Source organism: Caloenas nicobarica, chromosome 6 (genome assembly GCF_036013445.1).
Source record: "Caloenas nicobarica isolate bCalNic1 chromosome 6, bCalNic1.hap1, whole genome shotgun sequence".
Taxonomy (NCBI): Eukaryota; Metazoa; Chordata; class Aves; order Columbiformes; family Columbidae; genus Caloenas; species Caloenas nicobarica.
Genome location: NC_088250.1, coordinates 19,545,106 through 19,617,194, shown reverse-complemented (window position 1 = coordinate 19,617,194; position 72,089 = coordinate 19,545,106). Strand labels below are relative to the sequence as shown.

The window sequence follows — 72,089 nt, the reverse complement described above, 5'->3', positions numbered from 1 at the left end:
ACAGTTTCTTTACAAAAAGAATTTAAAAAAAAAAAAAGTCTTATTTTGATTTCACTAAACTAAACAAAAAAAGTGTTATGAGAATTTTGTATATGTCTTCTTGTCATCCACTTCTGTTTCCAGACAGACACTGCAGTTTGTACTGCTAATCAGATACAGCACACATAAGGAGCATTTATTCTTCAGCTCCATCTGTGGTTCCCCCCTATTAGGGGAAGGGCAAGTAAGTCTTTGCTGCCACTAATTCTTCAAGAAGATTGCTTTACTTTGCTGCTTTTCAGTATACATTTTCACATCCTCAGGTACCGCATGTGGCCAGCCATTGTAACTGTTTCAGTTGGAAAGAACATGAAGTAGAATCTGTCAATAAGTCCAACGAAGGGAAACAATTGAGGTTCTAAAATATGAATCTGGGAGATGGTGGAGGGAGAATACTTACACTTCTGAAAGAAACCTCTCAGCAATAAGAGGTCTACAGTGACTCTACAGAGACCAAGATAATATGGTGGCATAAATCTAAACCCCGCCTTGCATTCCAGTGGAAATGAAAAGTCAGTTTATATGAATATGAAAAGTCAATGTATATTCTGCGTGTTCTGCCTGTTTTGTGACAGGACATAAACAGTTCATATTATGAAGTCATTAGCTGATATACCTTGTTGCAGGACTAATGTACTCTGTCAAATTCCTACACATGGAAGCATTTGGGGCTGAAAGTAAAACATCCGTGAGTGGTAACATTGACTTGCACCTTGTTGGAGGTATTTACATACAGCAAGCCAGCTGTTAAAAGGAGAATGCTGATCCAGTGTTCTCTATAAGACTTCAGACAGTTTGAGAAACAGCCTCACTTGTTAGGAACAACAAGGTTTTGGTGATAATTAAGCATACCAACAGGAGGCTAAAGCGCACCTGGGCCTGCATCTGAACTTTCATGTACTTGAGAATCCTTATCAAGAAAGGAAAAAGGTTTGTAATAGCACTTTTTACTATAAAGAAATAGAGCAACAAATAAAATTCATTCCAATTTTGAATTTTTTACCCATATACAGTGATATGTATCTACATTCTCAAACTTTAAAAATCGTTTTTAAATTATATATTACTTCTAAGGGCATCAGGAACTGCACAGCATGGAAAATAATTGGAGAATTGTATATCCATGGGAAGCCCTTCAACAGATAGATGCAGAAAAACAGGGATAAGATAGATTACCCTAAAGCATGCGAGAATAGGTTCAGAGTTGTTTCAAAATTATGCAATTGAATTCTGAAAGAAAAAATGAGGAAACAGGGAAATCCTATGAAACCACAAAAAATAATCCTGTGAATGAGGACTCATCTTCTCTACTGAGCCTGTATCCAGAGGCTTTTCCCTGCCCCTAAGGAAGCTAATCATTGAGAGATGGGATCTAATTTGGATATTTATTTCTAGATCAAATAGAAATTATTCCTTGATTCCCTTTACCTTTTGTAATTTGGGGGCTTTAGATCCTGCCTCTTAAGCTTTCTAAACTCAGAGTCCATTTGAAATTTTTCAATATGATATGAGCACCTTGTGAAAGGAGACAGCAGTGTCTACCAACCTAGACTACAACTGACTTTCAAGATAGCTAAGATGGCAGTCACACGGGTTTTGGTACGTGCATCATTTGAAGGTGCTAAAATTATATCTCTGTAAAGAAGGAATTTGAGAAGAAGTGTTGATTTTAAACCTGAGTTATAAATCTCTCCAATTTATTTTTCTGTTTGACTCTTCAGGGAGATGTATAGGGAAACTGAAAACATGAATTTCCTACTCAAACTTCTTCTTTTTATGGAAATCGGTGTGCCAGCAAAACAGCCTTCAATTGTCACACTCTCAAAATGGCTGCAGGAAGTCCAAGGTATGGGGACACGGGAAAAGAGGCATGACTTTGTCTATCTTCTCTTTACCATTTTGGTAACTGGTGCCCTTACCATAAGCTAGGTTTATGGTGATGATTATATCCTTCTAATATACTGTACGACAATGAAGTTTAATAGAGATGCTTTAGCAAGCTCTTGCAAAGCAATTTATCAACTTCCAAAAGCAAAAGCTGACCAGTCTTTAAAAGCGTAGTTATTGCTATTACAAGTTGCTCAGGAAGGTGTTTAGAAGTATTTAAAAGACCCGACCTCTAGGCTAGCTGGCATTTTTCTGAAGATATTTTCTTATTTTTTTTCTTACTCAGATGGCTTCAAATGGTGATTCAGCCAGCTGGAACCTGGGGGCATATTTGCTTCATTACATATGTTATTTTGTCAGCTGGAGCTTATTTTTTGTTAATATACAGATGGACACAGAAAACCTTCAAAGGCCTTATAAATATATTTTGTTTTAAATGTAAATACTGCCCTGGTATCATTAGTAGCCAAACTAGCTTGTTTCTCTTAGCATTCTACACCTTATATGCCAATAATCTCAGAGCTTTATTTTGCCTGATATAAATTTTCATTAAGCCTGAGAAGGGCTCTTTCTGTCTTTTCTGGCTGATTCAGGTTTAATTGGCCTCTAAGGATAGTAAGCTGCTTGAGGGCTCTTTCAGAATCTGTGTTCCTCTGCTTCTTTGCCAAATATTTTTTTTATTTCATCTAGCAATTTGTTTCTATTAGCTTCTTTTCCCCATTTTCCCTGCCAGAGACAAAGCTGCTACATTTTTTCCTCTCATTATATTTTGTAAACATTCCTCCCCAACAGTATGCTCAGAAGAAATGCTATTTCTCAGGTAGCTCCACCTTTTCTTTCAAAGTATATTCTGATACGTCCTAAAAAAAAAAAGGTTTATTTGGAAGATTTTTGCTATTTGTCTCCACTAAAAATGTATGTTTTGTACTTTCTATAACAGGGAGGGAGTACATAGGAAAGACTCCAGAAAGATAAAAAGAATGGGAGAGAAATACTAGGGAGGGGAGAGAGAAATAAAATGTTAAGACAGAGATGGCTGACAAAAGCAGTCTGCTTCTCACCCAAATGTGGCGGATGCTTCCCATTAAAGCAGATGTCTTAAATTAGCGCCTTGAATGAAATTCTGCATCCACTGAACATCAAGAAGGACAAGATTCCATCACAATCTGTGATATAAACCCAAATAACTGGAAAGATGTTTTAAGATTGCCATTAGAATGCTTTCTGTAGTCTTTCTTGAAATGAAATGAATGAGAGAGAAGAGCACAGAAGTAAAACAGTTAAACAGTTTCATGCAAGTATTTATGCTTATCTGGCTGAAGAGAAGCAGGAAAGCATGTTCTCCTAGCTCAGATGTTGTTTGTAACTAGTCTTGGGCCCTTTTGCTACCTTTGTCTTCCCCAGAACTTGCAAAATCTTTATGCTCCAAAAAATAGGAATCAAAGCTAACAAGCAATAATATTTATTTGCCTTAATAAGTTTACATATACAAAGTATGTATATGGAAGGATACGAGATCTCTTTTATAAACAGTGAAGCCCCACATATAAGCATCAAATAATGTACCTGTATCTCAGCCTGGTTTTGAAGCCTTGGGCTTGCAGGACCACATCTCACTTGTCTGTAATGCACAAATCTTCTGCACACACTAAACTGACAGATCACAATCTGTGCTGCCAAGTGTAGAAACTAAACAAGAAGAGACTATAGAACCTTTGGTCTCTGTGGTCTTTTCCAGTTATTGCTACTTCAAGAGTTCCTTAGATTAAGCTCAGATTATAATATACTCAAAGAGAAACGTCATTTTAAATTGCAGGGATCACCTATATGTACTGAACAGTGCACTTGAAAAGCAAACCACATTTTGCATGCACACACCAGTCTTTAAACATTCAGGTTGCAAAATTATTACATTTGACATCTCAAATGGGGGGGGGCGGGGTGTGGTGTGTGTGTGTGTGTGTTTAACTTATATAACTTTACTAATTTTTTAAAACCTTTGTTGTATTCTTTTACAGCTGTTCACACCCTCTGGTCCTGAAATCTGCAATCTTATTACAGTATCTGGTGCTGATTTTCAGAACTAGCCTGTTTCTAAAGTATGAAAAAAGTCATGAACATTGGTATAAAATTTATAGCCCTTACTCAAAATAAGAAGTGTTTTTCACTTGACTCATTTTTTGTAGCATAACGCTGAACTGAGGTTTACTGTGGCAATCCCTCACTTCTGTTACAAAAGTAGACATGAGCCTTACAAAAACAAAACCATAGAACTTGTTCGTAAGCAATACATGAATTATGGATTTGTATATTTAATTTCATTTTTATAAAGGTGAGAATGAGGGAGGTTTTTTCCTAATTGTATAGGTTCCATTGCATGAAGTTACATAGATGGAATAATACAAGCTTGCATGGGTTTTGAAACCTATGTGATAACCGGACAAGAGACATTCACAAATAGGCCTTTTACCTTAGTTAACATTCACAGATATACAGGTCCCTCACAGTGACATCAGGCCACAGTTAACTCTTTGCCCCATTTTTACACGTTCAACAATCAAGAGCCGGGTCCTCAGTTTGTTTTTTTCACACGGTCTCTCTCCTAAGTAGGACAGAACAAAGTTTTGACCATTTCTACACCAAAGCTTTCTGCCTCCCACAAATAAACAGACAGGAAACATCTGTTGCTCTTCCTCGAAGAGGCAGGAGGAGCAAAGGGGCTTCTAAGAAATTTGGAGAGCTGTGGAAGAGGCCAGTGTCAAGGGAGGCTGAAAGTGAAGGCAGTGAGAGGACGAACACTGTGAGGTGACAGTCGGAGCACATCCCCGGTTGCTTTGCAGTCCCATTCACCAGTGTTTGGTATTGTACACATACCGAGAGGGAAAGCTGTGAAATATGCCAGACCCTCCGGTCCTTCCACCTTTGAAATATTTCTCATAGCTTTTCCTTCTTCTGAGGACTGTTAAAACTTCCAGGGAAGACAGAAAATACCTCCCGCTCCAAATCCTGGATGAGCAAACACGTAATTGGACATAGAAGAAAGCTAATTAGCACAAGTGAAAATGGTACTGTTTTAATTCTTCAGGTAAATAATGATGGGGGGTCTTTTTTTTTTAAGGAAATGTAAGAGAAGTCCCAAAATGACACTGGGTAGTGATACAATTTTTAAAGGTGTGTTGTTTACAGAAAAGATTTGAATAGCCCCTTTGAAAGTACCTCAAGCTCTTAAATAATTATGTATTTAGGACACATTACATTTAGTAAAAACATCTGCAAACATATATGTAAAAATTACAACTAAATCCCATTTTCTCAGACGGCAGCTTTGGCACAGATAACCCCAGACAGAATTATGGATTTAAGACAAGAACACAAGGCAGCGAGCTGTGTACGGCACCCCTGATAGCCAGAATGACCCTACTCGCTTCCCACTGGCATGACAGCACGCTGACCAACTACCACTTAAAAAACAAAGCCCAACGCTGACCCAACATCACTTAAAAACGAAGCCCAACGCCACATGCTTTCACCCTTGGCCCACGCCCCTGCCAGACCCACGTCCCCCTCGCCCTTTCCCTCCTCGGCCCCCGTGGCGCTCACGCCGCCTCACGCCAGTGAAGGAGGGGCGAGCTTGGGGCTGCCGTGCGGCCCTGCTGCTGGGCTGTGCATCCCCCGCTGACACTGGGACCCGAGCCAGCCCTTTGGACAGGTCTCCAAAACAAATAACGTTACTCAGATCGTGCTCTGCGTGTGTGCCCGTGCAGGCAGATGTAGTGGAGTCACGGCTGGGGAGCCGGCGCTGTGGACGTGTGTGGATCCGCTGCCCGGCACGAGCAGGGCCTGGGCCTGCTCTGCCGTCAGCCTTCTTGTATGGCAGGAGAGCCATGGAGAACAGCTCTAACCACAGCAGGCCAAATAAAGGTTATGTGCCTGGGAACTGAGAAATAATCTTTTTCTCAGAAAATAAACACAGCCAACATGCAAAAGAGCCATGGAGGTAAAGAGGCAAACAAGCTTCATTTTGCCGCAAGACCAAGCCCCTCTCTTGTACTCTGTTTCCAATCCAGTTCCTAAACCCTGGTATCCCTATATTTAAAATGAAAGGACAGGATTCAGCCAAGACATTGCTCTAGCAAGCACTCCACAGTCCAACCTTTAATGCATGTCTATTTTCCTCCATCGTAAATCACCCTCAGTAGTGCATACTGCCAGATACAAGCTTTGTTAATCCTCAAGCAGTAATGCACATCTACAGCAAACCTCAGTCTTGCATGTGCTCTCTTGCTGGGCTTATGGTATCTAGTGATCTGGCAGGAGAGTTATGACAGGAAAAACAGGCGCACGAAGCAGTAAAGAACCAAAAGGCAGTAAGGACTGCTATGAAAGCAACATGCATGCGGAAAAGCTTTATGCAGCACTCAAATTTTGCCTTCTGGCCCTCTTTCCTCGCTTTATCCGATCCCATCTGATCTATCTAGAGACCCCTGAATGGCTGCATTCACACTTGTCTGGAACCTGGACCCCAGTGGGTTTCAACTGGGGGACCGGGGATTAGGACCCATAGATTGTATCAACTCTAAGCTGCTGTGTGTCTCCACAGCCTTCTGCAGCCCTGCTCCAAGTCACTTTGTCCAACCCACCTGTTCCTACCTCTTTCCCACCATCCTCACTTCGTCTTCATATTCACGAATCTTCCTACCAGCGCATACACTGTGCCACAAGAGCGCTCTTTTATTAACTGCTTGTTCACGTCTGGTACTAACAAGCTGCTTGTTACCAGCTCACCTAGGCTCTCCTCACCTGTTTCCCAGTGCTGCTCTTGAAAAATATGGGGAAAGTGCTGCCATAGAGCCCTGTATCTGCTCCACCCGCACTTGAACAGTAAATATTTCTTCATGTAAGCCTGCAGCAGAGGTCCCAACAGAGATCCAAAGCTTACACAGTATGGGATACAGCTGCGCCAGATCGGCTTGTGCTCAACACCTCTGAAACAGGCAAAGAGTGTGACCTGAAACAGCAGGAGCTCAGAGAAGTGGAAGGTCCCAGAGCAGGCTGCAGCCAAGCTAATGAGACGAGACATGGGTTCTTCTCTTTCAGAAACCATCATTTTCACCACTAGATTTTCCAGCATTAACATTTGTGGTACTAGAACCAGACTCTAGTACCATGGAAAAGAATGGTTCGCAGAATACAAAAAAAAAAAAGGTCTCCAAAACCCACAGCGAACAGAAGCAATAGGGATATTTTGTATTCAGCTACAGTCCCTACGTACTGACAATGACTTATGCAGTGGCCCAGACAGAAGGGATAGAAACCAGGAATCAATTTAACCAGTAAATGTAGATCAGTCCCATCTGCAACATCATCATGACACCTCCACCACAGGGTGAACACATGCACAGAATCCCTGTGATTTTCCCTGCAAACCTCTACTATGGTGTCATTTCTTAACACAGCAGCAACGGGTGCTTGCAGACTGTTATTCTACTAATTTTGTCTGTCAAATCAAAATGCAACCTGATGGAGGAAAAAAAAACCCAGTTAGGAAGCATCTTTGATGAAGTAGCTATTTGTGGGGTTTGTGCATAAATTATGAATAAAATTCTGTGAGTAGCTTCATAGAGGAGTAAGTTCTATAGAAACAGAAGGAAGAATTTAAGAATGTGGGTGGGCACGTGGCCCAGCATATGTGAAAGTCAGGGACTCCTTTGGATAACAGAAGATTTCAGTGATATTTTGTCCATGCTTGGAACCCAGACCAACCATCTCTCTGATAGTTCTTTTCTTGTCAGGGGCCAGGAGGTCCTAACTTGAAAGACCTTTCTGAAGAAAGGTGTGCTGGATTATATGATATCACTTATCAGCTAATCATTTGTGCCTGAAAATTACTTGCTACGGTGATCTAGCACCATATCATCTATGCAACAGGTATTGTTCTTCAAGCAGTTCTGTGAAAAATGCAAATATGTTTTAAGATATATAGAGAAGTAAATCTTGTTCTATCTATAGGCATGCTACTAGTATGCTCAAGATTTGAGCTTTCAGAGGGAACAGGAAAGCTGTGCACAATAAATAGTTCACATTCTTGCTTTGGAACATTTTCCTGGTGGTGTCCCTCTCATGTTGAGTTCAAAATATGTGCAATTGGGCTTTTTGACTAAAGGGAAAGCAAAACAGGGAAGGGAAGGTTATTTCCTTGCAGACAAGTTTCAGAGCATTCTTCTGCAGACTTAGCGATGACAGGTCTTGAGAATACCTACCAAGTTGTCCAGACAGGGACTCAGTCAGTGTCTAGATGCAAAATTGAGCGCCGGGATTACAGACTCTGGTTTGAGTCAGAATTGGCTTTCCTTACTTTCAAGATTAAAGCAGCAAACATGTAGAACCCCTTGTATCCAATGTTTCTTTGATATGATCTTTCAGAAACTAGAGCAGATAACAACCTGATGCAAACTACCAGTACCCCACTGCTGTGGATAATGGATGCAATTCCTGTCCAGTAGAAACACCAAGGGTAGCACAGGGTCTTTCTCTGCAGGCTGGTCAGGAAAGAGCCACCTATTATTACTTCACAGGACTTCATGATTTCATTAATTTTAACACATGCAAACCTTAAACGTTCTTTGTATGGGCAATTTTAGGTGCCAATGACCACTAAACTATGGAATTTACTACACGTAGTTTGTAGTTAGGTATGACTGTCAGAGACAGTGGAGACTGACTTACACTGAACTGAAGGACAGGTTTTCACTGGCAGAAACATTTCTGGCTTCAGGGTGAAAATGAAGAATCTTCAAATAACATGTTACCTCCACACACATACAGAAAAATGTATGTAAGTCTTATATACAACACAGTACATCCTGTATTGTTTACCTAAGAATTAAACCATCTACACATTTTATAAACAGTTATTTTCCCAGCACAAAGGCTGAGACACTGTGCAAAAAAGGCATGCAGCACAATTCTAACCAAAGGGACAACTTGAATCTTGGGACTGCTGTAAAACACCAAAATCACAAAAGCTTTTCACTCTTTTTTTTTTTTCTTTCTTTTTTTTTTTTGTTTTTTGCCTGTGGCCTGTTGGAACTCTTGGGAATTGGGAAGGAGCAATGTATCTGGACAAGAGGGGTGGAAGGCTCCCTCAGACCCCTGTTTCGCTGCCAGGAAGAGGTGCAGTCACAGGTTCTTGTGAAAATTTACTGATCCCATTTGGAGCAATATTTGAGACTGTATAATGCACCTACGCATCTGACTTAAGATTCCAGCAGACATCCTACAGACACCAATTATAGGAAAGATGTACCAGAATACACTGAAGTAGTAACAAACGGCAATTCTGGAGCATCAAATGGAGGTAGCCTTTTTATAGAAAATATCATCTGCCAGATAAGATCTGAGTCAGCCACGTCAGCTGCTTCTATGCTGTTCTACAGTGCATGCTCTGCAGTTCTGGTGGTGGTAAAAAGCCAGAGGAAAAACAGCCACCTGCTCATTAGTTCTTTACTTAAAGGAACTAAGAACCCTTTGTCAGGTGACTATTATAATAGCTCCATTCCATCACTCCTCAACACCCAGAACAACTTGTTAGAGAACATATCGGAGCTTTCCTAAAGCCATTGGGAAGGCTTACCTTACAGATTACAACATCTCAAAATGCCTCAAACCAAAGCCTGATATTTCATGTTCAGACAAGCTGAAAGAAGAGCTCTGTGGACTCCCTTCCCAGAGTGAAATCTGAATCTTCAAACCAGAAATCCTGCTCCTCACAAGTGTTTCGGTGATTATATCATTCTCCTTAGTCATATTGTCCCTTGGCCTGGGAAGCAGCAATGATTAAAACCTCTTGTTCTCTGCAAGAACCTGTAGTAGTTTGTAAGGATCAAACCATCAGTTCATTCAGGATTGAGCCCAAGAACACTTGGATTATAGCAAGTCGATGTACAGGCCTTGTATTTATACTGAAAATAAGTACCCTGACTGTTGAAATTGTAATGTGGGCTGCTCTCAAGCTCATGCTCTCTTGCAGAACTCATTTTAAGGTCTTCTTAATTAGTGGTTACATCAGACTGCAAGAGATACAAACCATCCAAGGATCTAAAGGCTACTGTACCAAGAAACTACATAAATGAGGAAGCCTGACGTGAAAATAAATGTGTTAAATGCTACAGATTGTATCAAAGAAAAAAAGCAAGAAGCACATCAAGCAACCATCAACAGGGATCCATGAAGAACTGATTTGCAGTTAAACTCAGAAAGCGTTCTACAGAGTGCCTAATTTTGTCTTGGTATGAGTCGTTAGAGTGACCATGAAAGAAATCCATGAGGTGGCAACAATTCTTGATACATCCAAGATCTTATACCCTCAGGCTTGTGAACCTTTGCCCTAGAGGTGAGCAGATATCTTTCAAAAATCACTGCCACGTAACATGTGAACACATACAGCAGCATTCTCAAACACCACCAACGCAATGGCTGCGAGCCATTGGGCAGACAGCCCTTAGACTGCAGGCTTCCCATCAGACTTTTTCCTACACGTTTCCAGTTACTTTCTTCCAAAACTTACCTTCTGAAGCTTCTTAACAACAAAATATCCTTTTGAAAAATGCCACCTAAACATTAAACTAACCACTTGATGTACTGCGCATTAAAGTTCTGAGAAATAAACCAATCTCAACTTCAGCAATGAGACATCAAAACCCTTGGCACCAAAACATCTTCATCCACAGATGCACATCAGTGAAATTGTCATGCCATAAAACCTCTGTATTGAAAAGCAGTTTCATTAAGAAAGTAACCCTCTTCCCTCCCTCTTAAAATAATGCACTAATATAGCTACAAATGGCTGGAGAGATGACAAACTCAACTATTACACATTGAAGTAATTTACACTAACATGCTCTGTGAACTAAAACAGCTTTTGGAAACTACAGCCATTCACCTAAGGGAAGTGGATGCAGAGTATGTTAAAATATTGACATCCATGGAATGGTGCAAGTCCAAGTAGAACTGCCACCTCTCCCAAGCTGCTGCCCTTGTGTCTTCCCAACCAATTTCACTCTTACTTTATTAAATAGAAGATTAAGCTGGTGGCGAATTAACTCCCTTTTCTCTATACCTGTCAATTTCTCTTGCTCTGAATCTCAAAAGATTTGCATTAATTTTTTTCCATTAAACTTCAAATGCAGAAAATGTTCTGTTCATGACTTTTTCCAACTCTCTCTTTTCTAAGCTGAACTCCACCTGATTTATCCTAAATTATCCTGGTCTGTCTTCTGGCTGTTTGATACTCCCAAGACTTTATATTTCACAAACAAAAGCTTTTCACTTTCATTATGGCATCATGTACAACCATCACTGTCTTTATTCTCACAGTTCTCACTGGTCTTTCTTACTCCATTTAAAACCATCACCTCACTCTTCCAGCCATATTTTCTAAACTCACAGCTTTTTCCCTCTCGTACTTATTATTCCTTCCTATGCCTTAAGCAAAAGGCCATTATCTCTTTTAGCCACACTTCCCCATCAAGACTGTGTGTATTGTGGATTATAAATGTCAGGGGACTTAAATGCAACGTTCTTTTCATAACCTATAGGATACGTTTCCTATGTGCCCTGCTCAGCCTAAGGTCAAAAAAGTTACCACTACGCCAACACAGTACATAATACCTGCACAGCTGTGCACATCACATGCAGACCGGGGTTTGAGAGCGAGCAGGCGCTGTGTTACCATCTCCTTGCCCATAAGGAAAGGAAACACCATTTCTACTTCCCATCATCTAGTGCAAAATAATAAATGAACAAAAATAAACATCTCAGGCTACTGAGATATATTATGGCATTACACCTTGTTAGTTAACAAGAAGTACAAGTAAACTCACGTCAAAAGAAAAAAAAAAATAGTGTTTTATTAACTACCACACTGTTATAATACACTTTAAACGTACAATAAGGTAGCCTTTAAATTTGAGGTGGTTTTAAGAATAACAAATGAACAGATTTCCAAATGTTTGTAAATAGGTGAACTGCAGTAATTATTGTACATTTTTTGAAAATGGTATAGCACTTACAGACTGGCTATATAACTTCATTTTGTACATTTTTTCTATAATTGAAAATATAAACAGTAATTAAAAAATAAAAAGAAAATTCAGCATAATAAAAAACATATATGTTTATCAGTTAAATGTACTGGATACATAAAATTTTTAAGGGAAGAAGCAAAAAAAGAAAGATGGCTGATATTTAAATGCAGATTGACTAACCAAAAACTAAACAACAAACAAATAAAAACCTCATAAACCCCCTAGTTCACTATGACTATATCCATATGTTTGGGAGTACTGTCAATATGGAAGTGATTTTTCTGTTATATTTGCATATGTTATATTTTACTGGTAATTTACATGATGGCTTTTAAGGCCCTGGCAGACAGATGGTTTTTTGGAAAAAGATTTGATAAAAATCACTGCTGAGATGCAATACACCTTATTTTTGGTCCTCCAATGTTCAAAAGAAGGGATATACTTCACTATAACATTTGCCTTACCACCCAAATGCCTCAACCTATACATACTTTTTTTTAACATTTTAAGCTTTTAAAACATTGGTTATATTGCCCACCTTGGTTACTGAAAGAATATTAACAAGACATTATTTTGGCAAATTAAATCTTAAACATGGCTTTTCAATAGGATTTAAAAGGTGACTATCCCTAGAGTTCCATGTTAAAATGTAGTTTTCAAAATCTTACAAGAGTAATGCTTAAAATATTGTACATAGTTAACCTAATTAAAATAATTAGCTTCAAAATGACAAGTTGATGAGCTAAGTAAAGCCTACACTATGTAACATTTGCTTGGAAACTTGATTTGTCAGTTATGCATAATAAAAATTCCAGTCATCAAGAAAATTACAAAATTTCTTTTATCATAACGTGATTTCTTTTTACCCATCAACTTCTTTTATCTTACAATAGATAAATACCAACATGTTCTCATTTTTTTACACTAAACCACACAGGATTGATGCATTTGGTTAGACTACCATTTCCATCGTTAAATTTTTTTTTTTTAATATAACTTGGTAAAATTTCATCTCTTCTAGATTCCAAAAGTACCTACAAAACCCATGCAATTTTACCATTTTAATATACTATGGAATATCATACAAAGTAAGGCATTTCAGTGTCATGTATAACCAAGTTACTGTCAATCCAAAAATTTTTGCACATCAATAAAAAGATATCTAAGAACTTAGGAACAATATTCTTCTCACTACTGTATAAAAATAACCACAATTAATAGGTATCTTGTGTAATATTTACTCCATTGTCTCGTTTCCTGAAACTGTGACAAGCTGTAAAGGTATTTCAGTGTTGGTAAGAATATCCTGATTGCTGGTGCCAGATGTATTAACAGTTCCTATTCCTGAAACAGAACCTTGTTGAATATTTGCAAGGATAAGTGTTGTTCCTCCTGCAGTAATCAGAGTATCATCAGGTGTTGCTTCCACTGATGCCAGCACTGTACTGCTAGAGTGAATACCTTTTTTATTCTGATGTGTTTTAATGTGTTTGGCAAGGTGGTCACTTCTCATAAAGCGTTTTGAACATTCTGGACAGACAAATTTCTTCTCACCTGTCACAGAAGACAAGAAAACAAAACATGTTTTCAAGAACATTAAAAACATCACACATGCATCAAAAACTGGGATAACTTCTTGGATTTAAGAGTCAGATTCTAACAACATCTATACTGAAGAAAAAAGCGATCCAATGGAATTAACTTGTGTGTTAAACTTCTAGACATCCATACAAATCCTTTAAAAGGACTGATTTATATTCCTGTGTCTCACTTAGTTTGGGGAGATCTTTCAGGTAACCTGAAGAATATTGTCATCTCATATCCTGCGACTGCTAAGTGTCACTGCAATTATTACCAATAAATAACTTTAAAGAGGAGAACAAAACCTGGAAATGATTGACAGAAAAGACTATATGAGCTCCTGCAAAATCACACTCAAGACTGACAGACAAGATCATAGGGTGGGTAATTCAGGTTTGAAGGGACCTCCGGAGGTCTCTAGTCTGATCTCTCTCCAAGCAGGGTCAGCTATGAGGTCAGCCTGGTTGCTCAGGAGTTTATCCAGTTTGGTCTTGAAAACCTTTAACGCTGGAGAATGCAGAAACTCTCTGAGCATCCACTTCAAAGTGCTTGGCTGCCGTCACAATGAAGTCTTCATTTATATCTGGTCTGAACCTCTCGTTTCAACTTATCTGTTGTCTCTCATCTTCTCACCAATGCACCACCATGGAAGTCTGTCTTTGTCTTCTTACCGGTGGCCTTGCAGGTACTAGAAGGTCGCTGTTAAGCTCCCCCCGCCCTTACCTAGTTCCTACAGCCCCACCTCATTTTAATGCTCCAGCTTCCTGATCATCTTGGTCACCCTTCACTGCAGAACTCAGGCCTGTTGGTCAGTGTCTTTCTTATATTCAGGGCTGAAAACTAGCTGCAATATTCTAGATGCAGTTTAACCAGTCCTGAGACGACGATAATCTCTTCCCTAGGACTAGTCTCTCTGCTTCTGCTGATACAGCCCTGGCCATCTTTGCTGATGGCTCTTGCTCATCTTCTGGTTGTCCATCAAGACTCCCACGTACTTTTCAGTAGAGCTGCTTCCCAACTAGTCAGTGCTGAGCCTGTGTTGCAGCAAGGGTTAGTTCCATCCTAGGTGCAGTACTTTGCATTTATCCTTCCTGAATTTCAGAAAGTTCCTGTCAGCCTGTTCCTTCAGCCTCAGTCCCTCTGAACAGCAGCCTTGCCCTCCAGTGCATTGATCAGTCACCCCAGCTTGGTGTCATCTACAAGCCTACACAGTGTGCACTCTGTTACCTCTGCCAGGCCAGTGATAAAGATGTTAAAACAGGTCAAAGGATAGATCTCTACAGTTCTCTATTTTTTACTGGTATGCCGGTACACTCTGAGCTGGATCATTCAGCTGGCCTCTTTTTTTTTTTTTTTTTTAGAATCTGACTGGCCATCCAGACAGACCCTAACATCCCAGCTTGGGTTCAAACATCCAACATGTCTAACAAAAGCACATCATTAGGTACAAAACATGAAGTATTTTTCATAGACATTGCAAAGACAGTTTTCTAAGCAATGTAAATGCTGATAAGCACAGAAATTATTTATCTGTTGTCGTGGGGTTTTTCAAATAGTCTAATTTTTAGAAGTAAGCATCCTGTAGAATGGAATTGTGGGTTCAGTTGTAGGACAACAGGTAATACAGACAATAGATTTGAAACAAACTGCTCCTTGAAAAGGTGGAAGATTTAGACTATTTTTTTTCTTTGTATTAAACAAAATGAGAAATGTGAACGTGGAGTCTCTCATGGGTGGTCTACTCATGACACCAGAAGATGTAAAACGATACACCATCACATGCTCTTCCACAACTTTGTGCATGATCTCTAATCTCTTTGACATCTAGCCCTCCATTTTTATTTTTTTTTAAATGAGAGAAAATTATTGAAGTTTTAAGCTGGAACAACAGTTCTAACCTGGTTCAAACCAATGGAATGCATTGCTGAACCTGATTCAAACTATTTTGATTAAACTACATTAAATATTAGCTTAAATGTCAGTTCTGAATCAAAAACGGTAGCTTTTTCCTTCTCAGACCTACAAAAGAAACCAAAGTATATACATAGCTCTAAGTATTAGCCGATTTTAGAAAAGCCACACTATATTAAAATCAACCCAATACAAATATCTGTTCTCCTCTTAAAAGTTATTTATCCAAGTCCTCTCCATAACATGTCTTTAGTTACATGCACTAGAATCAAAGACTGAAAACCTGTGTGCGTTCTTCGGTGTCGCTGAAGCTCATCGCTGCGTGTGAACCTTTTGCCACAGAACATCCAAGTACAAACAAATGGACGCTCTCCAGAATGCCAGCGGAGATGAGCTCGCAAATGTGAGGTTTTCCCATATACTTTGCCACACCCAGGTATGTGACAAATGTGTTGCTTCTTTTTTCCCAAATTGGAGCCTCTGTTAAAATAAAAAATAACATTAAAAAAAAGGGTAAGTTATTCATTCTAATGCTTTCCTCCTAGATATTAATACTGGTCATACAGAGAAGTGGGGTTACATATTCCAATAGATTTGTAAACAAACCTGAACAGCTTCCCACTGTTGTTTCAAATAGAGGCCAATATACTCCATAAGAAGCTGGAACTAAATTCTGGCATGCTATCCTGATTCTGCAGCAAACTATAAATTCAACAGAAGTGTAATCGTTAGCAAGCATGCATGTATATGAAGTTGGAAATACAGTCACTACAGCAGTTTGTACTACTTTGATGCTGAAGTGCCCATATTTTAAATTTCTCCTAGGTTCAGTTTTTACCATACCAAAGACAATTTTGGCAAAGAAAAGCACAAATGACTGTGACTGCCAAAACAGAAACTGGAGATTTTGGCAACTGGGAAGGGAACAGATGGGACTTTTGGCATCTTGGGGAAACCTTAGAAGCAGTTTGGGGTTGAAAGACAAGCACACTAACCTGAATATTTCCACTAAAAGGAGTGGCAGTGAAACAGCTGATCTTGCTAACATTTAAATTAATTCCTTGGTATTTCAGAAAAGAAAAATCCATAAAAATGAACACATAATTCACAGATACTATAATCCATGCTTGTGAGCTTGATGCCTGTTTTAAGATGTTGCCTCACTGAAATGATAGGTGATCGATTCAGGGGAAGCACCTAACACAAAATCCTAACTTTGTTGCTGTTGGGTTTTGGTTGGTTTTTTTGTTTTGTTTTGTTTTGTTAGATAAAATCAGCAGAGAGAGATAAGAGCCACTGAAGATCCAGAGAAAGAGATCAGTCTGGCCAGCGCAGGGCATCATGATTGATTTTAGCCAATTTAGGTGTTTGCTGCTGCTGAAAGGGGCACTCCAGGGAATACATCTGGCTGACAACGCAGCTATATGAATGGTAAGTGCTGGTACAAGGGAGGAGGTTGGAAAATGCAGCCAAGCATCGGGCCACCTTGTTCATCAGCAATGTTAACTTAAAACAGGCTAAGTGGATTCTGAAATCACAGTCTTGGGCACTCCATCCTCCATGACTGACTATACAATTTTCAGTTGCCTCCTCAGGGCAATTTTTTTCCTTAAATTGAGTGCTCAACTTCTGCTTAACAGTCCAGTGGCTGAAGAATTTGCCCAGTAACTATTAGACCTATATTCTTATCCCTACATTCAGAATAATTCTGTTTTACATCTAATGATGGTTCAGGGTAAAATGCATACACACTTTAATGAGCTAGCACTTGGAGCAAGCATTTCTAAATAGGCACAGAAATTAACTCACTCTAAAAACTCACAACATCTAAAGGGAATTCCACCCTAAGCACATATGCACCTAAAACATTCCAGACAGTCCACAAAAGTAGAGGAACTTTTTGTTCAAATGAGACCTAAAAAATATTTCTAAGAAGTCTCACGATAGAGCGATCTTCATAGTGCTTCATGAGTCATCTTGTCTCAGAAGAAAAAAATATCACTTTGGTAACAGAAGAGACTCTGCTTATCTAATTTTCTTGGGTTTATTGCCTCAATCCTTAGCCCCACAGAAAGTTCACCTGTGTGTTTTATCCAGCTTGTTTACAAATTTCATGCAAAAATTCCTCTGGCATCTGACCTGAAATCTTAAGCTCCTTCATCATTCTTAGTCTCGGCAAGAACACTTTTGACTTAATTTTCTTTTTCCAAACGTACTAAAAGAAGACCACTTCTTTAGGCTAAGACAAGCATTGCCTTTTTTACATCTCCTACCTCAGCTGAAACATCCATTTTTGGTAACCTTTGCTACATCTAAACTGTCAGGTTCACGCTCTTCCATGGCATTCTCTCCAAGCCAAGATTAAAAAGCAAAATTAACTGTTATGTCAGGCATTTATCTTTGTACTCCACAAAAGCTCAGTATTCACAAGTCTTGAACATTCAGCCAATCTCAAAGGCATTTAGCAAAATGTCTTTAGATTGTCCCCTTTCATTTCTGGTTGCTCAGCCCCTGCGGACGGCTGGGTCAGCACACGGAACTCACTCTGCCTGTAACAGTTCCAGAGACATCAGCCCCAAACACCCAGCTCCCCGGAGCCCAAAGAAGAAGTTTTCTGTATTCTTCTTTCGTGTTACTGCAACCAGTTCCACAGTTCTCATGCTCTATGTTCACCATCATCTAATGATTCAGTTCTAGGGAGCTCTTCTTCACGTCCCTTTGGTGGCTCAAGGCATCCAACAACTGCTGTGCAAGCCAAAGGAACACCCATGGCCTCCTCCATTACACACTCTTGATAACTGAAAGAATTCTCCACAGGATCCCACTCTCCTGTGTCTTTAATCGCCTGTCCATCTCCATGTAACTCTAAGTTAAAGTGCTCAGCCTCTGCTTTTTATAACAAAACGTATTTTTGCATTTGAGAATATCTTTCTGTATACAGAATATTTTTTGCATTTGGTATTTCTTCCTCACACCTTCTCCAAATATAGTCTTCCCCTCTACAATAATCAGTAAAAATATTCTGTAACTTTGCATGATACAGTACATAAATGTGACACAAATGACATGAAATCACATCAAAATTCCTCTAAAATAATTTTAAGATTCCTAAGTCAATCATTTGAAGTTGTTTAATTGCACCTTTGGTCTAGACTGAAGGAAAGAAAGGTTCAACTCATGGTCAGCTGTGTGTAGGTGGTGTAGTATACATAATTCTACCCCACCTGATTAGTGACAGAATTCTCAAGCGGACTCTGAAGTTCAAAGTGAGGAGAAAGGGATTCACAGAATGAAATCTGCAAGACTACTGTGAATGAGTACCTAAGTGTATTTATTCTACACAGCTTCATACAGGCATCTGCATGTTTGCTTCATGTGTGCTCTAAACTGACTGGATATGAGCCAAAGTCCATCCGGACGCCTTGCAGCTGTGACAGTCTGGCACTCAGCCCTGACACATCACGCTAAGAGGCCTTTCGTGCTGCACTGGCCAATAACCATCAGCACTGAGTAAAGGGATATGACTCAAGCCTACTCCTTGACCGGAGTCTGCAAATCAATTGATATTTAAGTATTTTCATAGTACTTTTTACCTTTACAAGGATTTGAAACCACATTTCTCAGTAAAGATGCAGAATGCAACCATTTCAGCAGGAGATGCCTTCATACACTGAGAAACTGGACTTTCAGTCCAGCAGTACTTCCAGGAGGAACATTCAGTATTCCAAGGGTAAAACATACACTTATTTTAAGAATGCATATTTTAGAGGTATGTGCCTGAAGTGGTACTCAGAAGCACTGTTCCTCTATAGATCCAGACAGAAGTAGCTACATCTCAATGTAATTCCTGATGTAATTGAGAGGAGGGTGAACTTTCCACCTAACTTTAGGCTAACACAGTCTGTTTGGGATCCGAGTCATCCTTTGAGGTACATCTCTCTCCATTTGCTTATCCTCCATTTACTATATAAGCTTGAAGCTATAAGGTTTTAATTTACACATCTAACACATCATCCTCTTCCTTCCCTACCTTCCCCCCTGGCAAGTAAGGTAAAGATTATACTGGCTTCCTATTTCACAGGACTAGTACAAATATAAATCCTTCGAAGACTTCAATGTAGTCTAATTCTGTTCGAGTAAAAAGACCAACAAAAGCCAACAGCAAAAACCAGAAAGAACCCCTCAACTGCCCTCTGCATCCAGAAAACAGAAAAGACAAGAAATGCCAAAACTAAGGCTACACAAAAGATGAAATTATGATGAAATCTGTATGTGTGAAGCCATGTACTACCTTTTCCTATACCATTCAGTGCACCTTGAGTGAAATGCCACTCAGCTTTTTCATACTGATTTAATGTGCTTTTGTCGTCTTATTAGTTACATATTATTTAAGTACTATCTTAAATACAGCATTATTCATTTCCCCGGAGGTTTTTTTTTTTCCCCTCATCGTGGGAATTCAACATTCACAGTGTCTAAGCAATTCATAAACATTAATGAATTTATCATCTTGCAACACTCCTGTGTAGTGAACTTGAACTAGTACGGTCATTTCATACATCCAAACATTAGGCAGCAAGAGATGAAGGCCAAAACTGTCAAACACCCACCAGCTTTAAGTGTCAGGTTCAATACAGTCTAAGCATATTTTAGAGTCCTTCACATGTTCACAATTCAGCTCAATCGACTTCTTTACAGGAATGAACTCAGTACCCTGCAGTGGAAAAGGTGGGTGGATAGACAAACACCTCCAAAACTTCAGAATCCTGTTGCTGTGGTCACACATCTCATTCCCTAACAGGTGTCAATCATTACACAGCCCTGATTCACTCCCTGTGCATCATCCATCCCACCCATTGAATGGCACTGGGATCATAAAAAAATAGTATTCAGTAATATAATTAGAAACCAAATGATAATGTGTATGCACAAGGGATTAAAGTTGCACAGGCTATGTTAACTTTGGCATTTGCCAACTTCCAAGTTTTCAATTTTGCAGCCTTAACATCATTCTAAGAATTATAAATGCTATCTGAAGAAATTTATAAAAGCAAATGTCCTATCATCTGAAACCCTGCAAGTCATCAGCAGAGTTGAAAGACAAATCAAAACTCAGAATTACAGCACTAGAGATAAACGAGTAACTGTAGCAGCTATGGAACATGCCCAATGTGTATCAGAGGGAGAAATAAAATATTCCTCCAAGGCAGCTTACTCCTTTTGCTAGCCTGTGAAGAAATTATAGATTCTGGTGGGAAAGTTGCTGTAGCAACTGTAGGCACTTTCACTCTTTTTGTGTTTCCCTGCCATTGTCTCTTTCATTATCCTGTTTCTATTCCAGTCTTAATTCCTCTCACATCCTGACTTCCTGTCCTACTTTTCCTGCTTACTTTGTATATTTGACATGTCCTCTATGGTGGATTTCAGATTCTCACCTATCTAAACTCTGTCCTAGCTCTTACCTCAACTCCCCAAATTCCCATATCTGAGTTTCAGTTAGACTACACTCTTCTCCAGATTTAATCAAAACCATCTCTCAAAAAGATTCTCTCTTGGGCTCCAACTTTAAAATTTGGTGTTATAGCAACTCCACTTCAGAGGAAGAGGATTATAAAGTATAGAAGTCTCTAAATTAAAGCGACTGCAGTTTGGAATAGAGCACAAGGAAGATGGAACTTGTGAAATCTCCATGTTTCCTAAGAGTATGGCCAGCGGAAACCATATTTTCAGAACTTTCTCCCAGACTGAAGCAAATCTCAACCCAGGGTGTACTTTGGGCAGATCTTCATGGTAGAGCCAAGGTTCACCAAGAACGTAGAAATGTCTGTGCCAGGTTTCATTGAACCGCACAAACGAATTTAGCAAGAGGAAGGTGATGGATGAAGATGCCATATAACCTTATCTGCAGAGATTATCACTAGCTTCAGTTGTGATGTAAATGTATGAAAGTGCTTTTGTTTTAAACACAATATTTACTTGGCATGGCTGCCTAAGATATTACCTCTCTGTGCTTGCAAAGAAGGTATCTAGAATATATAGCAAAACCCCACAAGACTTGACAATAGACATATTCAATCAGAACTATCAGAATTAAGAGCCATAGGACACAGACAAGTTCTTTAAAGAGACCTCAGTAATTTACACTATAGTTCTCACATAAATAAGACTTCCATTTTAGAGAAGAAACTATTATCAAAATAGGCAGATTTTAGTGTACTGGAAAGATAACCCTGCACAATTATATAGCAGCACAAGCACATCTAAATGTTTTCACTTGCAAAAGGCAGTCTATTATCCCCCCTTCCTCTCTTAAATCCATAATTGAGATGTTTAAAAGGAAGTGTTTTGGAATAGAATATTTATAATAGCAAAAAGTCGAATATTTCCATGAGTTGTAGAATAATAAAACATGGCTTTCTATGCAGCCCTGAAGTTTTATACTAACTGGAACTTAGTATGTCTTTGTTAGCCAAATCTCCACTAACTTTGACTGAAAACAATCAGCCAATTTGAAATTTGGTATTTAGAGCTATTATACAAACCTTGGTTTTCTTAGGAAACCAGTGAATAAGAAAACCAGGATAACTGTATTTTTTATAACATTCTAAAGCAATCGAACTGAGGAAGAAAATGCTCAATCAGTGAGGAAAAGCGGGAACACAGGATTTAATCAAACCCTTGACATACGATAGGAAGCCCATCACGGATGTGCATATTCCAAAATACTTCATTTTCATATTATTTAGGGCAATATACTATCACTCTCACTTGTACGAGGTGGCATCTAATTCCAGATTTTTCCAAATAATCACAATGGAGTAACTCAGAGAGGATGGAATGATCAATCTGTCTATCCATCTGCAACCCCAGAAATAAAGGTGGCAGTCCTTTATCACATAAGCTCTTTTGCACAGACCTCTAGTTTTCTCTCACTGCAGACAAGTGATGTTAACTAAGGCTTCTTTTTTTCCTCACTCATTATTAGTTTTCATCCTTACATGCATTATATGACAGTGAATGCTACGTACCTTCCACCACCTTCTTTGCAGTTGGGACATGTGCAAGCTACTCGTCGCAGCCTTTTTCCCTCTTGATGTGGTTGGTCCCCTTCCTCATCCACCACCTGTACTCTCAAATGTGTTAGATCATTGGTATTCAGTGTAGAATCACCACTGAGCTGCCACTCTTCCGGATCAGGCTCCTCTTCTTTAATCCTAATATCTGAGGAAAAGAACAAACACAGATCCATAAGTAGCCCATTAAATAGAGAGAAGGAAACCATAATGATCAAATCTTTTTACTGCTGAGAGCACTATGTCAGTCAAAAGTCAACATCCTTTAGTGCCTACCGACATTGCTCCTGTGCCCCTGTAACCCGCAACGTATTTAAAAAGTTTATCTTACTATACATTTCAAAGTTGAAGACAAGCTATAACAAAGTATTAAAGTTTAAGTTTGAACTGTTCTTGGTGGGGAATGCTGTCACCAGGAAGATTTTGCTTGCTTGAAACTTGGGGAAAAAAATGAGGAACAAGAGGTTGGACAGGGGTTGAAATAAAACGTAAACGCATGTTTCAGATGATTCTTAGTAGCCATATATGTTTCCACAGGATTTCTCAATTAGCGTGAGATGTAGCAGAAACGGCCTTTCTCAATGATGTTCAAAAGTGTTCAGTATGCACAGTGATATATAAAGTAATATGAGAAATCAATTAAATACAAGGTTTTGACCTAAGAAAGACCAAAATATCTAAGGAAAACAAAAAAAAAATTATTGCCTTTGTCCCATTTTCCCCTTCTCACCTCAAATTTATGCCTTTTCCACTATACACAGAGAATAAAACATTCAGGGAGGAAGGTTATTCAGCATTAGAGAGAGGTAAGCAACACATAAACCACTGTAACGTTTTGATGAGCTAGAGTCAAAATAGGTCTTTGCAGTTTCATGGATGCAAAAAAGCCTCTTAAATTATCCAAATAGGATGGACAAGTATGGGTACCCTCTCCCTGCAGGGCATTCATCCAATCTAATCCAAGAACTAATTAGAGCACCATAGTACAATGTGAAACAACAGTTATTTTAACAAATGTACATTTTAATAGGAACATTGTTCCCTTCAGACACTATTCTGGATTCCAAATGAGCTGAAAGTCTGTTATCTGGAATTCAAAAGCCTCTTCTTTGGTTTGACAGAGTAGTTTACTTTGGATTTTTTTTTCAGTGAAAATAGAATGAATAATAGAATCACATCCAGCATTCACGTATTTAGACATAAAGGATTTAGACGCGCACATAAATGTGCTTGGTGCTAATAAAGTCTCAGTCCAGTCTTCCCCAACACCACCATTTGCCTTCCTTTTACTTGCACATGTATAACTATTTGCGGGACTGTGCTGTAAATGACATCACTCATGTAACTACAGTTAAAATAATTCTCTAGGAAATCACTGCATTCAGAAAAGAATTCTAGGTCAGAAACAGGGAAGTCTAAAACATTATTCTCGTTTGGCTCCAGAAGTCAATCCTAGAAATTAAGTTTGCATGAATATGGCAGGCCCTGAGCTGTGGGAACCCAGCACACTCACTTTTGCTGACCCTTCACACATGTGGTAACATCCAGCAGAACTACTGGCGTGAGCTTGTCCAAAGTCACCTGCACGCTGAGCTTCACTGCTACCAGAAGTTCACCATTTCAGACAGCAACATAACAAGTATCTTTCATGTGAAGACCTGGAAAACCTCTGTGGTGACTTCTAGTCTTCTGCATCAGCCACCAGACTATCTTTCCTACCAAATTAAGCCCGTTTCTGAGACTCACCTATGAAATAATCTTATTATACGTAATAATTTGTATATGCATGTTATGCACAAAATTTTACATAAGCAAAGATTAAACAACTGTAGAACATACAAAGAGTTTACAGAATTGATCTTTCAAATTGGGTACTATTAAGTCTACTAATACACTCACAGCAACTTTAGAAAAAGGTGAAAGCCTGATTTAATCTTATGCAACTGTACACATAACAGGAATTCAAATACAGAAAAGGGGCAAGGCTGCCAGCACAGGCCAGTTCAAGTCTCCCAACAGCTCTTTAGGCCTGGATATGTTATGCACCATGCTCAAAAATCAAATGTTCCACAAAATGTACATGGTATAAATTCTGTTTTTATTTAAAATCAGAATTAGTGTTAATAAACCACTCAATAATTTCATTACGATCTTCCTACCGTTAGGCACTGGCATATAGTGAGTTTGTAAAGCCAGTAGCTGAATCCAGTTAGCACTGTACACACATACTTCAAAAGAGATAGCAACATGTCCTAGCAAAGATGAATGGATCAAATTGGGGTGTGGATCTCCGCTTCCAAGACCCAACTCCACTACTGAAGTCAAACATTCCATATAACATAGGATTTCTCCTGTTATACTGACACCCCCGAAGTCACACTCTAATAACAGAAGTACACCTAACAATAGAAACATGTCCAGCAAGCCTATTACTGCACACCAGTATCCAGAACTTTCTGCCTTCAGCTCATGCAATGTTTGTTCCATGTTGCAAATCTCCATCCTAAGTTCCGTCCACTTTTTTCATCAGTATCTCTCTATTCTCAGTCCTTCCCAATCACCACCATTATTGCAGCAGTGCAAAGGCTCGTGATAGTTTCAAATGGTGGACATATTAATTTGAAAGTTATTTGGACAAAAAAAGAGGGACAGACAAAACACTCCTAAGAGCTGAGGATACTGGAGAAAATAACAATTTGCATGGACACACAATAGTTTGTAGCATTATTTTTAAAAATGCAAAACCAAAATTAAGTCAAAGTAGTACTGTGTCTGTAATTTTGTGCTGTTTCCTGGTTCTCTTGGTAAGGTAGACAGTGCAGCTATTGCTTCACGTATTCTTCTGAAGGACCATCTGCTACTCCAGGCAGACAGAAAAGTACAATTTAAACTGGCAATTTACAGATAGGACTTTTTAGTACTTAATTATGTAGATTATACTTTAAATAAAATTAAAAGAAATATCAAAAGATGAAGTGTTTATCTAGCCTCTCCAGGATGCAGTATAGCGGAGAGCGGATTGTATCAAATCCTCTAGTGAATCCAGCTGCCTTAGCAAGGTCCTTCAAGCCAGTGAGGCTGTTGCTCTCCAAGTAGGTTTTACATTATTTCCAGAGATGAGCGAAAATTCCATCACTATTTGGGGGGGGGGGGAGGGGGTGCCACTGTAATGTAGGCAACAGTAAGAAAATGAAGAAATAAAACAGGCAAACCCTGGAGAAGAGCAAAAAATAAGAGTCTTCTCCAATGCAATGGAACTGGAGATTATACAAATTCATATAGATAGCAATGACTCCACATTTCTCCCTTGGTGTTCCCCTAGATGTGCTCCACTCTAATTCAGTCTCATCTGACACAATACTAGGTTTAACACATACTCTGCAAAAAAATCGGGCCTAAAAAATTTATATAATCCCTAAAGTCATGACAAGCTGATGCAAACACTGGTAAATTTAAGGCAACTTTTGTTTTCTAGCAATTAAACACAGGGTAACTGAAGGTTATGTTTTCTTTAGTACTATTTTATTTCCATGCTTTCAAATTTCTGTATGCCCTTACTTCTTAATTAAGTTCAAGACCCAGCACTAGGTAAGTATGGAGGGGAAATTCAAATATAATGTTTCAAACTGCCTACAGATTCTCAAAACCGTATATTCTGTTCAAGTTCTTCTCGGTATCTAGCGAGCTAGATCTGTTTTAGGTTTTGCTTTCCTCTAAAGGATGAAAATTGGGATCTTGGTGGATAATTTTTGTTCCAAAGGTAGTATTTCATAGTCACAGAAAGCCCAGAGCTGGCTACGATACAGAGCAACTTTAAGCGTATTTGGCAAATAAAAACAATAATTAAGAGATTTGATGCAAGCACTTCAGAGAAGAATAACTAAACTGACAAGATGAGACCCTGCAGATGTAAATGCAGGTTAAACTATTTTCGAGTACATTTCAGCTATAGTGTGGAGGGAATTACTGCTGCCCACTGATACAGCCAGGTCACTCACCTCACCATGCATCAGATGAAAGCATCAGCTAAGCTTCGTGTTCTATCCTGGCTGTTTCAACTAGGTCTTTAAGAAAAGGCTATTTTCTTTACATATGAGAAAAGTTATTAGTTTACCTAGCAGCCATACAAACAGGGATAAACAGAGAAGAGAGAAGTATGCAGTGCAAAAATGCTTCATTTGAGGACTATGCCTCCACTTCAATTTTCTGATATATCTGCCTCTGCAGAACGTCACATAAATGCACTCTCAGCATTACCTGTTACTGTCTCCAAACTGTGGGGTTCTAGTTTAGCTGCTTTTCCTAGATGCTGAAAGCCACCCTCCCTTTTTACTCAGCTGAGCTTTACAAATACCTGATCTGAAAAGCAGAAATATGGTCTTTCAACTGAAAACAGATCTGCAGCAGTGCTGCACATACCTTCACACCAGTTTCCTCACAGCATCACAAATTGAAACTGCAGACAGTTGATGTCTTGTAATCAGTCATGCCTATTCATTTATTTTTTGAAATAGATACTTCCCTTCCCATCCATCCCAAGAAAAGAGATGTGAATTCCCATCTCCTTTCCATCTTCCTCGTTGAGTTGGTTTTCAGTTTTCTCTACAGTGCAATCCACATTCCCTCAGTATCCTGACTCATTTTGCCTTAGTCTCTGGATGTGAGGAAGTTTCAATAGCTCTAAATCAGATTTTAAGTTTCTGAGGAAAACAACTGTAGTGTACAAGTCTAAGAGCAGGACCTTACAGTGCTGAGTACTTAAGCAGTACCAGCAAAATGATTAAAAATAGAGCTACAGATATTTTTTTCTTGCAAGAAAGGCCACATACTGTATTTCAAAGTGATCCTATGCATTATTCTAAGCCAATTATTAAAAAATTTGAATCAGGAAAGTACTCAGGCCAGTGCTACCACAACACATATTATGCATCAAATAGTTACTTACCTACAGTAACTGCAGTTCTTTAAGATATGTTGTCTACAGACTCTCAAGATGTTGGATTCTTATGGACAGCAATACCTGCTGCAGCATGCCCTATTTTTTCCTTTTTTCCCACAGTTGAAAATGTAAGAGAGGATAATCAGAAAGTGGGAAGAAGAGTTGATCATGCTTGATATAGAAGAAGCCAGGAACTGCAGAAATAAGTAAGGAAAGCAGGAGGACACAGAGAATTCTGTGACCAGCAGGGTGAAGTATTCCTGCATAGAAGAGTATTAGACTGTTGCCAAGGTCAAACAACAGAATTGTCAGCAGCAATTCAGGAAGGCAGAACTGTTCAAAAAGTATTTCTCTTCTGTATTTAGGTAAAACCAAATAATGGTCCTATCTCTAGATGAGAATGACAAGCTTCCCACTGACAGTAAGTCTGGAAGATGTGAAAACAGCTACTGCAATAAACACTTAATAAATCAAGAGATTAGGATAATTTTCATTCAATAATTTTAAGACAAGGTTGAAGAGCTCTCTGCAGTTTCAACGCCACAAGCCTTGCACCATGTAAATGCTGCAGTGGATTAGAAAAAAAACCTAACACTGTGGTAATACTGAAAAAGGTGAACAAAGACTCAAAGAAGGAGGAAAGAATTAATGCCACTCAAAATGGGATTATGGGAACAATTAGATTCAAAAGTTTTTTTTTTTTTTTTTTTACAACAATGATGACACCATTGTCGATGTAATATAGTTGAGAGTTCTGCACAGCAAGTGACTTATCAGGATACAGTAAAACATTTTGATTAAGAAAAATTAAGTAGAAAACATACATGGAATACATGGATTAAAAACTGGCATGAAGTTTAAATGCAGACTGAGAAGTATCATTTCTGTATGATAAATAATGAGGACATGTCGCTGACAATGTATATTTTTTTCCTCCTTTTGTCCTGAAAAATCACTACCTTTCGGAAAAAAAAAGTCTTCTACAAGCAGTGAAAGACAACCCATCTACAACACAGCCTTATCTTCAAGAGAGCAATCACAACTGGCATTCTGGGAAACATTCCTGGCATTATGAAAAGACCGACGTTGTCCTTGGTAGAAACTTCAGATGCTTTTTATGAGGCAGATGCACTGACAAGTCAGCTTGAGAGATCAGAACCAAAGTATGTGATCCTGCCAGGAGGTTCAAAAGGCAAGAAAACTGCACAGAACCCGAAACAATGGTCCTAAAGTGCTGAGACTGCAAAAAGACAAAAGACGAGTTTCCAGCCTTCTTTTTAAGTTGAAGCAGTACTGGCAACAAAATCCCTCACCTCGCTTCAGGGACACTTGCCATACACCCCCACAGGTGTAAGAGTTTTCCTTTTGCTTCAGGAGTATCTTGTAAAAAGGGTATTTGAAAAAGGAAAGAGTACCTGAAACTGGGTAATATATTCTTTTGCGAACATCCTGAGGCTATCTGAGCCTAAGATAACTCAGGCCTTAATCTTGAGAAGCTAAGTTGCATCACCAGACACTCAGCATACATGACAGGATATTCACTTGAGTAACATACATACAAAGCTTCATCTCAACAACCTGGGATGCAAGAAAATTAATTAGACGCTGAGCTGTTAAGGAACAGAGCAGAAAAGCACAGGCACCGATACAGAGGAAGGATGCAATAATTCAGTCTTTTCAAGAATTTCAAGAAAAAAATGCAAATCTACTTCACAGTAGTAGATACTGCATTAAAAAAATCAGACTAAAGCTATGCAAACTTTCTGACACTTGAAGTGATATAATTTACTATATGCTGTTATAAGCAAGGTTGTAAAACACATACAAGCATGATTGTATAATTCTTCTACAACTTATTCATTTCCTTTAAAAATTATGAGAAAATAAGGAATGTAATTTTAGCATGTTGAAATCGAAATACTTACACAAGATTGGTATATAAATAGCTCTAATTCTTGCACTAACTTAAATTTGTCAGAGTTCCCAATTTAATTTTTCATATTAAAAAAAAAAAAACACAATAGGGGAATTGCTTTTAACTATCTTGATTTTATAACATGCAAACTAAATGCCTCAAATTCAAAGCAGCTAGCCCAAAACAGATGTTGTCAGATGAAAATATTTACTTAACATCATTGCTTTAGTTTACTTCATGCATTTCATATGACTTTTTTTAATAATCAGATACAGTTTCCTAATAACACCATGTCCTTCTCTCAAAAGCTTGGTATAAAGAATGCTTTTGAAGGAAAAACTGCGTAAGTGAAAGGAAAATCAGTAAGGTTAAAAACTGGAACTTAAAGAGAAAAAACTAAGTTGTGTAACAGTGAAAACCAGACAAAAGTTTTTATGAAGTTCTCGATACTAGAAGAAAGCTACACTTTAAGTAGCATTCTGCATTACTTCACCAGAAGCATTAAAACATTGAAAAGACCGTCCCTGAAAGTAAAACTATAAATACTCTGGTTTTAATTTTGTTTGTTCAGTGGTTTAGTCTGTTTTACTTAACAGATGTTAGACCAAAGCTTCAAAAGATACCAGCAAATGAAAGAAAATATGTCACTTGAGCAACTATTTGCCTCGAAAATTGTCTGCCAATTTTTTGGCCAAATTTAGAATAGCTAAATTATTTCATCATGATAAAGACTTCAGGTTCTGGCAGGAATGGAATGAAGTCCCCACCACAAATAGCCAACCACTCCCACTACCAAGTGGTGTAAGTTGATGAACAGGCATGACTGTGAGCTCCAACGGCAGAGGGGTCCCTGAGGAGCTGTGGGTGCTTCTGCAGCGCAAGAGCTGGGAAGGAAGACATTGAAATGAAGACCTCAGTTTTGCAGTGGCACTTTGAGTCAACTCTTGAAAAGAATCTCTTTGACTATTCTAACTGTAGATCAAGCTGTAAAACTGTTAATAGGGTTTTTTTTTATTTTTAAATAAATGAATCTTCCAGCTGAGTGTGCCTGGGTTGATTAGAAGCAAAGTCCCTTCTCAAGCCAATGCTACTTTCTTTCAGGTCACTTGCTAGTTTCTTCAGATGCTATTGGCATAATCTAAAGAAGTGTAAAAAAAAAAAAAAATGCATCCAGCATCTTATTAATTAAGCAACCTAGATAAGACCTGGTAAAATTGCCTTTTTTCCAGAAATAACCAATCTAAAACTGTGATTCAGTACATTAATAAATTAGCTGCGACACTATTACAATTAGATTTTGATCAACACTGTTACGTCTCCTTTGTCTGGACAATGGCTTTAGGGGAAAAAAAAAAGTCTAGTAATTAAAAAATTATTTCAAATTGACAGGACTTACAGGATCAGAAACATGAATACCAAGTTGGTAATCTCAGTATTCTATTTTTTCCAAAAATAATGTTACTTTATATGTAATGTTTGAAGAAGAAATCTATAAACATGCTAATAAATACCTCTCTTGAACAGGTAAATTGCTAAAGAGTAATGTGAACTGTGTGCATAATGGCTCTTTTTGTTACACACAATGCAGTATTTTATTACAAACGGCCAACAAAAGGAGCAGACTACTAGAAAGCTTTCTCAGGTTTAACTTCCTCTCAAGCACTGAAGACCGAAGCCAGAGCACAGGTGAGAAAGAGATCTCTTTGCTAGTGTTTAACACGGAGATGCTATTTGATATAGGTTTTTGTTCTGAAAAGTAATGCTGGAGAAAGTTTCAGCTATGACAAAACTCTTTCCTTTTGCACCTCAAGACAACATTAAGCATAATGAGGAGGAATATCAGCTCTAAGTAACAGTCTAAGATGAAACAAGCTCAGCCAAGACTTTTCAGAACAAATTCCATGCAATGGAAGTCTCTCATGTATGTGTGTCTTGTAAAGCTGACTTTTTGGTAGAAACATAATTACTTGGCATTTTTAAAAATAAAATGTACATTTACTGCACAAAGCTATTAGCTTTGTATTAGGGCTCTGATGACTTTCCTTTATGTAAAGAAAATGTAGGATGTAGGTAAAGACATTTTTTGTTCTCCAGCACTTATGAGAACAGCAAAGTTGTCCTCTGCTGCTTACCTGGGAAGCAAGGCTTGGAAGAACACCTCACACAGCGGGCTGTAGCTACCAAAAACTAAAACCTAACCCACAGTTCCTGCAGCTATGCCACTAACAGAGCAATCTACATTATTTGGACTTCGGATAATTACCAACCATCTCTGACCCAAGACTAGGAGCGTTCTTTTTATTTTTGCCTTACGTAGAAAAGTTTTGCTACGTGAAAACAGAAAATACAGCCTGATCATAGTTGTTATAGAAGGAAGTGCGTTATCCAGGCTGGGGGGAGAAAATACAGGGAAACCCTTCTTACCTTGCTTCAAAGATTGTTGGTAGCTTGCAGAAAAGAGGAATCAAGCAACCTCTCACCCTCTAGCTTTAACTTCTCTCATTCTGCTGTCCCTTCCACATAGATTCCTCTTCCAGTTTAAAACTAAACCAGTTTTCCTCATTTGCAGATTAGAAGAGCAATATATTTTTGATTGCAAAAAGAATTTTTATAATGTCACTATCTGCTTCTAATTGCATATTTATTCTTCCACCTGAATAAGGAGTGTTATACCATACTGTAAGGTGTTACAAATAAAAAGGGGAGAAATATCACTGAAAATTATTATCTCAGACAAATTTGATAAAGTACCAGATACATATGGAAAAGACACTGAAGGTCACTCAAGATAATTCAGTCTGATCCTGTTAGTTAGAAGCAGTTTCATGTTGATCGTTACTTTGGAAAAGTGAGTTTCTTGTAACATAAAGGAGGGATCAATTAAATTCTCCCCAAATTTTGGGGAAGGCAGTTTTAATATCTTCCAGTCCACTTACTATTCCTAGACAAGTAGGAAAAATGTCACTATAAATCTCTACCCTATCTTTAATATAATCAGGTATTTATAGCTATTCACTTCAGGCAATAGTTTCTGCCATTCATCTCCTGCTTCTATTTCGTCACATTTCATATATCACATTTACTCTCTTCCCATCCCATGTGAAATTCCTCACAGGAAAATACAGTTAAGGAATGCTTGATGCAACTCCCTTGCATTTTATTATGAACCGCCATTAAAACACTCTAAAAGGACCATCAATAGACAGACTAAGACACACAGCAGGCTCAACTTCTTTTTCATGTGTCTTTCCTTTTGGTTCTTGTCTCCGTTTCCTTTCTATCTTTCTTCTCAAGTTTCTGCTATGTTACTCCACAAGCAATAATGTTAGCTACATGATCCTACACCAAATATAAATCTCAGAAATAAATAAGTTCTCATCCTCCTTGTATTTCATCTTAGCCACAGGGCCCTTTTTCCAAGAGTTAGATTCTGACATCTGAATTTAGCTGTATTATCACACACAGTACATGTTTAATATTACTGATGTCTATACCCACTGTCCTCATATGTAACAAGGTGTGATGGCGACAAACCAAGACTTTCTGTGGCCAGTGGATATAGAAAATTTAAGAATCAAGACTACCCAGCCGAGCAAATGCTGTGAGCAGCACACTCGTGTTTGGTGCTGTTGCCTATAAGCCAATGAGGAGCAGGCTTATCTAGGTCTGGGTAACTTCGCCTTGCTAAGTCCATAATAGAGAAGTCATTTCCAAAACAAAAAGAACTAGAAAAACATCCCAGCTCATTCTTTTAAATTCAAAATTTAGATTCCAAAGGGAATGCAAGCTTCCCGACATAGAATATACCAAAATCAATAACTATGTAAGTATTACAATCAGTAGGCTTTTGAATCAAGCCCAATTCAGCAGCTCCTCTAGGCATTTTTCACTTAACATTGTGTTCTTCTCACATGCTTAAATAGGCATACAACACAAAACATGTATGTTTTACTTAAACATTTATGCTTCAGTATCTTAATGAACCAGAGCCTTGGATCACATAATTGGAACAAAACACCAATTCCCCAGCAACTTTTTGCAACAGCTCCCTCCCAAATTACCCCTGCTGCTCACGCTGCCCCTCGTGACTAGCCAGGGTATAACCCCACAATGATGAGATTAAACAGCTTCTGGTACAGCAAAACGTCTTGAACCTCAATCATATCTTTATATTCTTTTAGGTAGCTACGCCCTAAAATTTGGAATGCACTGTATCAAATTTAACAAAAATAAACAGGCAGAGATAAAACACATGGCAAAATTTATCATTAGCAACTGTACATTCTGAAACATAATGCAAGTAAGTAGTACTGGAAATTCACATACATTCTTAAGCACAGCCTCCATTTTTATATTTACGTGCTTGTTTTACTTCTGCTTACATCAAGTTTTGTACACTGTAGTTACACTGATATTACATCAGTAGGAAACAAATTTAACAAAACAGCAGATCAATAACAGCACCTCAGGGGGTCTGAAAATTTTCAGGGGAAAAAAATTGTATCAACATAAATATTTGGATTTTCCATAAAAACTTCATTCATTCAGGACTGAGAAGGAGGTATGCTAATGACACGGCCGTCTTAGAAGAGCAGTAGTTGATAGTCAGATTTCCCCCTCCACAATTTAGTGTGCAGATCTTCTGGATGGTACTTATAAGCACCGATAAACATTGCATTAGAAGTACTGTTAACTCATATCACCAGTTGGGAGTTACAGGAGCTTATACTAAGAGAAGAGAGGTGAGATTATGTTCTACCATTACAGCAGTTTCTAATGGAACAGTAGTTTCAAATAAAATCTACCATCGCTATGTTTAACCCACTGTATTTTGTAGGCTTCTGCAGCAAGACAATACTGTTACGGTTATCATCATTCAAACCAACCACATGCAATAATAAAAAACAATTTTCTGCAAAAAGAGTAAAATAAATACCTGCAGGACTGCCAGCATTTTCTCCTTGATGCAGCTGAATACCAGCAGAATCTATAGAATTTACTGTAACTGTCTGTAGGTTTGGCAATTGAGCAGTGCTTAGACTAACTGGAGTTGATGTCAACGCCCCACCTGCTGCAACTTGACCAAGAGTGAGAGTCTGCACAGGGGTTAGAGTTATTTGTTGACCAGGTGCATTCTGAATTTGCAAGTTCTGCAAGTTCTGAACTCCTTGCACTTGAAATGTCTGCCAGGTTATCTGCCCAGAAGGGGTCACTGTTTGTGCCTGAATTAAGAAAGTTCCAGGATTCAGCTGCAGTTGAAGATTTTGAAGGGCCTGTTGAGATATACTTTGACTTGCTTGCACACCGTGGATTGTCTGCTGCGCAATACCTTGTACAATCTGAGCTTGACTGGTTGGCTGCTGAGACTCTTGAAGCTGTATGTGTTGTACAATTGGCTGTGCTGTAGAGACCTGAATATTCTGAGCCTGTGTGTCATCAGAGACTGATGTCTGGATGTAATTTCCCTGAAGATCAGAACTGTGAACCTGACCACTAGTTGTGGTCAAGTTGTTTGCATTTTGTTCCAATATACTTGAACTGTCTATGGTAACGGGCAATTGTGATGAAGATGATGTTGGCACAAATAAGTCATTCTCAGTGGCGGTTTCTGTAATTTCAGGAGAAACTTGCTCACCAGTCCTTTCAGGAGTATCTGAACTATCCATGGCCTGTCCAGTATTTATCAAGTGCCCATCTGCATTAATGCCTGCTGTCATGGTTTGAGAACCACTGCCAAGTCCCAGAGAATCTAGATCGACACTATTGATGGGTACAAAAGTAATATTTCCTGGCAGTCCAAGGGGGACGTTAGCAACCACCTGTGCTTGGCCGGGAAAAGACGAACCACCAATGGCAACTCCCTGAACCTGGACTTGACCAGACTGTGATAAGATATTCTGAATATTAGCTGAAGGTGTTCCAGAGGCAATGATGGTTTGATTAGAGCCAGGAATGATCTGAATTTGACCAGTTTCTTGATTTATACTGCTATTATCAGAAGAGGCTGCAAAGCCAAGTTGAACTTGCTGACCATCCGCTGTCTGGATCTGGGGTATTACTTGGTATTGTACGTTAGACACTGTACCATTCGACGAATCTGATCCTGGTGCAACAGAAAAGATTTGTTGATTTTGCAAACTCTGAATAGGAAGGACATACTGCCCACTTGAAGTTACTGTGGCAGCACCTGGAATCTGTACTATATTACCAGCTTCATCCTTTATAGTGGCAGGAGCTGCAGACAAGACCTCCCATCTATTTGGAGTTCCTGTTAATTGCACAGAAGCCAAATCCCCTGTCTGAATAAAAAGAAAAAAGAAAAGACAAAATTAAAACAAGAGACATACAGACTATATGCTAGAACAGTCATGCAGTTCAACACTAGAGATTGATACACTACTGGAAAACATGCAGCCCATATGAACAACAGCAACTGGATTAGAACTACAAAATACAGATTTTGTAAGTGAGCTAATGCCTAAGTCAGGGTAACCAACCTTTGGTTTGTGAGCTGCATGTGGCTTGTGAGCAGGTGAAATGCAGCTCCTGTGCCATGGCTACCTCAGGTGATCAGCAGCAGGGTTACTGTGGTGTGGGGGTTGCTGCGTTATCCAAATCCCTGGCTGTAGCAAAAAGGGAGCTGGCAGGGGCTGCTGGAGCTGTCATCTCCAGGGTACCCTGGGACTCAGCTATGCTCTGTATGTTGCCTGGCACCTATTGCACAGAAGTGGAGGAATCGCCATGAAGCCAGTGTCACCTGCATCTCCTGGAGCTCCACTGCCTTTTGACTCTGTTTAATCTATGGCACAGATGTGCATGTTGTGACTCTCAGCCGTACCAAGAGTGTTAAGAGGTGACTTAGTCACACGGCTGGAAATATTGGACAGCCTCAGTTTAAGTTATGCATAATACAAAGTCCTAGTATTTATAAAGTCGTATGAGTTACTGTTTCACTGCGGAGGAAGGCCTATAAACTAAGGACTTTTATGCCAAAATCACAGTTAGATTAGTCACGTGTATCCTTTAGGGGGAAAAAAAAAAAAATCTGTCTTCATTAAATTGGAACAATAGAAAAGGTCAATGTTTATGAACAGAGCCCTGGATGGTTAAAGATTAAAGAACCTAAGGACTGATGTAGTATGCTTTTGTTTCTTATTCAGTAAAGGTAGATTGTACTTACCTTTCTTTACCAAAGCAAGCTTTTTCTGAATAGAGTATTAAGAATTAGATTTAACATCCTGCAATGCTTAGCAGAGCCTCGTGTAGTCAACCAACTCGGTATTGTAAACAACCATCAATCTAAAAAAGATGTAGTTAAGTTTGTCCTTATCTGTTTTACAGCACTACAGTAAACCAACAGAATAACTTAATATCCAGCAACAAGTAACTTGACTTACAACTCATTCAGCTCTGCAAAACAATCTTTTTCTCTTTGGCAGAGCCCACAGGACATAGAAAGAAAAGCTCTAGTTTGTCCTTCTGCACTGATCCTGTGATTGTTCCTGGTAGGAAGTCACCAAAGCATGCTGCAGCCTCTTTCTGGTGCTGCACTCTGACTTCCTCTAGAATAAAACCTGGATATGCAAAATCCAGCACACAGCTTGTTCCTCTCTAACACAGCACTGAGACTTAGCCAGTCTGAATGAATCCTGCAGCATGCGCGGGAATTTAGTCCACAGTGTAGGCTGGGACTTGGCTAGTTTCACTTTCTTATTCTATTCTGAGCAGCAGCACTAGAATGCACAAGAAAAATACTCTATTTAAAGTCTGAGTACTTTTTTAAAAAAAATAGTTTTACTGTGCTTGGCAGGCTTATTTCCAATAAGGAAACACACATCTTCATTCTAAATTTCTCTCAAGAGCTGTACAAATAATAATTGTGAATAAAAGAATAATGCTAGCCTTCTTTTGCTCTCCAAGATATAGATAATCTTTCAGGTAGTTTATTAGTAAATAAATACAGCATCACCAGAACAAAACTAATTTTATAGTCTTAATGCTTCAAGGATCAGAAAGAGAAAAAGAAGTAATGGTAATTCCATTTAATTATTTTATTTTCCTCTTATACTGATTAGCCTTTCATTTAAACAACATATTTAAATCCTTTAGTCTTTCAAGCTTATAATTTATGAGACTAGAAAAAATATGTAATAATCCACATTACACCATCTTATCTAGAAAAAGGCAAAAAAATCCATTTTCCTCTGCTACCACATTAGCTTTATACTTTTGTGTTTAATATTGTTTACACATAGGTACCAGTTACTGAAATGCTGCTAAGAAAGTTCATAACTACTCATTTCACTACTTATTAACTGAAGGTTTTATAAAGTATCAAAAGACCCATAAAAGTCATAGGTAAACAGTCAGAAAATACCAACAGCAAAAATATGATTTTTATGTTTAATGTGTCATAAAATAAATGTGTAATATAATGTGCTCATACTATCTGTTAGAATGAGAAAGAAAAAGTAATGGGAACTATTACAAGTCTGACAATTTCTCACGGATTTAACACTACATACAAGCAAATGTTGAATGTTTAGGCTATAACTGGGCTGACCTAATACACAATAGTGTGCCTATGTCTACTCACACGTAAAACATGAGTATCCTTCACAGAAATAGTTCAAAGGCAACCTGTCTCCATTATATGGAAATGACCTACCTCATTCTCTTCCCCAAACATATGTTGATTTCCATATCGCCATTCAATGGCCTTTGCCCTTTTCATGTTGGGCACACATGTCTCCTCACTTTTTTATGATCTATTAAGATCTCTCAAATCCTGCTCTGTAAGGGTTTTAGCTCAATAGAGCCACTCTTTTAATAGATGCATTTGTCAGTCCACGGAGAAGTTCAGGGTGGCCACGCACGTGGATATAAAGCCACTGTACAGACTTCATGAAATGCCTGTTATTGACATGTTGCTCTTACAGCTGCCTATATCAGGCACCACCAGATGAATCATGAGGAGGGAGGGGCAACAAGAGGGTGAGGCTTTCAAGAAGCTATCTGGCAGCTATCAAAATTACTAGTATTAAAGCATGAAAAAACCCTATATGGTAAAGAGTTGAAGATGATCTGTAACCTCAACTCATCCTCAACCTGTCATAACAAGCTTGACTGTTTTACCCTTTCTAAAAGTCTGCTAACTAGTAGGACATTTCTTGGGCTCCTTTTCCTACTAAGAAGAGTAACAAGCTTTCACTGTATCCTTAAGCAAACAAGCACTGTTGTAGCAACTCGAAGTTGTATCAGTGATATACGAGCAGCAACATCTACAGCCCACTTGTTTACTGATCTTTATAGCTCAGTCCTAACAAACCAGAGCTTGTTTGCTGTCCCTTAGACATCCATGAAAAATATTAATACTTATAGGGTAGAGATAAAGCACAGTTCTTTTTTTTTTTTGTCAATTGATTCTCAGGCAGCAGTTATTTGGAAGCTGCTCTTTTAAGTAAAGGCTGGACGGTTGCGATGCAGAGGTTCTGTGTCAAGAGAAAGGGACAAGGATCTGAGGAAGTCCAGCTTTAGCACCACTCAGCCCAGAAGGAGAGGACAGGGAGCACGAGCGGGAAACAAAAGAAAGAGACAGGAACAGCGCAAAGAGAGTCAATGGTACAAGGCACGGGAAGAATTAAAATCAAATTATATGTCCACCTGAAGAAAGGTCAAGTACCACCGAAGAGTGGAAGCAACAATCGCTGTTCAGCCTGTCTTTTGATTCTTTAACAAGCCTTGTATAATTTCCAGTGGATAAAATAAAGAGATCTTTCTGAGTTGAAACTCTCATCCCTGAAGAATGATAAATAAAAATGTAAGAACCGTCTTGTGCAATTTCTTTAGAGAAAATTAAAACAACATTAAGTCAAATGTGGAAGGAAACAAGAGAAACATATATAGAAGATAAAACACCCTTAAAAAGCGGTCTAAACCATGCTGAGGGATGGAACCTGGGTTGAAAAAAAAAACCCAACGTCCCTCATCGAAGTAAAACTGGAAAGGGCAGAAACATCCCTGTAAGAACTGGTATATGTTGTAGGCATATACCTACATTTACCTGCATGTCAACATGTCAAATGTGATCAACTGGACACATGCCATTAGTGTTCAGTATTGCTAAAGAACTACCAAACGTTTATCTGTGCCAGTCTATTGTGGACTGCTTTTTGCTGCACTTTTCAGAAAGTCACTTTTGCCCCATTTAGTCCTGGAGCAAAAGCATCAGCAAAATGAGCAGAGGTGGACAGATAATGAGTCACGAGCTCCTAAACATTTAAAAATCACATACCTAATGAAGAAGATTGGCCACTGCCTCATCCAACTTGTTGTTTTATGAAAGAGTTAGGGCTCTAATGCATGAATTTAATACCATGTGTTTACCAAGCTACAGTAAACTATCTGCGCATTCTTAGGTCATTACAAATGTAAGATAAAATGCACTTGCTTCAACTCTTTCATTAACGTATGAGCTAATACATTCTATCTTGTATTTGCCATAGGGTTAAAAACATGTTCAACACCAGTCACTGTGGTTCAGCTGGCACAAAGCTGCTTGTAAAGATAAATTAATTCTGTTGCACATTTCAGACCTCTGCCAACGAACCCACTCAATTCAGAGAAATACATCTGCCCAAATCTAAAGTTTAGAGAACGAAAGAATGTTTCAGGGAAAAAGTATTACCTGAGGCTGCTTTAAATGTTACTTTAAAAGACAATTCCAATCTGATGAAACATATTTAATTGTGTCCCATTTAAGGAATGTCTACATATTTTTGCTTGAGATGGACAACTGTTAATAGCTTGTTTTTAATCAGCAGAAGTTCAGAACCTGTCTAAATGAAGACAATACAATGTCCCTGACATTAGTAGAAACAAGAAAGCTGCAATATTAATGAATAAGACATGGCAACAAGGAGGCATTTTTAACCAGATTGTATGTAACTTCATTTATTAATTATTAATCTAATTATGTGAATTAATCCCTATATAATTGCATGCGAAACTAGAATTTTGAATAGAAGTTTGTGTGAAACGGCTCATTTTCCTTGTGCCTTCAACTCAGGTGCTAAAGGCTCACTAAATCATCCACAAGGGCAAGAAAGAGGACCTGAGGCCTCAACTTGATCTTTGGGAAGGCAATGGAGCAAATAACCTTGAAAATAACCTTGAGGGGAAAAAAAAACTAGAATAACCTTCAAATAACCTTGGGGGGGTTAGCAGGGAAGAAGGTGACCAGAAGTAGTCAGCTTAGATTTAAGGAGGGGAAATTATGCTTAATTAACTACACTGACAACCTTCTATGATAAGATGACTGGCTTGGTAGACGGGGTTAGACAGAGAACATTATTTATCACTAATTTAGTCAGGCTTTTGACTCTGTCCCCCATAACGCAATAACTTTTTTTTTCCCCCGTAAGGGTCCTCAAACACTGGAATAGGCTGCCCAGAAAGGCTGTTGAGTCTCTATCCTTGGAGATATTAAAAACCCACTGGACACAGTCCTGAGCAATCTGCTCTTGTGGACCCTGCTTTGAGCATTAGAGTGGGGCGAGAAAACTCCAGAGACCCTTACCAGCCTCAACTGGTCTATGAAATCTTACGCTTCTTACTAATGTTTAAATATCAGAGAGAGAACTTTCTGGTTTATGCTGTCTTTAAATATGGAAATGTTTGAAAACATATATGTTTTACTTTCTCTAAAACTGTAAAGAGAAGTAAACTAAATTCTTTAAAACATCCCTAAAGCACCTGTAACAGAACTTCTACACTTGGTTCTGATCCAGCACTATGAAGACATAACTGGAATGCGAAAATCAAAGAACATTTTAAAATATGAGCTTCTGGACAGTAGCAAGGGAAACACACTGTTAGGCACTACATTCTACCTGGAACTTCTCTGCTTTGCAAAAGTATAAAATGGAGAGCGGCAAGACAATCCCAAGCAGACTTTTCTATGGTGGCTGAACACATTTTGGGCCATCTGTTCATGTCCAGAAACTTAGCATCAGGAAGCTGTATTATCACCCATAAAGGAGAAAATAGATATCAGAATAACTTTGAGCTTCCTCAAAACCATCGCATAGGCCAGAGAAGTTTGGATAACTCTGACACATGGCATTCATCCATATTTTTGCCTGCAGAGAATAAGAAATTTAAAATGGTTTCATATTTCTCTATTCTATCAGCACTATTACTATTTCCACCTAACTGAAGTTAAGCTAGTTGCACCCCAAATGGTTAAGGTAACGTTCTGAGGCATAAACAAACTGGAATTCCAGATTTTCATTAAGTTCTGTGAAGCACTGATACTCAATTCTAAAGCTCAAGATATGCCAAAGCAGTCTTATAACACTCCAACTTTCATTTGTAAAATATACAAATGCTTTGTTTACAGCAGAGAAACAATACTCATCTTCCCCACATTGCTAATTATTAACCTCTCCAAATGCTTTCCACATATTGTTGGTAAGCAACAACACAAATAAATCACTCCCTCCCCCCTTTATTTTTTTAAGACTAAAGAGCCAGTGCAGCCTGCAGCGCACTAGATAGAACCACACACCACAACTGAGGCAGTCGTCTCTGACAGCTCCTGTTCTTTGGCAGCTCTCAGTTCAATTCACCCACCTTCCAGTCCTCCCACCCCACGCTCCCATCACTCATGCACCAAATCCTCACCTGTCCCAGCCATGCCCAGCACAACGACAAGTATGGCCCTTGGGAGCATGATAGTACAAGAGAGCATCTTTACCTTTCCGTTGTGATAAAGAGAACGCAAACAACTGGTTAACATTGAAATTTTGTAGCTTCTTAAACAATCACCTGATCATGTGACAACCATACAACTAACCATCGAGATTTGGTTGCACCTAAATTTCAGAATCTGTTTCCTCTTTTGTTTTTTCCCCTATAAATGGCTCTGCCACCTTCTGCTTTGCTTCTCCTTTTCACCTAATGCTAAAATCTTTGCAGATGTTTAAACTGGAATGAAACTAGAGTATTTATAACTAAACGAAAAAGAATCCTAAATATGGAAGTTTAAAGTCAAATTACTACGTGAGGCCCAAACTAAAACATCTCAGACTTTAAATTCCCAAGAGAGGGAAAGATATCCAGAGACATGAAAACATATGAGCTGTCATTCTAGGTCAGGCAGTAGCACATACCATCCCAGCAAGGCTTTTTCATACACACCAGCAGGCAGCAATATTCAAGGGGAAGTTTCCATGGCAAGCATTTCAACCAACCATGGATGCGGCAGTATGGCAACCAAGGAAAACATTCTCAGGTAAGCAAGCCACAAACTTGAGGCCATCTACATTAAAACCAAACACCAGCAGGCAAAACACAAAGCACTGGTGTCAGATGATTGTAGGCAGAATAAATCATGGTGTGAAAGCCTAAGCTGAAAGACTGCAACCTCCATCAACACACAAAGACGAGATGAGCAGTAATGTTTGCTAGTATTTTGTCATCCAAAAGTAAATATAGCTCTAACCAGAATCCTGGGCCAACTTGAAAACCTCGTGGGCTGGAGACAGTTCATTGACAGAAAGCAAGAGAGAAGAGGGTTGAGTTTAGTTCTGTCAACTGTCTCCTTCACTTGCTTTCCGCAACAAGCAGTTGCCGCGTTCGTTAGTCTTTTTATTCCCAGTAATCCTTTCAGCGGCATACAAGTGGCGTCCACTCAAACAGCAGGCTTGGATTCGGATACCAACATAGTTGGAAAGGACCTCTGAAGGTCATTTGGTCCCACCCCAGAGCTCAAACCAGGACCAACTAGATCACTACAAGCACAATCACATTTGCTCCAGCTCTTTCCCAAATCCCACACATGCAATATTCCCTACATTCCTATGGGAGTTTTGTTGTTGCTGTTGCTTTTAAATCATACTCCGTGTCTCTTGGGGAGCAGCTGCAGCATACCGTTTCAGCCAGAAAGCAGTGTGCAGTAACTGGCTACCCTAGCGTACTGTCTCCAGCCCTGCCAGTTCCTACCAAACGAATGTCAGTAAAGCATTAACAAAACAACCCCCAAAACACAGCATTGCTATCCTTACACACACAAGTTCTCCAAAAGCTTTTAAAAGGAAATGCCTAGTTTAACTTCTACTATCCATTTATAGGGCTTGAGAGTTCTACCAGACATTCAGCAGTCAGAACTGCAGTCTAGGTACAGAAGATATTTGGAAAGGATTGCCTTCTCATCGCTACCTTGGGCACCATCACTCATACACAGATATCAAACTGATTCATCTATACTCCTGGGAAAGGGATGAGCATCACAAACCCCAGGAAGACAATATGTCTGTGTCCATGCATATGGATTTCACTTTCCACATGAGTTATGAGGTATCTGCAATTTAAGCCTTTTTAGCTCCTTCCTTCTTCTACTCCTCAATAAGATACAATCAAGGGACCAGGAAAAAAAAATATCTATATTGCACTGAATCCTTTTCGGCATTCTGTTTTTCATAAGGAATATATTTCAGGGACTTTAGAATCATGGCATCATAGAATAATTCCGGTTGGAAGAGACCCTCCAACCATAACCTAACTCTAGCACTTAGTCCCTGTCCTCCCTTTATTGAGGTCATCAGTTAACTCCAGTGTCTCGTTTAGCTACTGTAGGCATCCCCTCCAATTTATATTTAGTTTCCACCCAAAATACTCTCAATCATTCAGGAGCTATATTGTAGGAGTGTAAAAATTACCAGAATGCTATAATTTAACTCACAGCAGATATTTAGGAGGGGCCTATCTGCATGTGTTAAAAGTAGTGAGTTTATATTCATATTTAGTTTTAACTAAGATTTTGGCTTCTCTTGAATTGCTTCCACCTTGGCCTGAAAAGCACCCTGTACATAAACATAACGACAGATAAATTTAACCAGAATAAAGAAGTATTAGTTCAAAATGGGTAAAGTGGTTTTGAAATATCAGGAACCATTTCTCCTGTACTAGCACTCTAGTACCCCGACAGACACAACACTGTCCATGCTAAGCAATCGACCCATCCTCAAGATGCACAATTCCAGCTTTAAAATGAGAACAACCGTAAGGTGGATATAGGAAAGTAAGCTACCATTTAAACATAATTCATTTTTCAATGTGTATGTTTATGTAAGAGCAAGATACAACATTCCACTTTTCCGCACTGTATGCATATGGTGTTATGAAACAACTTTTAGAGGTATCAGACACTTAATGCTTACAACGATTTTTAAAAGTGTATTGCTTAACAAAATAAACAGGTTTAGCAGAAAGGACACTTGAACGGGGGGAAGGATCTTAATATATTTTCAAGCTCTGTCATTAGTCTACAACCTGCTGCATGACCTCAGACAACTATTTTGCTGTAGCTTCCCTTTAAGTAAACTGAAACATACAGCTGAAAAGTATTTTGAAGAGTAGCACTGGACTATTTAGTAAAATTAACATTATCATTTTGACATTTGTCAAAAGCTTGCCAAAGCCACTTCTTCCATTGGTACATTTTGCATTTTTTTCCTATTTGCATAATCCTAAAAACATACAAGGTTGTTGTACAGCAAGTTTAAAAAACAAGACTGGCTTTAAAAGCAAAAAAGGAGCTTAACTTCCTTGTTTTAAACGCCCTTTTTGTAAAAACAAAACAAAACAAAAAAATCAGAGATAATATATGTGATTTCCCAAAGACTAAGGCCAAAAAATACTTCATCATGCTATTTTAAAAGGTATCTCAGAACTCCCTTTTAATATACCGATATTTTTAGGTATCAGTTATTTAGAAACGGTCCATCTCTTAACTTTATAAACATATGTCAACAAGAGAGTTTAGCTAGACCAATTAAGGAACATGCGAGTTTCCATTAGGCTTTTGTTATGGAGACGGTTAAACTAGCTCAAATGAGAATACATTTCTAGCCCGCAAGATCCACCTCATCACACAAGGTCCCAAGGTCATGAAGGCTCCTTTCAGAGCCGGCAGCGTACAAGAGATAAGGACACGAATGCAGTTTGCAAAACGAGGGGCTGCCCGATTACCGCACCTAGAAAAAACCAGCGTCGATACAGGAAGCCGCGTTCCACCACCGCGTTCGCTCCTAAACAGCCATTTTACTTCTAACTACATCCTCTCCTCCAGCCAGCCTTCATTTTGTGCTCTGCCGGGCTGCGCGGCTCCAGGCCCTCCGCTCCGGAGCGGGGCCGGGGCTGCGCTCAGGTGCAGGTGAGCTGCCCGCCGGCCTCGCCGGGTGCCGGGCGAGCCGCTCCGGTGCCAGGGCCGGGGGAAGGAGGTTTCCCGCCTCCCCCCGTTTTTGAAAGTAAATGAAGGCGCCGCTCCCAATGGCGGGGGAGGGGGGAGCTTGGCTCCCTCCTCCTCCCGGGAGCCCGGCTCCTCCTGGAGAGGCAGGGGAGCCCGGGGACCCCTCTCCTGGCAGGTCGGCCCTGCTATCGTCCCTCCCCCCGGGCGGGCAGTGCCGTGTGTCCCGTCCCTCCCCCCGGGCGGGCTGGCTGGCTGTGCTGTCTCTCCCCCCGGCAGGCCGTGCGAGAGCGGCGGGGCGGGCACTCACCGCTCCGGCAGAGTGAGAGGCAGCGGCGGCGGCGGCGGCCTCATCCTCCTCCGGCGACGGCGGGCCGATCTTGCTGCAGGTGGCCGCCAGCAGAGCGAGCGGTGACGGCTGCGCGTCCTACCCACAATGGGCGGGTTCAGGGAGAGAAAGTGGGTGGCGGTTAGTGCGGGACAGCGACCGGGCTCCTCGCAGACGCGCACACAGGAAGCGGCGGCGGCGGCACCGGCTCCCGCACCCGCTCACAACGTGTCACCCGGGGGAGGGGGGGAAGGGGCCCGGCCGGGCCTGCGCTTACCTGGGGGGTGGCGGCCCCGGCGGAGGCCGAGGCGGCGCCGTTGCCGTGCTGGAGATACTCGCTGTGGCTGCTGCTGTCCACGTCTAAGGCAGCCATTTCCTCTTGTTTCACGGGCTTCTCGGGAGCTGCGGGCACAGCGGGGAGGGGGAGGGGAGAGTCACTGACGGGAGCGATCACCCCCCTCCCTCCCTCTCCCTCCCTCCCTCTCCCCCCCCCTAACCCCAGCGCTCCCCCCGCCCTCCCGCACGGAGCCCTCCTCCTCCTCCTCCTCCTCCCCGTGCTGCTGCCCCTGCCCCTCTTCTCCCTCCTCCCCCTGCTCCTCCTGCTGCTGCTCTCAGTGCCGCTCTCGCCTCGCTCGCACACGGACGCTCCGGGGCCGGAGCGGGGACGCGCAGGGCCGGAGCAGGAGCAGGGAGCCCCGCGGGGCGGCTCGGTCGGTGCGTACGTACCGGTCATGGTGTGAGTGCGAGCGGCCGGCTGGCTGGCTGGGCGGGAGGCAGGCAGGCTGGCTGGCTGGCTCGCACACAGGCCCTGCTGGCGGGGGCTAGGCGGCTGCCGCCGGGGACATGCTTATTGTGCTCACGGGCTGAAGCGGCGGCGGCGGCCCGAGCCTACTCCGGGGTTTTTTTTCCTATTTTGATTGACGGTGCGGGAAAGCCGAAAGGTGGGGCTTGCAGCGGGAGAGGGGGCCCGGCCGACACCGCCGCCCGCCCGCCCGCCTGCCAGCCCGGAACTCCCGCCTACGCGCGGGCGCGCGTGCTCATTGGCTGCGCCTCGCCGTCGCCGCCGTTCGCACTGGCCGCCCGGCCTGCCAGTCACGCGCCGGGGGGCGGGGGGGGGCGCCCCATGCCGAGGCGGCTTCCTGTTTGCCAGGGCTTGTGCGAGGAACAATGAGCGGGACCCGCCGGGAGCCCGCGGCCTGCTCCGGCCCGGGCCCGCGCGGCCCCCGCGCCGCGGGGAGGCGGCCCTGCCGCCACGCTGACCCGCCGCGGAGACGCGGCCCGCGGGGCCTGGCCGCCCGCCCGCGCCGCAGGGGTCGGCGCAGAGGCACAGCTGCGCGGCCTCGCTGTCCTCCCCCCCCCCCCCGCCGCGCGGGGCGCCTGTGCCCGGGGGGCGCCGGGCTGGGGCCGCGCTCGTTTGAAATCGCCCCGGCGGGGGTGTCAGGCTGGCGGCAGCCGCGGCTCCGCGGTGGCGGCCGAGCTGCGCCCTGCCGGCAGCCAGCGCCGCGCTTTGTCCCCGCCGGCGCTAAGATGTCGGCGCGGCGTCCCCATGGGAGCCGGCCCGCCCGGGCAGGCCCTGCCTGGCTGGGCCCCGCGCCGCCGCCGGAGCCCGCGGGACAGGCCGCCCCCTCCGGCCGGACGGGGAGTCCGGGTCAGCGGCGGCCTCTGGCCGGCGACGGCGCGGGCCCGGGAGGTGCAGCTCCATGGGCGGCCCCGCGGGCCCTTGCTGAGCTTTCTGGCCGTGGCGGGGTCAAGTCAAAAAGCTCCTTTGCCTCATCTGTAAAATAAAAGCCACCGAGAACAAGGCTGCGCGGCACGTACTGCTGACAGGAGTGGCACCGTAACAGCGTGCTCTGCTCGGAGCCGCGGAGCCAGGCCTTAGCGCACATCCAGCCTTTGTGCCAGCAGATTGTCATTTAGTCACCTTAAGGGAATTAAGATGCCTTTTCAGCGTCAGTTTGCTGCTCTGCCCCTCACATTATGCAACACAAAGGACACTGGGAGCTCTCGGATTGCTGAGCTAAGGCAGGAAATATGTTCAAAGCGTTATATAAGTATACGATGATACAAAAATGATGATTAGTGGGGCCTGTTTCTCTGTTACACCATGTGGTTTGTGGAGGGTTCCTGTAAAGGGCAACAACTTCAGCTTGGCCTTTCCACACGTCAAATGTACGTGCAGGGTGACAGGACAGTGCGTAGGCTGGGACAGTGATTTAGACCCTTTGCTTGTAGACTCCTCTGATGAATGAGTTTTTCGTAGTTACCTTTCATGTGGTGTTTCAGGGGGTCTACAAATGAGGCTGAAAAGCATTGGACTGGAGAACCCAAACCCACTTTCCTGATAGAATATTTAATGTAATTATCACTGAGAATTACCTAGGAGATACAGTGAGGATAGTCTCATATGTCCATAGTTGTGCTGAGTATTTGAAACTACGGGCTACCCAAATAAACCCATGGACAAGTTAGTAACTAGGAAAAACAGAAGTATGGTCAGGATTATCAACTACTGCTCTGAGCAGAGAATAAACTGCTTTTTAGTCAGTCCAGCACTATGGCCTTGGCAGTAACTGCCCAAACTCAGCCTATAAGCTGCTGCAGAACAGGAAAAACTGCACTGACAAAATGTGAATTTAGTATCAGGAAGTTATGATGGAGGAAGACTGCAGTATCATCCCTGTCAGTGGAAGATTGCTGTTACTGTGTGATGTGTAGTCTTATATTAAGCTCATTTACTTTTGCCCGTATGTTGAGAGTGCCTTCAGGTGATTTCGAATGCTAAGTTGTATATTAATCCAAAAGCTGTTTGTCACAATTCATTTTTTTCCAGTACAGTAAAAAAGAAAACCACTTCTGTTTTTAAAATGCCTGCATTTATGTACATAGTCTCTTATGAGCCTAGTTTAGAGTCAGTTGTTGGCAAGTTAAATAACATAGCCATAAAGGAGAGGGAGCTTTTTTTGCAATTCATATTTTTTTATTTTAATAACAGAACACTCTGAGAAGCAAAAGTTGTAACTAGGAACAGAAGTCACATTTATTCTGACATCATAATATCATGGGTCAAATAATTTTTAACCAGTAAAAGCTAAAATACATAACCTTTAAAGATGAGTCAGTACATATCCATAAGCAAATTTTAGGAGAAAACCAAAAATGCAAGATTACCCGGTCCACAAGCCTATTATAGTGTCTAAAAAAAAAAAAAAAAAAAAGTGTTCTACAGCTGATATAAAATCTGCAATTTGTTTTACCATATTGTTGTTGGTGAAATGTACAATAGCCTGTCACTCTGGAACCAGAACTGTTACAGATGACTTTGGATTTCTGATAACCTAGGAAGTGGTTCTTTTAAAGATTGATCCGTAGGAGAAATAACTCCTGTTCATATGCTGGGAAAGTGGGAATGGCAGTAAAAAAAATGGCCCTTGCTAATTAGTAGGGTATTGCCAAACATTATCAATGGCTTTTTGCTTTAGGAAGACTATATTTCTAGGACTAAATACGAATTTTGGTCTTTCTTCTGCAATTGGGTGTACGTTGGGAGCTCTATGACTTCAGCGAGATGTTGGCAAGAGAGTAGTTTACCTGTATAGATCTGATTGCAGGCTTGGGACATAACTGCAATGCTTTAGGACAGAAGGATTTGAAATATCAATAATGGGTTTGGTTTTTTATATTAAGGAGTTTTTCAGTGCAATGAAACTCATATGTAAATAGGTGTCACTAGTTGAGGACCAACTTTTTCTAGTCCAGTACCTAAAATTAAGGAGAGACAGTGATGATAATATTAAATTCAGATAAAAAAGAAGCAATACATAATAGAATATTAATAGACTATTTAAGGTAAATTACAAGAAAACTGGAAAAAAGGTATGCTATTATGCAAAAGGAATCTAAAGAAGAGACTTGGAAATGTTAAAAAGAAAGTGGTAATAAAAAGAAACTGTATTTATTTACTACTTCCCAGTGAGGATATTAATCACATGAGAAGCAAAATTTAAAAAAATCAAGGAAATAAGACATTATTTGTAGCCTTTTGTTTATCAATATACTGGCATCAAGACATTCACTAGAAGAATCCTGTTTGCAGCAGGGAGATTGACGTATCCATACTGGGTGGAGGTTCTGTTAGGTGGTGGTCTGCTGAGTGAGCAGTGTGCGCCATCCCCGCCGAGACTCAGCTCCATGCCCAATTAGAGGAGCCATTGTTTCCTCTTTCTTGAGATTACCCACCAGATGTACTGTATCAATATGTGATCCGAATAAACTAACCATGACCAGTTTATTATTAAAGAGCCTCTCCTCTTTACACTCTTGTCGCCTGCTTCTAGGCTGCTCGTGGTAAACTGCAGGTCCTGGGATGAATTCTCAGTCCATTTGCTGAAAACACTGTGTTGTCATTTGAGCTGTGTAGATACAGAGAAAGCAACACTGGTCTATACGTAACGAGAATACCTCTGCCGGATACCGAAATGCAGCTGTTTCTGAACCGAGATGCAGCCTTTGCGGTAAGTAGTGGTAGAGTTCAGGAGAGGAAGTGATGCCTACCAGCTTCTGATGAAACTTCAGGGAAGGTCTCGAAAGATTAAATAAAATGCAAATTGGAAAGAACGCTCAAACTAACATCTACCCTCTAGTTTGGTTGTAATCTCAATGCCGCATTTGGCCCCTGTTACTTGTATCTCATTGGTTTAAGTCTAGGAGCTCGGTGTCTGTGAGAGCATCAGTTTGGTACAAGTTCCGAAGGAAGCGCATCACCTGACAGAACGTTCATCCAGCACAGTGCCAGCTATATGTGGAAATGTCTTTTCTATCTGTATACTCCTTTGAAACTTCTGAGTTATGTTATTTCTGCCTTTAGTAGTCCCCTTCTATTGGTGACCCTGCATTTATATAAAGGAATGTATTATTTAAGGGCCGTTGGTATGTGGTGCCATTCAGTTTTCATATCTGTGTTACTCAGTTCCTCTGTAAAGTGCTGGGCTTGCCATGCCGACACCTAGAACACAACTGGACGAGACTGGCAGGAACATGCTCTGCTGTGGTGTGTTCTGTACCACTGGGAAAAAGCTCAAGACTTGGTTTGCTTTACTTTTGAAAGGCTGGGTTTAAAATGACATTAAAGAATCAGTAGGGATTTAATTCAACAAGCTGCCTTAAAACATAGCCTTTACTGAAGCAAAAACAAGCAGAATTATCTGTAAAACTCATGCCCGAAAAAGTAACTAGGACACAAAACCCAACAATTCAGAGGAGGTATCCTTTTGAAATTGAGGTACTGTCTTTTGCTTTAGTCATCTGTTTAAAATTTCCGTAGAATCTGAAGGGCCATATGTTTTGGTTTCTAAGTGCCAAACATGTGCTTAGTACTACAAAACCCAAAATAATTACAAGGTTGTGAATCAGACCTATTAAACTTACTAGAATTCAACTTCATTCTGAATTTTGGCCTTCCTTTCCAATTTGTCTTAGCAAACAGGACCAAGACTATAGCTACTAGTCCTAGACATCGCACTCTTAATTCCTGCATCACTTATGGGCCCCTTTGCTTAAGAATATTGGGAGGTCTTTACGTAGGGTCACAGGCAGGACTGACAGGAGGTTCCCTTCTGAGCTTTCTTGAGTCAGCTGGTAGTAGCTGGAGATAGTTACGTGACTTGAGTTCATCTCTTTAGAAATCAAGAGAGAAACGAGTCCTTGCCTGGTGTAAAATCAGCAAGGAAGCAGCAGTGGTCAGAGAAAGGTGTTGCCTGGCGTCCCGCGTCATCCCCCAGCACGCATCTCCCGCGCCTGGATGAGTGGCTGCGAGAGCACAAATTTGGCAAGGCGGGAGCAGGCTTGAGCAGTAGGTGTGGTTTGACCAGAAGCTGAGCCAACCTAATAGCTCATTGACCTCACCGTAATTTAATCAACTTAGACAACTGCTACAAAACAAACCCTGCAAAAATACTGCTCCCCACATTGCAAGCTACATTGAGTCAAAAAAACAGTGGGGTACAGGGCTCCACGGGTGGGAGCAGGGGAGGAGAGGCAGGACTCCCTTCAGCGGCAGCAAGTTGATTAATTCAGAGTGTCAAGCTTGCTAGACTGGGCCAGAACTTGCTTTTGGCTACGTTTGTGTAAAGTGCCTGTCAATAGCCCAGGATTTCTGGCGTCTGGAGGAGTCCAAACAGTACTCAAGAGCATCTGAAATATCAAGGCATTTCTAAAGTTTGCTGCAACACTGTGATGGTATCCAAGTGTAACCATATAAAAGACAAATAATATTTACTGAAAGTGGAATTGGATTTTAGAAGAGCTTTTTTGTTTGTTTTAAATGGGAAAGCAATTCTAAAAATACCGGTTTCTGTCTGAAACAACTCCATTAAAGAGGGGTGAAAGAGAAACCTGTGGTGCCTGGATCCAACTGTTAGTAGGGGAGACATTTGATTCCCCTGATCCACTCACGTCTAGTGGAAGATTATGATGGGTTAAGGAGAGGCCTAGGGAATGGATGGACAGCAGAGCATTCACAGCAGGAACACACCAGCTCCAGACACTTCCTGCACTTCACGGGAGGTCTGGGACACACAACCCAGCCACAGTCAGAGGAAGAACCTGTGAATAAGTGGCCTAACAACCCAGTCTGTGCACAAACCTAAAGGCTGTGACCGCACCAACAGAGATGACAGGTCTTCAAAGAATGGGGCCAACAGAAAGTCTGTCCAGGCTCTACACATGCCAATGGGTGAGGACAGTCCTCTAGAACATTGTTTCTAGCCTAGTCATTGTATTTATGAATTTGTTGTAAGCAATTAGGACAAAATAAGTCATGTTTCCTTTTAGTCAGAAATTCTTCCTCATTTGTTACAGCTGCAACTCTCCCTGGGTGATATATTTGTGTATACTTTGCAAATTGTCAAATTTCATGGGGACATCTAATATTTGACTGGTAAACAGGCTCCATCCTTAATAATATGTTAGAGAAGACTAATTCCGCTGGTTTTTTTCTTTCTTGTATTAAACTATCTAAGACAGGAGAAGCATTTCAATGTGCTTGTACGAGGGTTTTTTTCCCATTAACTGTGTTGTCTTGGTTTTAGTTGTGTATACAAATAAATAAAGAGTATGTTAGTTATATCTTGTCTGCAAAATTTGGGTGGTTTTTATTCAATTTGCAGCTTATTCCATCTAAGTAAGAACTTTTTTCATTAACAAAATTTGTTTCTTACAAAGAGGAAACATTCATCTAATCTCTCTCCCATTTGGAGAGAGGTGGGAGGAAAAAACATACGTACGTAGCTGAAAACTTGCCCTTGAGCAGGTAAATTGCTGTAGACAACTTTCATGTCACCTTGCCTAAATGAGAAATACATATATCTTTTTTTAGGCTTCCTGAAAGTTACTGCCCCTAGGCCCCGTCATTATTCTGTTTATGCTTAATTCCTATCCTTCGAGGTCATCACAACAGATACAACTTAATTACAGAAATAATTGGGGGGAAAAAAAAATCATAGATCCTTTAGGTAAGGCTTGAAAAATTTTTCAGAGGGAGAAGTCCATAACCATGACTTGCAGAATCAGTACTATGACATCTAAGGATCCTTCCCCATAGCCTGTCACAAAATGGGAATGGAAATTAAAAAATTGATACATAGATAAATTCACCTGAAAGAAAAAAAAAGTCTCTTGTTATGTACTTCTTGTTTAGTGAAATTCTGTCTTTCTTTCAATTTGGCATTTTAATAGTACTGATAGAAAAGTAGGATATTGTGGACAGGAAGGAGCCTAGCAAATTATATACATGTACATATGTTTACTGAAAAATTGAAAACTTAATTGCAGGAGTTAAGTATTCTGAAAGAAAGTATTTTTAGAGGAATGAAGTGACATATTTTTAGGAATCTCAGTCTGAATTCCAGTTCCCGCAGCAAGGTCAAGCAGGACCCTGTGGCTCCCTCTAAGAGAAGGAATTCTGGGGCTACAGTCAGAACCGCGTCCTGTGCTGGCTCTGGCACGGCCCAGGGTGGCTGGTGAGCAGCCCAAGGGCCAGAGGCTGACAGTGGTCTGAACAGCGAGGGATCAAGCAAGAGTCCAATTTTCTATGTAAAGGAGATTCATCAGCCTGGATGAGCGCTTTACACTCTTACATGTATTTAGGTGTGGGAGGGGTTATGGTTCTGGGAAGAAAAAAAAAAAACACCACGACAACAGAAGAAAAACAAAACAACAACAACAAAAAAACCACACACAAAAATCCAAAACAAAACAAAACAAAAACCCCGGGCCAGGCCATCTCTCAACTGGCTGGCTTGGATTGGATGGCCCTAAGGTGCCTGATCCACTCTCAGGAACTGAGAACCCCAGTTGCTAAACAGGGTTTTGGCATGTCCACAGTGGCATATAAAGCCTTTGCGGCTTTTCCTACAAGTATAATTTCATTAAAGTAGACATAAGCATCAAGAGCAACCGAGCAAATTAGGTTTGTGCCTTTCTACTTGTTAATTTTAAAAGAGGAGGTAGAAAGTTCTGGGGTTCATTTCAGGTTTTTCTGTGTCTACATTGCAGAAAAGTCAAAATTTAATTGGACAGCACGATGGTCACAGATATGTTCACCTTACTTTCCTGCAATACCACAGACAAGTGGAATTGCATCACAAATACCAAGGAAGAGAAAGCTGAGTGAGATTTGAAATTCCAGTTCTGGTCATAGAAAAAACTTTTCAGGGGAAAAAAAATATTAATTAAAGTTTATCTAAGAAATGCCTCAGTAAAACAATCATCCATCTAATTCAGCTTAAGTCCGAGAGAGGCACATTTGAGGCTTAAAAATGGCAATAATTAACACACTGATGGTGCTGACTTATGTCACGAGTAGACATTTTCTTAACTGCAAACTGACCTATTCATCTCCTTTTTTTCAGCTCACTAGCAATCGCATAATTCACACTACTTCTCAGACCATGCTGCAGATCACTCTTGGTCCTTTTGACCTGTTTTCGTTTCAGAATTACTGCACAGGCTTCCCAATCTGATGACACTTGCAAATGTCTGCATTGCACTTGCTGCAGGTGTCCTTCCTATTTCTAAAAATTAATTAACGAAAGTTAATTATTTTTAATGTATTGTTTCTCTCTCTTGTGTCAATTAATATCTGAATTACTGAAGTGTATCATTGCTATTAGTTTGTTTTCACAAAGCTGGAAAACTCAGAAACTCCACTATCATCTTAATTACTTACAAATGAAGGGTAAATGCCTTCCTTTCCATGGCAAAACTCCAAAAGATGTAATGGAGACAGGATCTCGTGGCAAGCCTACAGACCCTGCACATTCTTCAGTCTCAGCAGGACCACCTGGGCGCTGGAGGCAAAGCATGCGTGCTGTGCGTAACCATCAACGTGCAATCCCAGGACAAGGATCCCACTCTACCACTCGATCTTTCACTTTGCAATAGTAGTGTCAGGTTTTCAGCAACACATGTGGTAATTGAATATTCTGTCTGCTGTGTAGAAGGAAAAAATGAGTTCATACTCCTTTTCTTCTCTCAAAGAAAAAGCATTACAGTACTTCTTTCTCCTGGCCTGGAGTCTTACAGAAATTAAAGCAGTTTTGAGATCATTATCTCTCTGTGTGTAAAATAAATCTCTGTGTGTGTGCGCATGTGTGCACACATATGTGCATGTACATACTTGCACCTTGTGCGAGATGGAACAAGAACAAGCAGTAGTAAATTTTAACCACATCTGACAGAGCAATAGAAGGCCAAAAGTGTTACATTCCTATAGATTTCATGAATACAGGCTGCTAAGAAGAGAGACCCACTGCATCTTGAGTTACACCCTTAGTAAACACCAAGAAAGCTGCAAAGATGAAAGGTGTTATGAATACTCACCCACAAGAAAAGCTGCAGTCAGAGCTCCCAGCTGTGTAGACCTCAGAGAATCCAAACAAGAGATCACCCAAGGGAAACGAAGTCCCATCAGATCCATAGCTCACTGTTCTGCTGGTTGGTGCATGCAGCACACTAGACAAAGAGAAAACAGCATCTTCAGGTTCTTGAACTCTGGAAAAATACTTCATGTCGTGGCACCCAGGACTTTGGTCTTGTTTAAGTTAGCAAGATCCAGTGCTGTTAAAAAGTCTTTCATCCCACTTCCTAACCTGTCACATCACTGATGTCCAAGGGTCTAGCCATTTTCATAGGCCCAACCACTTTTCTGATTTTTCTGTAATAAAGCTGTGGTATCCATAAAGAAGGCACGGGTGGAGGAAGGAGTCGGCTTTCTCAGCACTGCTGTCCCTTGCCGGCACAAGCGGGCACCCTCGGCTTTGCTGGTCTGCAGGAGACGCACACCAGTGCCACACATCTTTGACATCTTGCTTGGATGCTAAAGGAAAACCGAAAGCAAGAGAGGGTCCAAATGGGTGCTGCACAATGTACCAATAAACACGCCATCTCCACGACACCCACTGTAGCACTTGTCTCAGTCACATTTTCTCCCTGCTCATAGCTGGGGCACATTTGCCAAGGTTTGTTTACTTCACCCCAGAGCTACATATTCATCAGGGACAAACTCTGGTGCTCCAGCATTCGCAATCCCCTCTAGATGACTGCCTGCCTTTTTATGTCCTAGTCGCAGTAACTCATCTTTCATCTATGCCTCTCTCCTGCACTGTACACTTCAGACCCTCCTTTGCTAGGCACGTTCACGTCTCTAAAAATATCATCCAGGAACTTTTTATTCTTCTTCATGTTGTGCAGCAAGGAAACTTGGCTCTCAAGCTCAGCAATCTTGCTCGTAAGTGCTGAGGCAATCAATGCACAGAGACCGCTTTGGATGCCCGTAGCCATGTCTGGCAGCGCTCTGAGTCACAGTCCTTCATACCCCACACAAAGGAAGGAGAGATAATGAAAGAATTCAGCAGCCAAATCCTGCTATTCCCCTCTTCTTCCCAAAAAGGTTAACTCCAAGTAAAACAGAAGTGTCCATTCTTGTCACAGGGTGACAAAGGGATGCGTGTGGCATTATTATTATTCTTGCTGCTACACGTGTGTGAGGTTAACCTGAGAGATTTTTAATGAACTTTTTTTTTTTTAATCTTTCGTTGCTAAGAGAATAATAATGACCTGGCACAGTAATAAGAATCTCCAAGGCTTGGAGCAATAAAATCAAGTTACAGTCTCCTAAACTAGCTACATTTTGCAATTTTACAGGAAAATAAATACCCGTTCTCTTCAGTACGTTGTACCTGTCAGTCCCTGTTTTTCCGAGACTGATCTAAAATAAATAAGGAGCCTTCTTTTTGTGCTCTGTCATTCATTACTGAAGGATATAGAGAGGAAGTCAGAACAGCATGTTAGTTGAATAAGTAAATATTTAACAAATTTACTTCCATTTTAACGGTATAAGGGACCAGTGTCATAAAACCATCGAAATTTGGCAGTACTCTTATCTTTTTTATGTGACACTCAAATTAGTCACTGGAGCCATTTTATTTCCTGGATGAATGATAATTCCTGTGGCAGGACAATTCAACATAAACATCTGCAATAAAACAGGTCAATTAAATCTGCAAGTTAATTCTAGGGAGAAAGCTGGCTTATTCTTAGTTACTGTTCCCTAAGGAGTTAAAGCCCCAGGGCAGTAAGACTCTGCATGGACTAGAAGTTAAATACGCATGCTTGATTTCTGAGTTTCTGGAACCCAGACCCTCACATTTCTCTAATTCATGAGAATGGTCCTAGTTGGAAGTGCTGTAGTCAGAAAATGTTTCCTTATTCCCATGATTTTGAGGCAATGAAGGAGGCAAGCTGGAAGCACATTTCTAAGGCTGCAGGGAAAAAAAATAGGGCTTTCCAAATGATCTGTGAAACTTCGTAATCTGCCTCCGGGCTTTCCGTGGGGAGAAGAAACTTTTTTGTGCAAGTCAGCATAAAGAGCTCCAGCTTGGCTTCTGTGAAAAGTGTGAGTTAGATATTACATTCGTCAAATAGAAATCAATAGGAATTAAAGTATGTCAATGATTTCCCACAGGGGCAGAGAGGCAGCCACTTGTGCATCAAAAACAAGGGGCAGCCAACATGACAGTGAGCTAATGCCCCTTTCTCCCATTTTCTCATCAGTTCATCTACCATTTTTCCACATTCGATACACAGGTCATCAGTGTGATGGTTGTAAGCAGAGACAAGACTTCACAGAGAATATAATCTGCTCTATCCTGAGCAAAAAGGCCCCAACCTGCCCGGTACCTTGTTTTTAATTCAGCTCCCCCTTCCAGTCTGGGATGTATTAACAGAGTCTGAGAACTCCCAACTAGTGCCTCTGCGAAGTATTTTCATTGCTGTCGCTAATCTACGAAGACAAATATTTTCTTGTTTACACTGTGAGAAACAAAATAGCCTTATCTCCCCATAGAAAACATTTACTCTTTGTGGGATACCAACACTGTTCAACTCCAAAACTGTTTGAAATCCTGGCTTGTTGCTTATCTAATTCAGCAGTGCCCATTATGGAAATCAGAGAACTCCCAGTGGTACTGCTCTGCCTCCCTCTGGGAGGACTCAGTCCATTGAGGATGTTCTCCTCATAAAATTTCTGTTGATCATGGAAGACGTCATTCCCATTTCACAAAATGGATGAGATGTGCAGGAGTATCAAGAGCCTTGCCAGAGCTCACAGCAGAACCAAGAACTAAACTCCCGTTTTCTGAACCCAAATCCATCCTCCCTTTTACCATCTTTCCACCTCGAAGAAAAATGGAACAACATTCTTCCTTGTCCATTCTATTCTTTGGAAAATGTTTTTTCTTCCTGTTGTAGATTTTCTACATGCACATGCCTTCACAACTTGCAAATCGGTGCCACCCAGCATCATTGAATGTCCTGGGGAGCAGCAGGCAGCTGCGAACACAGCTCCCAAGCAGCACCAGCCCAGGTTCTGCCTGGACCACGCATTTGCAATTAAGGAGAAGGGAAACAACTCCAGGTGTTAATGGTGGGAGTGGCTCTGAATTCTTCAACAACTCTGTGTCCTCTCGGGCACTTCAGCATCTGAGCGGGGACTCCTGCAAAGCCCACACAGGGCATGCTGCTGGGACCGTTCCATACACACTTGTGCGTAGGAAGCGGATCATTACAGCCCCCAGGCATTACAGCCAACTTGGGCTCTCCAGCCTGGATGTTAATAGAAGCCATTCCCAACATTTTGTCAATTAGTACTATTGCCAAGATACTGGCTGGAGATTAATTAGATTTGGGTTTGGTCTTTTTTTTTTTTTTTTTACATACAGCCCAACCTTAAAAAAAAAAAGACCAAAACCAATTTTTCCAAGTCCACCTGTGCAGTATCAGTAACTGTTTCCTTGCGGGACAGTGCTTCTCTCTCAGTCATCTCTGTACGGTTTTCAAGCCTTGCCACCCACCCATCTATGTCGTTAATTCTCTCCGACATTTCCCTGTATCTTTCTTCCAGAGAAGAAAGGGGCCATTGAAGAATATCGCGCCTTGTCTCAAGCAGTTCCCGAATTGATCCCTCAAGGCTCAGGCTGGTGAGAGGGCAGCACGGCTCAGAGGCAGAGCCTGGCGGAATTTGTTGAGGAACCTTTGAGCCCGCAGCATGCTACGTGAAAAGCATTTCTCCTTCCGACACATTCATGCCTCGAATCATTACCAAATATAGAACGTATTCTTTAAAAGATACTACTTTCCCCACATGAGGTATCTAAAACTGTTGGAAAAAGCAAAGCTGAAAAATACAATGGTACTCCTTGCCGGTATATGCTGGGAGCAGCACACTTGGAAATAGATTAGGAGAGCCATAACAAGATGCAATGTATATACCAGAAAAGCCTGTACTCTGGGTTGTGTGTGTCTGTTGCAAAATAGCACTCAAATGCTGCTGCGATAGCTGGTTATGTTCCTTGGTTGAATGAAGGAAAAAAATGGAGGGGAGGAGGGAAAGCAAACTGTCAGTGCTCCTCAGGTGGGAGCCTGGACAGCCTGCCCGCTCTGTTGCTCTGCCCGAGCACCTAAACGTTATCATGCCTGCACTTCTGAGACACGAATACAAATGCATCCCTTAGATGCTTGCCAGCTGGTCGCTTCCACCTTGCAATTTTTTTGTATATTCATTTTGGTATAAGGCAGAAAAATACAATCCGGACATCGAGGAAGCGGGAAGACCCAGCGTTCTTGCACGCTGACACTGCGTTCCTAGAGAGTAAATCTGGTTAAGGCAAGTCTTACTCCTCTGCAGAAACTGAACACCCCTCTGCCCCTCTTAGTGTACATCTTTGCTCCATCGGCTTTGCACATGGAGCACAGCATGTCTCCCATGGAATTTCGCTGAGGGCTATTTTCCCCTCGCGCTGCCAGTGAGACCCCAGGAGGTGCAGTGTTGGTCTGTTACAGCTGCAGGACAACAGCTGGAGGTCAAGAAAATCAGAGGCAGAAGGGGCATCAAAACTATTTTCTGACTCACCACAAAAAATCAACAGAGAAAAAAAATGTATCTTTAAAATCCTCTCAAGATATCTTAATATTAAACATTAAAAGTTATACAGCCATGACACTTAGAAGTCGCTCCCAAATAAAGAAGAATTTTACAAGCAGCTGTTAGAATACTGCACAGTTTGTAGTAACACTTAAAACCCCTAAAATATTTACAGTCTTCCCTTCTAACCCAGGGGTGTGCCAAAATGCAAAATATAGTTCTGTTAACAAGAAGGCTTACAGACAAAAATGGTCTTGCGACATTTCCCAATCTGTAAGCAGTGGAGATGCATTGGGGTCCTACTTGTTCACATGCATCATTTGAGCAGCAAACATCAGGTCTCACCACGGGAGAGACACTCTGCAGCTCCTGCTGGCTCTCCAGCAGCAGGCATCTCCCAGCTTGGTCTCAAAGAACTTATGAGAATGAAACAACATATCACACTATCTGGGCTGTTATTAAGGAACCGTTTCTAGCTGGTGGCAGTTTCTAGGTGCTCTAAGCTGCAAGTCCCAAAGCATGAACTGATACTAGTCTTCTTAACTACAGTAGTGCAGAGAAAACCAGTATCTGCTCAAAGGTCAGAGAGGATTCAATGCCTAACACAGTGCTAACTGATGAGCAGAAGGTGTAATTAATCTATTTCACTGTTACAATCACACCAAGTTTGGGATTCTGGGGAAGCCTACACGGGTCTTTCCTTTTCAGCGCCAGGCAAGGATCCAAGTGTCTCCTAAGTGAGCTGTGTCCTCTGATGTCGCTTTCTGACCTGCTACACTGGATTAGCACTGGGGACTGCCAGTGTCCCATGCTGTCCCAGCCCAGTCAAGCAGGCCACAGCAGGACTACCGCGGTCAGATCCCACTGGCCTTGCAGGGGAGGGCACCTCCATGGGGCTGCGCCATAGCCAGCGGCTCAGTCAGACAGCGGATCACCCTGCCGATGTCTCGAGGCTTCTTATATCCCACCCCAAAGTTCTTGCTTCACTTTCCCGACCTACAATATCTTCTTTCTGTTCCCCTCATCCCTAGCTATGCTTGGTATTTATAGAAGTTTTACTTCTCTGTTTTTCAGCTTTCTTTATTCTGTTTTCTTCTTGTTCTCAGTATTTCCACCTGAAGCTACATGCCTTGTTCGCTCCTTTCAACACGCACATTTGGAACAAGCAGCACAACTGCGTGAGCTCTGTACTTGTCCCCGTGCAACCAACAAGTAGGGGGGCATAGAGTACAAATGAGAAAAAGAAATAGGGAGGGAAGTTAACTTCCTTGCAGCCACTGTGCAGCCTCTGAGCAAGGCTAGTCCTCCCACGTGAGCCTAGAACCACCAACCCGCTTCATTCTGAAAGCAACAACTTTTGCAACCCACATGTCACAAGGCTTTGCCTCCTCCTGCCTGCCATTCAGATAGTGGAGGACATGTAGGAAAGAACGCACCCATTAAAATAATACCTTCCGTGGCTCTCTCCTGGCCCTGCTGAAATGCCAAGCAGCTGCAGCATCTCCAACAGTTCAGCGCAGAAAATACGTGGCTCCCTTGGACAAACAGCCTCTGTTCCCAGCTCTTCTTTTTCTGAAGTGTGACGAGTCCCGGTGGCCTTCGCATTGCATCCGTCCCAGAGGGCAATTCCAGCTGGCTCTGTCCTGCTGTGCTGCTGGTGTGGGAAATGGGTTACTGCCTTTGGCCGGTGGCCTTCAAGTGCTCCTCAAAAACCCCAGGGAAATGAATGGGCCTTGTGAGTTCTTGCATGCACCTACCTTCATATGATTATGGGGCTGTAGACTTGAGGGGAAGAAACAGACCAGTTCCTCCCTTTTACCCTTTCCATCAAAGTAGTCTTAGAAATTCCTTTTAATAATAGCAAGCAGTTTTTAAGTAGCTGGCATCTTTCAAATACTGAGCAGTATCATGTATTCAGGGAGTCACAGCATGGTTTTTGTCTTGAAAAAGCTTAATTTCCTGAAGCACATATCAAAATCCCACCCTGTGAATCCCTTCTGTGCAACTGAGCTCTCCTTGTTAAAATTCTGCACAAACATATTTCCTTCCTGCTCCCTCAGGTACCATTCTCTCTATGTACACTACCATAACAACTGCGCCTTTACTAAGACTGAACACAATAACCAGATCTTTGTAGAGGATAATTAACCGTCAGCAGTGAATCTTAGCATTTATTCAATGGAGTATGAATGAGTTATGAAAATTCTTTTTTACTGGAGAGGTAATGGGATATCGTTACCTTTGCATATGCTTTGCGTCTTGCATGATAGCGTATTTATGGTCTTCATAGTTTAAAGTCAGAAATATGTACACAGATATTATGTGTTTGTATTCAGGCAGTTATGCCTCAACATGTTTGCCTCTCTGTCATTAACAAAATCCCTACTCCATCTGTATCTAATCCAAATTCCTCGTGTCCATTCTGTGCAGGATGAGTAGACCTGAACCTCTCCAGCTGTTCCTAAAGATGTGAAGGTTCATTTCGGGAACTGAATTTCCACAGTCTTATGTAAACTATCTAGATTAGTGCCCTCACACAGAATACTTCGCAGAGTACTTGGCGGTAAACACAATGGTATTACACTGTTCTGAAGTACAGGGAGCCCCAAATTTGTGTGTGCTTTTCATTTCATGACAGAAAACTGTCACGTTGTTCTTTACTATTGAATAGCTAAGTATGTGTGAAAAGCAGCAACTCACACTTGCAGTAGTGTATATATAGAGAGAGTATATATGTGTGTCTACATACATAATATATAAAACACAGAAATATCTCTCAATTCTATACTAAAAACCAGTTGTAGCATAATTTAAATGAGAACATCTTTTTAAAGTAGAAATACTAATCACTATTGGTAAAAAAGCAAAAGGAAGAAAAAAATGTCCAGGTGCCTTAAAAATAATAAATAAAGCAAACTTTTACTAGGACTATTCCCAAAGCCACCAGTTTCAGTTCTTATTCAAGCTACTGGGAGATGACTAAGAGAAGAGGGGACTTGGGTTGGAGGAACACACACTTTTGCTGCTGACTCAGAGAACGCCTTTTCCCCACTCTTTTGCAGCCCAATAAATGTTGATGTTCCAGAAACTACTGCAGAAAGTGCCCAACTCTTACCTGGCTGCGCATCGCGGGTGTGCTCCTGCATCTCCAGGGCAGATCAAGAGACAACTGCTTGGGTGCAATAGCCGGACCGGGATGCGTCAGGATTTGTCACTGCTGCTACTTGGGTTTGCATTGCTAAGCATACACGAAAACTTGGGAATGCTGCCAGAAAAGGAGCATTTTGATCTGCCCTTGGGCCTGTGAAACATCTGGAAAAGCAGCAACGTGATTGCTGGCGTGCCAAGGAGTGTGCCAGCAGTGCGGGCTGGTGTGGGAGCCATGGAAACACAGCTGGACGTGGGCACTTCACACCAGTGCTCCCAACAATGGACTTCACACTATTCCGTAATTGTTACTGAACAGGTGGGTTTTTTCTTCTCCCCTGCAACCTAAAAATCCCCTTTCGGTCCCTGGTTTGGTTCACACTGAAGGTGTGTTTCCAAAGCAGCAATCTTGAGAGAGGACAGGGAATCAAAACATTGCAGCCCTTGGCTGCAGCACAGCAGCCCTCAAAGGTGAAGTCCAAAGGCAGCCATGAGCCTCTGACCTCCTCTGCCCTTTTATCAGATTTTAAAGGCGTCTTGAATTTTTTTTTCTTTGAAAACTAGCAGGGACAGATGAGAGGTTCTGCACATCGGCTTATTTGTTTGTTTTCCTTTCAAAATGTAGGTCTCTCCTGGAAGGGTTTCTAGATAGCTGGACAACTCAGGAAACAATAATATTGCCTGAGATGAGGGAGTGAGAGCCTAGAGGTGAAAATGCAATTTTTTTAAATTTATTTTTTGTTTTTAATCTGACCGCTCAGCATTCCTTCTTCCTAGTTAGTGCCCACTGGAGTTCAGTCATCAACTGTCGTTTTATAAAACATCTAAGAGCTCCACTCCTCCACCTAGCAAAGCCTCTGTACTAAACACACAGCTGCCAGCCCACGCAACGGCCTTTCAGGCAAGACCAACATTTAGTACTGTGTACATTTTAGGGGTTAGAGAAAACTCAAAAAGGGATTTGTCTTTTAAGTGCCTGTCCACTGCCTTTTTAACCATCATGTAAAGAAAACAATAAAAAGAAAATAAGGAATGCTCTGTAAATCACCTGTGGACAGTGGACATGATGAGTTGGAGACATTTATTCCGTTTGAAGGAATTTCTTCTATGCATCATAAAAAGTGCTCTGTAGTCCTTAGCTAACATATCCCACACTGTGCTATAAATGAATGTGTAACATTTTGAATTGCTGGCCAGAGGGCCACTCAACAAGTACTGCACTTGAAGTTATTCGTTGCAAAGATAAGTTAAAAATGACTCCACTTCTGCAGAGGTGCAAAAAAGCCACTCTTTGTACAGGAGGGTTTTTCTGACATTAACTTAGATTCAGGAAATGATGCTGCAGAGGCACATAATGAATTTGTAAATGGGGAAGCAAAGCATCGTTTCTGACCCAGGAAAAACCCAAAGTTGGTGTCCTGGCCGGGGGGCAGGAGCAGCGCCGCCCACCCGCAGCCCCCGGCCCCCCAGCCCCCTCCCTGCCCAGGGCCGGCAGCGCTCCAGCACCTGTCCCAGCGCACACAGCCTCATCACGGCGGCAAACACAGGCACCGATTGCTACACTGAACACGTCAGGCTAAGTCAATAGTTTAATAACCACTATTAAGGCTTTTCCAAATCCATTTAACAACTGTAAATTATTCTAAAATAAAATAGCCTTAGCCAATCAGCTGTGTAGTCACTGACCCACAACTACGTGCTTATTTCTCAATTAAGCAAATCTCTGCACCCTGGTTGGCTTTAGCTGCTTTTGTGGCTTTGTACATTGCAAGATCCAGTATACAAATGCCTGTCCGAGAGCCCCAGCTGGCTGTTCCTGACACCAAGTACTGGTGGCAATGCTGGTGCTGGGATGAATCTCCCCGCTCTGCTCGTCCCCTGCCAAAGCCTCCTGTCACATCCCCCAGCTACAGCCACGCTGCTCAGCCGCCCCTGCCCTGCCAGGGTGCGGGACCACCCTGGAGACCTGTGCTTGTGTCTGCAAGAAGGGTCGCTCGCCAGCTGCTGCCATCCCTGAGCTCTCTGGACCAAGCCAGGGCGGCCGCTCTCGCCTCCTGGAGCAGCACTCGAGCTCCCGTTGAGCTCCAGGGCTCGCTGGGTCCCAAGCGCTTCCCGGCACCAGGGACACAGGCCAGGCGCAGCACTGCCAGCACCAACGGGCAGGTGCCGGGGTGTGGAGCGCGGCGAGGCAGCACGTTAACGAGCCCGTGGCGCCGCTCGGTCGTTTAGAGCCAGAGAGCCTATAGTCGCCAATCAGCCCGTCAGGGGGAGCGGGGAGAGACTGTCAGGCACAGCAGGAATAATTGGAGGGAGCTCCTAATTAATTTGATAATAACCCTATCCTGTACTAACACACTCCACATGCAAAAATGGCTAAAAAGTGCCAATTAGCGGTGGAAGTGAAAGAAAACGCGTGATGGGGTTTCAAGGAACTTCGCCGCCTTGGCCTGGTGGCACAGTGGTGTGCTGGGTCTCCGTGGCACTGTCCCCTTTCAGGCACTGGGGTGACCTGCTCCGATCTTCTGTAGCCTTGTACCTGCCACGGCCCGTGTCTCCCATGGAACGAGTCAGCTTTCTGCCCAGCACTAGCACCCATCAACCAGCTGTAGACGGACTCATGATACATTTCAGGGATGCTCTAAATTGTTTTCCTGGTAATTTTTGCAGGACCTAAGATCCTATCCTCCTCTAATGCGTGGGAGTCCGTGGGACCTGCCTGCAAGCCGCTGAAGGGTGGTGGACCCAGTGGAGCAGGACCTTGACTCTTTCAGAAGCAGGGCAGTGGCTGCATGGCCCAGGCGGCATCAAACGGCATCTTAATCCTCCCACAGCAGTGTCGAGAGTTTTCTTATTTTTCTTGCCACTCGGCCAATCCATGGGGAGGTTTGGGGCGGAGGGGTCAGAGCAACCCTGCTCGAGCCCTGCCTGGCTCACGCTGCATGGGGCTGATGCCAGCCCAGTCAGCAGGAAGGAGGCATCTGCAAAACCCACGGAGACCCGGGACCGCGCAGGGACCCCAGAGCTGCCTCTCACCCCCACGGGACTCATCACAAGCTGCTGCTAGTCCACAAATCAGATTTAGGACTTAAATTCTAAGTACTGATGCTGGCCTGCCACCAGCATTAAGATAGCCTTTTTTTTTTTTTTTTTTCCCTATTAGTCTGTGTCAAGCTGGTTTGTATTTTCACTCCAGAATTCTCTCAAAATTCTCAGTATTCTGTATTACAACTTAATCCCAGGGCCAAAACTGGCAAATCATTCAATATATTTTTCAGAAAATAGGTAACTCAGATCTAATTATATGTTGTTAAAGTTTTACCAGGTATCTCATACCCACCACTTTTAAAGCTCCCATAGAGCATGGAGCTATAATGAGCTCCAGCTTGCTTTCTGGGCAAATATGAAAGAGGGGGTTTTTTTATTAATATTTGTGAACATGGACAAAAGTCTGAGCTCTGTGGACACTATTGTGATTGTTGGAAGAGGCAGGTGGTGATTTACTTACCTCCTAACTTGTGCCTTGCAAAACAGAGGGCACACGCAGGAGCTTGTGTATCCCAGAATATGTGTAGCCGAGCAGTTTGCAAAGCCGGCAAGGAAGGAGCTTCAGAGAACAGCCAGGCAGCAGCTGCCAGCTCCTGGCAGGGGCAGGAGCAGAGGAAGGGGACGCAGGGGCCCCGAGTCCCAGGGCCTGTCCTCACAGCAGCTCCGGACTCACAGAGCAAGGAGCGACTTAGGGCCACAAAGATGATGAAGGGAGTGGAGCATCTCCCTTATGAGGAAAGGCTGAGGGAGCTGGGGCTCTTCAGCTTGGAGAAGAGGAGACTGAGGGGTGACCTCGTCAATGTTTATAAATATATAAAGTGTGGGTGTCACAAGGATGGAGCCAGGCTCTTCTCGGTGACAACCAACAGCAAGACAAGGGGTAATGGGTTCAAGCTGGAACACAAGAGGTTCCACTTAAATTTGAGAAGAAACTTCTTCTCAGTGAGGGCGACGGAGCACTGGAACAGGCTGCCCAGGGAGGTTGTGGAGTCTCCTTCTCTGGAGACATTCAAAACCCCCCTGGACGCCTTCCTGTGTAACCTCACCTAGGTGTTCCTGCTCTGGCAGGGGGATTGGACTGGATGATCTTTCGAGGTCCCTTCCAATCCCTAACATTCTGTGATTCTGTGACTTCCAGCCCCTCGCTATCCAGCTCGTGCCTTAAGGCACGGGATAAAGAGGGTTGGGAAGAAGCGGGTGCCCCAAACACAGCGGCACCCCAAACCCCAGAGCCACCAGCCCTTGGGAACCTCAGCCAGGGGACAAATGGATGGGAGGGTGATTGCGGGCAACTCCTGCCTGGGCGGGTGGCCTGTGCTCGGCATGTCGGCAGGGTGAGCTGCGCCCCACGACCTTGGAACAGCTGTGTATCCTCAGCTGGGCTGAAATCGGGTTTAGCAAAGCCTCGTCTGCAGTCCCAGAGGAACCCCTGCCCCTGATGGCTGCCATGAGCTGAGGGTCAGCAGGGGGACCCCAGAGCCACAGCATGGGGCGGTGGTGGGAGATGGGGTGTGCAGCCACGCAGCAAAGCCAAGCAAGATTTCCCTCCTCGTGGGGCAACGCTTTTACTATTGGGGCCAAATCCTGGTTTTAAAACAAAGCCAAAAAAAGGAAACCCTCCCCCAACATTCATAAACCTCTTTAAAAAGCTTCATGTTAAAAAGAAACACAAACCTGGCACCTTGCCATGGGACTGCACAGCTTTTAACTGACCCCATATGTAAAGCCAACCTGAGTGAGCTGTTAAATACTTTAATCCAGCCCTCTGGCCCCCTAGAGGCACCTTCCTCCTGGGAACTCTGGAGCCAGATCTCTACAACAGCAAGCCTTAAATCTGGAAACATTAACTACTCTCCCATCTCGTTAGAGAACGAAAGTATTTGCCGGGACATAAGGAACAGTAAACCCAAGTTAGGAATAAAGCCAACTCAGTCCCCCTGCAAGGAGCAGCTGCGAGACATGATTTCAAACCCACTCAGCTTTTCTGCGTGATTGTACATCTCTCCATCTCCGGTAAAACGGGGCCCGCCTCAGGCTCCCCACAAGCAACCTATTCCCTTCTCTCTAAAGCACTCACATTTGGAAAGTGTCGTTAACTATTCGTGGTAGCACTTGGTCACAGCAGAGCCTGCCTTTTAATTAGATGATAACAGGAACTGTCTCTCCTTCATACCACATACAACAGAGGTGGCTTTGGTTGCAGAAGGCATCCCTGCCACTGCTGCCAGCGCCCATCCATGCGCTGTGCCCTGGAATCCATTGATTTTGAACCACATTGCAGTAGAACAGATTCACCCCCCAGCAGAAATAAAACACATTCATTCTCACCCTCTTTCCTTAGAGCAAAGAGATCAAAACAGAAGCATAGGACATACTTAGTTAAAAAAACCCCAACACACACAACTTTGATGTATTTGATGCAGGAAATGACATGGTTTCTCTAGCTACATTGCTATGAAATCTTAAGTGGAAGATTGCTTCCAGCAGAACACACTGATTAAATCTGGAGAGATTTAAGGAAAAATAAGATTCCGAGGCCCAATTAATTTTCCGATTAAGAAATCAAGATGGGTAAGGAACTGAGAGCGTCAGCTGAGATGCGAGTCTTTCTGCTTGATTATGCTTCTGTTTATTAATGAAGTTTTAAAAACCAAGGGACAGTAGAATAAAAGGCTGACCTTTGATGTATGTGATATGCCATAAACTGGAACCATTCCCCCAGACTTTTGCTCGTCAGCTTTGTGTTTACTAAACAGAAGTTGCCTTTAAAGATAATTTAACTTGATTACAGGTCTCTCTCTAAGACTGGAGTTGTCTGTTAAAAGTGGCCTATATACATTGCCCCTTCTTCCTTTACCGTATTAAAAAAAAAAAAAAAAAAAAAAAAGCAAAAAAGCAGACCCAAAAGGTTTGAGAACCAATGCTTCCTGATTGTCTCTTTTTTGTGGTATCCCAGTCACGCAAAATGTTGCCCGTCCTTTTTTTGCTAGAGAAATTTGCAGATGATCTTGGGCTTCCCCACAACGGGAGAGGGGCTTCCTTGCTCCTATGGAAAAGTAGGAGAAAGGCAGTTCCTCAGAGAACAAGCTCTTCCTATAAATGCATTAGTAATGGTCGCAAAAATGAAAACAATCTAAATAGGAAACTTTTCTGGGTGCTGAAGGAGGATATCACACACTCAGCAGAAATGAGCCCGTACCAGCCGCGCTCCAGCCAGCCACGGAGCCTCGCGGAGCAGAGGTGCCCTGTCAGGCTTTAAAAACATACAGCTGGAAACCAAAACCCTTTCCAAGGTCTTCTTTACACACTAATAATCAAACAGCACATTATTTTCAAGGAATAATGACTAGATATAATTTCTTCAGAACCACATTCCTAACATAATCTAAACCTCCAAGTTAAAAATTTGACTAAAAAAAGGGAAAACAGCCAAACTTTCCCCTGTGTCAGGGAATTTGAGAGACTTCTCTGTGCCCAAATCAGCCACATAGAAATGCTAAAACAAAGGGTTACCTGAAAAAGTGAGGAGGGGGGAAATCAGCCGGGAGTAAAGTCAACTATACTGAGATTCCAAGGTACTGCAGGCAGTGAAAACTGTCTAACCCCCTGAAGTTTGCAATCCTTGTCTAAAGTACTGTATACTCCGTAAGTAAAACCTCCTGCCCCAGAAATCCAAGGGAGGGTGAAAGAACTCACTTGAAGGCTTGCCTCTTTGAAAAAGACCTGAGGAAAGGAAAAAAAAGGTCCATTTCAGGGTTCACAGAATAAGTGTATTTAGATACTCCTCCTTAAGAAAGGACCTAGATGCAAGTGAGATTTGTGCCATAGTTTAAATCCAGGTTCCCAGGAAAACTTGCTTACAGAAAGATCAGAAGATCTGAGGATCATTACTGCAGAGGATTCAGAGAAATTACCTCCTAATACACAGTTGAAGACAGAACTAGTCTTGGTCTCTCTTTGGCTTGAACCTCTACTGAAATTTAATGCTGACAAATCAAAAAAGGATATATCCAGAATCCGTAACCCTGATAAAAATGGGAAATCTGTATCATCTTAATCAAAGGATATGCCACCCTGAGCTGGATCTGCGTCTTGTCCCTTGGCCTCGTGTGACTCCTGTGTGCCAGGGGTTAAGGGTTTGTTAAAGAATATCGGTTTTGATTAAGTGTCACATACGGTGTAAAACATCCTCTTTATCATTGGAAGTGAAGGTTGGGGGCCAGACAGTGCCTTTTAGTGAGCTTCTAATATAAATTAGGTGTCTTAGGTAATGGGTGGTTTTCAGACAGGATTGATCTTTCTATGGTCCAGCGAAAGTAGGTGTGCTTGGCGAGGTGTCACAAAAGCGAGCTTCCTGGCACCTATACTAATGGGCTGGTTACCCCTTTTGGAGTAGGACTTGAAAAACGTAGCACAGGAATTCCCCCTCCCCCTTCCTAACTTTTTCATTTTCTTGATGTAATGGGCAAAGGTCTATATATCCTTTACTCCTTTGGTATTTCAGTCCTTGTATTTGCAGTAGCACTCAGTGAATCTTAAGCCACTCATCCTTTTAGTCACTTACAGCTACCTAAACTTGCATGAACTTAAAGATGAAGCGGTTGTGAGTAGACTAGGTTACTTACTATTTTTATCAGTGTACAACCTTTAAAGAAAAATGTATCAAGCACAGCATCACCACCACAACCAAATGATTTCTCTTTCCCATTAAGTCCTCCTTGGAAACTTTGATTGCACAGGGACCTAGGAAGAACTGTAGAGATGTTAAACCTTAAGTTCCCCTGCCTCAAAAATACGAGCAAACATGCATTTCTATAGACATCAAAACGTGTCTGTATTTTCCTCTTTATGAAGCAGAAATTCTCTCAGCTTTGTGCAAAGAGTGGCATGATCAAAAGCACAAGCTGAGCACATGAGAGCCAGAAGCTCTAATGCAGACTCTAACCATGGACCTCAGGTAAAGAGGGTATATACAAAATAAACCTTTCTTTTAGAGTTCATTGACATGTTGTAGTTAAAACTTTTCTGAAAACTTTCCACGGATTTATGAACAAGTGAAAGCACAAATGCACAGCTTGTATTGCAGGCTCATAAACCCAGCCAATGAACAAAATCCTCGAGTCTTCATATATGCAAGAATATGTCACAAACATTTCAATATTCTACTGTTTCCCACATACCCATTCATCATTTGAGGACTGGTAAATATCAATTATCTAAATATTTTTTAAAAAAATTAAGATACACAAGTCTATTCTGATTCTCACCCAGAAAAGCTTTCTTGGTCCCCAATTTAACTAAACAGGATAACCAAGACTTAGAGCATGAATAGCCTTAATTTGCTTATTAAAATGTATTTATCTTTAGGCAAAACCTTAGGTGCCTCTCTGCATTTTAATGCCCCAAAGCCCCTG

General features: G+C 41.6%; 1 protein-coding gene across 3 annotated transcripts; it reads right to left on the bottom strand.

Annotated features, from left to right (window-relative positions):
- Nucleotides 1-11,815: 11,815 nt before the first annotated feature.
- Nucleotides 11,816-47,001, bottom strand: SP3 (Sp3 transcription factor). 3 transcript variants are annotated; one of them, XM_065638227.1, is made up of 8 exons: nucleotides 46,734-47,001; nucleotides 46,285-46,409; nucleotides 45,990-46,106; nucleotides 35,639-35,729; nucleotides 34,367-35,533; nucleotides 22,532-22,724; nucleotides 15,787-15,983; nucleotides 11,816-13,565 (listed from the first exon to the last, which is right to left on the bottom strand). In XM_065638227.1, exons 1-8 carry the CDS (start codon nucleotides 46,738-46,740, stop codon nucleotides 13,249-13,251), a joined length of 2,214 nt encoding a protein of 737 aa, XP_065494299.1. In that variant the 5' UTR covers nucleotides 46,741-47,001; the 3' UTR covers nucleotides 11,816-13,248. The 3 variants fall into 3 exon arrangements, with proteins under 3 accessions (XP_065494299.1, XP_065494298.1, XP_065494300.1); XM_065638226.1 differs by having other exon boundaries at nucleotides 34,367-35,729; XM_065638228.1 differs by lacking the exons at nucleotides 45,990-46,106; nucleotides 46,285-46,409; nucleotides 46,734-47,001 and adding an exon at nucleotides 38,099-38,297 and having other exon boundaries at nucleotides 34,367-35,729.
- Between the last annotated feature and the right edge of the window lie 25,088 nt (nucleotides 47,002-72,089).

Bases quoted from the DNA above. Each gene is read 5' to 3' on its own strand.
- SP3 (XM_065638226.1), bottom strand. The intron at 46,107-46,284 runs GTAAGCGCAGGC...CATTGTGGGTAG, and splicing joins CCGGGGCCGCCACCCCCCAG to GACGCGCAGCCGTCACCGCT. The intron at 13,566-15,786 runs GTTTTCAGTCTT...CTTCTGTGACAG, and splicing joins ACACCGAAGAACGCACACAG to GTGAGAAGAAATTTGTCTGT.